Genomic DNA, 71,910 nt, shown 5'->3' with positions numbered 1-71,910 from the left:
AAATTGTCTTTTATTTATCCGATATTTTGCCATTGCATTTATAACAGATTTGGTGCTGTGACTCGGATTCGGAGGAAGCTGCGGGGACCTGCGATCCAGGAGGGTACCCCTGCCGAGTTCGGCGGCCTGGTGAGTGAGGAGACCCCGCGGCTCCACCCGAACCTCCGAACCAAATTTAGGAACGAGAAAGCCACAAATTAGGACAGGGGAGAGAACGGATCCGGGGGCAAAAGAGAGCTAGGGAAGGCAAAGGGCCTTTGGAAAAGCCGCGGCTTGCAATTGCTCGTAAAACATCTACGTGCACGAAGACATCCACGCAGGAAAAGGAGCTGTAAGTACTGCTGGTTGAGCGGGTGATCGGGCGAGTGTGTGAGACGTGATCTGATCACGAAGCGAGTGTAGACTTCAAGGTCGCATTTCCGTCTTCCCGCGAGGGGAACGGTCGGCCGCGAAGGAAGCGATTTCGTGTGAAATTCTCTCACATCGCTCGTCAAAACCAGGACGAGGGAAGTCTCGGAGACCGATCACGGAGTGGGCAAAAGGGGGAAGGGTACGTCCTGTTGAGCTCGGGAATTGGTAAACCCTTCTTGCCAGCGGACCAAGGTAAGGGTCCAAAAGGAATCCGAAAGGATTGAGAACCGATCAGGAACCCCCGGCACAGCTCGCTGGAGGGGTGAGTGATCGAAAAAGCCCCATCCCCTGAGAAAGGAAAAAACACAACGCACAGGCAGAAAAGTCGACTTGCAGGGAATTTTGAAGATTTGGTAAGGAAAATTCGCGAAACATGGGACAGAGAAAGAGTAAGCCCCAGAAAAAGACCTCAGAAAAGTGCCCCTCTGGTAAGGGAAAGGGAACCATGAAAATCCCTCGAAATAGTCCCTTGGGGTGGATGTTGGAACATTGGGGAGATTGTCCACAGAGAAAAGAGAAATCCAAGGAAAAAATGATTTATTATTGCATGGATGTGTGGGGTGGTGAAGAATTGAGGAACCACCTTACGTGGCCAGTAATGGGAACATTTGAAAGTTGGATATGTAGTGAGTTGAATCGCTATGTGGAAAACAAGAGCCCCTCGGACCCCGAGGAGAGGGAATATGCCCGGCTTTGGCTAAACACCCGAGCGGGCTTGTTTCCAATGAAACAGAAAGGGCGGCCCGGAACTGGGACCGAGCCCTGGGAACCCCTGGATCACCTCCCACCTCCCTACAATGGGTTGAATTCCCCACCCTCTCCAGAGCAAGTGGTGCCCACGGCTCCTTTGGATCCTCCAAGCCAACTCTTGGGGGCACCGGCATCCCAGGTGGGGAGCCATGCCTCCCATCCATTGTCCCCACTGGCAGCTTCCTTGCTGCCCTCCCCACTCTTGCCTCTTCCGTCCGGCTTGGGTCCGTCGGCGGCGCCCCCGTCGATAGACTCTATGGCCACGGGAACCCCCTCTGAGGTCCCTCCTGCACAAGCTTGGGAGCACTCTCGTCCACTTTTTCCGCCGCCACCAGGGTTGGTCCGAGCGGAGGAGAGACTCCCTTTTGCCGCACAGGCGGCAGTTCCGCCCCCACAGTCCGGGAAAGGGAGACAACCCACTCCTACCAGTTCTCCCCCTGCTAGCAGAACCCGACTGAAAGCAAGGATGTTGGGTGATGAATGGGGAGAGAATGAGAATGAGGGACACAACCTACTTCCACTGAGGGAGGTACCCACGGCCCCCGGGGTCATTGAGTTTGTTAATGTACCTCTCAACACAGGAGATGTAAGGGCGTTTAAGAAGGAAATAGGGCGATTGTTAGACGATCCTTTTGGGGTGGCAGATAGGTTGGATGAGTTCCTAGGAAGCAGTATTTATACATATGAAGACCTGATGGCAATCTTAAGGTCTCTATTCAACAATGAGGAAAGGGAAATGATAAAACAGGCGGGTATCAGAGACTGGGACAGGAGAAACCCACAAGGGACACCAGGGGACCAAAAGTGGCCCAGCTCTAGCCCGAACTGGAATGCACAAACAGAGGATGGGAGAAGGAGCATGGTAGACCTGAGAAATATCATAATCCAGGGCATTCGGGAAGCCATCCCAAGGGGTCAGAACATTAGCAAAGCTTTCAATGAATGCCAAGGGAAAGATGAGCCCCCCACTGAATGGATTGAGCGACTAAGGCGAAGTCTACAGATATATTCTGGGACGGACCCCAATTCCCCCGTGGGGGAAGTGTTGCTCAAAACACAGTTTGTAGCGAAATCCTGGGAGGACATTCGAAGAAAGCTTGAAAAGATAGATGGCTGGCAAGACAAAAGCTTGCAAGAGTTGCTGAGAGAAGCCCAGAAAGTTTACATGAGAAGGGAGGACAAGAAGCAGAAGGTGCAAGCCAAGGTTTTGGTAGCGGCAGTGAAAGACGTCCAGAGACAGGAGCATGCTTCGGGTAAGTATAAAACCTTACCCCGAAAGCCTCCAGGCCCCCGCAAGGCAACCCCAGACACCAGAAGGGAATTGCCTGAGTGCTACTATTGTAAGAAGGCAGGACACCTTCGGAGAGATTGCAAGAAAAGGATAAGAGATGAAAAGATGTTCCAGGAGGATTAGGGGTGTCAGGGGCTCTTCACCTTGGGGACCAGGACATCTAACGAGCCCCTGGTAAAATTGAAAGTAGGTCCCCAGCGTCAAGAGACCGTTTTTCTGGTGGATACCGGGGCAGAAAGGAGCACCTTGCAGCATTTACCGAAGGGGTGCACGGTCAGTGAAGAGAAAGTTGTGGTGGTGGGGGCAAAGGGGGATCCTTTTAAAGTGCCAGTGATAAAAAGCGTAGAAATTGAATCAGAGAATAAAGTCTGCTTGGGAAATTTGTTGTTGGTGGAGGAAGCTGATTACAACTTGCTAGGGAGAGATATGATTATCGCTCTTGGAATTAGCATAGTTGTAAGAAGCTCCAATCTCGTGGTGAGAATGTTTAGGCTCACCGAGAAGGATGAGGCAGACATCAATCCAGAGGTATGGCACTCAAAAGGGGAGGTTGGGAAGCCAGAAATAGATCCCATTCACATCATAATCGAGAATCCCGAGGACCCTATACGGGTCAAACAGTATCCCATTCCTCTGGAAGGGAGAAAGGGATTGAAGTGGGTAATCGATGACCTTTTGAAGGGAGGAACAATAGAGCCATGCATGTCCCCCCATAACACCCCTATACTGGCTGTGAAAAAGGCAGATGGAACCTATCGGCTAGTTCAGGATTTGAGGGCAGTAAATGCTCGAACCAGGACTAGGTTTCCGGTGGTGGCCAATCCATATACTTTACTGAATCGGCTCACGCCTGAGGATGTATGGTATAGTGTGATTGACCTGAAGGATGCATTCTGGACTTGTCCCTTGGATGAGAAAAGCAGGGATTACTTTGCTTTCCAATGGGAGGACCCCGATACCAATAGAAAACAGCAGTTGAGATGGACAGTGCTTCCCCAAGGGTTTGTGGAATCCTCTAACCTGTTTGGGCAGGCCCTGGAACACCTCTTGACTCAATTTACCCCGAAGGCAGGGACGAAACTGTTGCAGTATGTGGATGATCTGCTAATAGCTGGACCTTCTGAGGAAAGTGTGAGGGAATGCACGGTGGAATTGCTAAATTTTATTGGAGCTAAGGGGCTGAAAGTTTCAAAATCCAAACTACAGTTCACGGAGCCCGAAGTGAAATATTTGGGTCATTGGCTGTCCCAAGGGAAAAAGAAATTGGACCCTGAGAAGGTCGCGGGAATCATTACATTGCCCGCTCCAAAAACTAAAAGGCAAATACGCCAAGTGTTAGGGCTCCTGGGATACTGTAGACAGTGGATTGAAGGTTTCAGTGAGAAAGTGAGATTTCTGTATGAAAGATTGAACACCGACAGGGTGAAGTGGACTGAGCAGGATGAATTGGATTTCCAAAAATTGAAAGAGGTCCTCATGACAGCCCCAGTACTGACCCTTCCAGATGTGAACAAAGAGTTCCAATTGTTTGTAGATGTCAGTGGACAGACTGCACAGGGAGTCCTGACTCAGGAATGGGCCAGCAAAAAGAAACCCATAGGATTTTTATCTAAAATCCTGGATCCTGTGAGTCGGGGATAGCCTACGTGCTTGCAGGCCATAGTTGCAGTGGCACTCCTGGTGGAAGAGACGAGGAAAATCACCTTCGGAGCCTCTCTGGTAGTTTACACCCCCCACAATGTGAGAAACATTCTACAACAAAAGGCAGAAAAGTGGTTGACCGACTCCAGGCTTCTGAAATATGAAGCCATTCTGATCAGCTCCCCGGGATTGGAGTTAAAAACCACCTTGGCACAGAACCCTGCACAGTTCATGTTTGGAGACCCCTCCGAGGAACTGCTGCACGATTGTGCTGAGATCGTGGAACTCCAGACAAAAGTAAGACCAGATTTGGAGGATCAGGAATTGGAAGGGGGAGAAAAATAGTTTGTGGACGGGTCGGCGAGAGTAGTGGAAGGGAAAAGGAAATCAGGGTACGCAGTGGTGGACGGCAGAATGGGAAAAGTGGTGGAATCGAGCCCCCTGAGGCCCGAATGGTCGGCCCAGGCTTGTGAGCTTTACGCTCTCCTGAGGGCTCTCAAAAGGCTAAAGGGAAAAAGGGGGACCATATTCACCGATTCTCGATATGCGTTTGAGGTGGTTCACACTTTCAGAAAGATTTGGGAAGAGAGAGGTTTGATAAACACAAAAGGGAAAGGCTTGGTCCACGGGGAGATGATTCGACAAATCTTGGAGGCAATCAGAGAACCAAAAGAGATTGCGGTGGTACATGTGAAAGGGCATCAGACCGGATTGCAATTTCAAACTCATGGCAATAATCTGGCTGATCAGGAAGCGAAAAGGGCAGCGTTGCTCACAGTGAGCATTCCCGAGGTAGTCGGGGAGGAGAACTCCGAGATCCAAATATGTCCCTCTGAAAAGGACATTGAAGAATTCAAGGAGATGGGAGGGGCATTGGAAATGGGGAAATGGAAATTGCCAGACGGAAGGGAACTGGTCCCGAAAAGTACGGCCAGAGGGATCCTGAGACGTCTGCATGAGCAGACCCATTGGGGAACACGGGCATTGGCTGACCAGTTTCTGAAGTTCTTTGGGTGCAAGGGAATCTTTGAATTGGCAAAACAGGAGGTACAGGGGTGCGTGACTTGCCAGAGAGTGAACCGGTCCAGATCCCGACAAACGGCTTGAGGAGGTCGTCCTCTTTCATACCGGCCGTTTGAAAGGATCCAGGTGGATTTCACTGATTTACCAAAGGTCGGAAGATATAGGTACTTATTGGTTATTGTGGACAAATTGACACACTGGGTAGAGGCGTACCCAAGGGCGAAAGCCACGGCTCAAACAGTTTCCAAAGTGTTGTTAGAAGAAATAGTCCCCAGGTCCGGAATCGTGGATTGCATAGATTCAGACCAAGGGACTCATTTCACCTCAAAAATTATAAAACAATTAACCGAGGCCGTGGGAATCAGATGGCAATATCACACCCCCTGGCACCCCCAGAGTTCAGGGCAAGTAGAGAGAATGAATCAAACTTTAAAATCACAATTGGCAAAATTCATGCTAGAAACGAAAATGTGTTGGGTGAAATGCCTTCCCCTTGCTTTGCTGAATGTAAGAACCATGCCTCACTCTGATACGGGGCTGTCCCCCTTTGAAATGTTGTATGGGATGCCATACAAACACGGAATGCCGGTGGGACATCCCCGAGTCGAGGATGTGCAATTGCAACCTTACCTCATCACTGTAAACAAAAATTTACAGGAGCTTCGAAGGCGCGGACTCATTCCCTAAAGTGCCCTTCTCGGGTTTCCAATCCATCAGATTCAGCCGGGAGACAAAGTGTTGATCAGAACTTGGAAAGAAATTCCTCTCGCTCCACAGTGGGAAGGACCGTTCCTAGTGCTGCTCACAACCGACACTGCAGTTCGAACCGCTGAGAAGGGTTGGACTCATTCATCAAGGGTGAAAAAGATCGGGGACCCAAAAACCTCGGACTGGAAGGTCACCACTCCTCCTGAAGAACTCAAAATCAAACTCAGACGACAACCTAGATGAACGATCAGATAAGTTGCAATACCCCAGGTTGTGAATGTTTTCCTTTCATTCATTTTGAGTGTGTATACTGTAAACAGGTTTGGGTCACCCATTGTTGGGGAGGGAATCGACCTAAGGGTTTGTGTACTAACTGTCTAGCTGAGGAACAGGATAACACAGACTGTCTCTTAGTACTTGCCACTAGGGACGGACTTTTGGAATTGTGCTCTCCTGAGTGGTTCCAAATTTTCAAAAAGGGGATTAAAGGGAAATTGGACGCTAAAGCACTGCCTTTAGCCGTTGAGTGCCGAAGGACCATCAAAGTACCCTGCCAAGGGGATACGATCAAATTATCCCGGTGGGCAACCTACAAGAGAAGGTTTGCCATTAGGACCACACGGGCCCCTGAAGCACACCCTTGCTGCCAAGAAGATGGTTTACCCCGCCGTATGTACACGTATGGGCGAAGGGCAAGGCAGAGGAGTTTTCCGGTGGGGAATCCTGACGGTCCTGAGCCTAGCCGTGTGCTGGGTTAAGGGGGCCCTTCCAGGGGCGCTCCTGCGGGAGAATCCTCCCACGAAGTGTGAATGGTGCTTAACAGCTCCAGAAACCGGGCAGATAATGGATTGTCCTCTGGAAAGGCAGTTGGGCGATTGTTGGGCCAATGGCACTCGATTTCACCTTTGTGAATCGGAAGAAAGGGTCTGGTGCCAGCGCTCAGGGGCAAGTCCTAAGGGCAGACTGTTCAGGGATCCTGCTCGCTCACTCGTTAGACAAAGGCGCGAACTCGAAATTCCTTACCCGGTGCAAACATGTCAGCAATGTAACAAAACTGTATGGATGGGAGGAAAAAGGCAATCTACTTTCCTTGCCTACTACAACATGAATCCCCTGTGTTACGACAAAACGAAACTAAAAATATGTAATATGGGTGGAAAATTGTATTGGGAAGGGAAGAACCTCAAACATGAGGAAATATGTTCCTTGGATTCTGAACCCATCATTTTCGATTTATTGCCTCCGGGTGATAATCGTGTGTGTTTGCAGTTTGACCAGGCCTTTTGTTTTTCAAGGAACGAGGAAGGGATGGATCCTGAAAGTAAAATGAAACAGGTAATGCTAGAACTCAGGAGACAGGAAGCCGAGGCCAGAAAGAGGAGGATTGAGCAAGAAAGATTAAGGTCGCTCAGCGAGCAATATGACAGAGAAGGGAGATAAGGCGGGAGCTACCTGTAGCCGGAGGCAACCAGAAATGGGGAGAGGAGGAGTGGCCCGCAGAGAGAATCATTGAGTATTATGGGCCAGCCACCTGGGCGAACGATGGTAGTTGGGGATATCGAACGCCCATTTACCTATTGAATAGGTTGATTCGGCTGCAAGCAGTGGTAGAGGTGGTTTCAAACCACACCTCAGATGCCTTGGAACTCCTGGCAAAACAGCATTCGCAGATGAGGGCTTTTGTGTACCAAAATCGGCTTGCCCTAGACTACCTGTTGGCAGAGGAAGGAGGGGTCTGCGGCAGATTCAATGAATCGGAATGCTGCATTGAGATCGATGACTACGGGGAGACTATCAAAGGGCTAGCCCAGGAAATCAAAAAGGTGGCCCATGTGCCGGTCCAGAAATGGAATTCAATCCTCCAAGCTTCATGGTGGGACCAGCTGTTCAGACAGGGGGAATGGTGGAAGAAGGTAGTGTTTTTCATAACATGCTCCATCGCAGGCATCATCTTCCTCCCGTGTCTAATTCCTTGTTTCATTTGACTGATACATTCAGTCGTCCAAGGGATGCAAATAGCCTCCCTTCCTATGGATCCAGAGGCAGCCAAAGGGAGAACTGTGTCCAAAATAATGAAGCTCGAGGAAGAGAAAGGTAAAGGGAGGGCTGCTGAGGCCCTAAGGAGATTCGAAGAGGAGCGGAGGCTCCAACAGGAGGACGAATCCTCTCAAGATGGATGGGTAGAGTGTAATCTTAACTGGAATTGAGGTCAATAAAAGGAACGAATTTTTAATTTAATGAATTATTAGGCGGGGGACTGTGATAAATTTCAGGTAAAAATTTGTGCATAAAATAATAATCCGATGTGTAATGGGAATAATGTTAATAAAAATTGTGAAATCCAGTATAGGGCTAATTGTTTCCCCCCCAGCCTGCCAATCTCAGTTGCAAAGACAGGATGAACATCATCAAATTAGACAAAGACACTGGCCAACCTCGATAAGAATCACTTCCTCGCCAATGCAAGGAGAAATTCCTTCTTGACGACGATGCCCATCTCATCAACTCTCTGGCACAACAAGCAAAATGAAATCAGCATAAGACTAACCCGTGAAATTGACATAAGAAAGAGCTTTCCCGGAATGAGACAATGAGACTTGACGAGATCCAGGAAGGCCATCGAAAAGAAATTCGGACTATTCAGCCCATCCTGGACACCTGGACTGCCTAAGGGCAGAAAAACCCTATAAAATGTTGGACTGAAAGCGGCATTGGCATGGATTTGGGAGTCTTGTACACCGGTGCGGACCCCTATCCACCCAGCGGGGCGCTGACAATTTCCTATTTTGTGGCTTTCTCATTTTTCTGGTGTTCGATATTCTGTTATTAATAAATTGTCTTTTATTTATCCGATATTTTGCCATTGCATTTATAACACATCCAACCTTGCCCACAAATGCTGGGTCTCAGTGTACAGCTTTTATACAGTTTTTCTGTCTGGAGGCTAAGTCTATTGAAAGTCCGAATATTCATGCATTTCTTTATTCCCGAGTTAGGTTTTGAAACGGTTTACCGTAAGTATGAAAGACATCCCAAGAATCCCAAGAAACTTCCTGGACTCTTCCTTTGGGGTGCTGATTTGATCATCCTCTGGATCCTCCACCAAGATTGATATCAGGTCTTGAGTAGCCGTGAAGTAGAAGTCCATCCTTGATGAATGGGCCATCTCCAGTCCAGTCCTGTCGTTTCTGTTGCAAATTTTGTGGTTTCACAGCTGCACAATGGTCCTTGGAATCTTGGAGACGCCCTTGAGTAGCTTTTAATAGTCCAAGCTTTTAATACAATATTTCATATGCAAATTTATACACTACATCTGTCACAGTTCTGTGCCTTTAAGACTGGTTCTGAGAGTGAAGCAGGGAAAAAAAAAACCACGCAATTTGTTTTGAGAAAACAACATTCACTCCTTTGCATTCTTTCTTGAGATGGTGGTGTTCAGCTGAGGCATGGACAGCAGTGAGACAGAATTTTTTTTTTGCTTTTAGTTAGTTCAGCTAGCTGAGGCAGAGAATCTTCCTAGACTCTTTTTTTGGGTTTTTTTTCCCTTTTCTTGAGACTGTTTAAACCTGCTCTAGATTGAAAACCCAAAAAAGCACCGAGGAGCTCACACCTGCCGCCTACTGGGGCCCAGACCTCCAAACGGACAAATAAAAGACTGACCGAGTCGAGCTACACCCACAGCAAAGACTCTCAATTTACCATCTTACTCCAGAATGAGAAGTTTTATTGTTTCATATTATTAATTCTTTATGCTTGTGGGCACTTTGTTTGTTAAATAAATAGTTTTTTCCACTTTTCTTCGAAGAAGTTTTTTTCCCAGACCAGCTAAGGAGAGGAGCCTTTTGAGTTTGCTTCCCAGAAGAACCCTGTTTGAGAGTTTTCTCCCAAATTTGCCCTAAACCAGAACACAAGCCCAGCTCCCCTTGAGGACTATCCCAACTAAAATACTGGAACCAGGCAGTGTGTTACAGAACCAGGACCTATTGATTTATGGGAATATGAACAAGGGATCATTTAGTGACTTCATCGATGCCATAACAAGAGTTTCTGAGGGGTTGGGTCACAGCTGGTTCATCAAAGGGAGATTGTTCCCTCTCACTGCTCAGTCAAGTAGTGCTTGCAAACATCCATCCATCCATCCTCCCCAACCCGGCTGGACCTGTGTGGTCAGGGGAACAGGGAACCAGAGCAGCTGACTCGACCTCAGCGGGATTGAGTGCATACAGGCGCTGGAAACCACAGAGAAAAGACAAAATCCTCAGGAGAGCACAGTGTGGGTTTCTCCACACTAAGGTCAAACCTGGAGCTTTGCCAGGAAGGGGAAGCAGGGCAGGAACACAGAACTCACGCTGGGCTGGGGTGGACACAGCTGTGCTGGGGGGAGCTGCCAGGACCAGCCTGAGCCCCCGTGTGCCCAGGACCATCTCTCTAAAGGGGACAGAGGTGTGACAGGACGCTCAGCCCAGCTGTCCCCTCCCCAACTCCATGGCAGAGGGCAGCTCCCGCACAGACCTCACCCTGCCCGCCCCTGCAGCACCCCAGAGAAGGTGCCGCATTACTGTTACGATTTGGGATGGCTCAGATAACGATACGTGAATCCGGTTCTTCGGAGGGCATTATAGCAAAGATTTATTGAAAGACAGACTCTTTTATACAGTGTCTTGGTACAATCAATATGATTGGTCATTTAGAGCAGTACCTTCTTGTAAACATCTTTGTAAGGAATAAAATACAGATTCCTGATCATTATACAAAAGGTGTTAACTCAGTTGAGTGTTGTTACTGTAAAGTTCCATTTCTGTTAAATGCCATTTACCTTGTACCTGTTGTTATGTAACTGCAAATGCCTTCTCTGTTAAATGCCACTCACCTCATACCTGTATCCTTTTTTTTGTAACTGTATCCTTCCCGTTGGGTATTGCCTCTGCTGCTCCCCACACACAGCAACCGATGACACCACCTGGCATGCAAATGAGGAGAACTCCCGTGGGCCTTAGCACCCAAGCAGAAGTGAGATTGACATCTAAAAACCCCTAGAGCCAGCGAGCCATTGCCCAGACAGGACTCCAAACTATGTCAGTGAGCAGGGAAAAACATTGGGCTACCTGCTGGGGCTCCGTGTCTCGTCACTGTGAGTGGAATAGCACCCTCTCTGCATGACTACCCTAGACTTTCAACAAGTCAGGATCTTTCTAGTGACTCTCACGAGGATGGAAGTCCCAGCTCTGCCGTGCGGGAAAGCTGAACACCTCCTCCTTTGCATCACCCATCAGGAGCAGCGGCGGTGTGCACAACCCCTCAGGCCCCCCACCTAGAGCTGACCCTCAATAAAGGCATTAAAAAGAAGCAGGTCTCCTTGCCCATTCATGTCAATCTTTACCAGTAAACAATTTGGAAAAACACCAGGTGTCAGGAGGAGGATATCTACAAAGATTGTTTTGGGTTCCTCCTTATGATTTCCCAGGCCAGACTAAAAGAACACTAAGTTCCCACAGGCTTCAAGCCACTGTCTGGAGCCTAAAAATCCATGTTCTGATCACTGTCAGTTCCCACACCGCATGGGTTTATTAATTAGTCCATTAAATTATTGCAAAAGTAATTGTGACCCATGTGTTCCTCCTGCAGGTCCCTCCCCACCAGCCGTGGCACAGGCAGGAGCCATGACATGAGATCGGGAGCGTGCGGATAAGGAGCTGCCATGGGGAGCATCCAGTGCCGTGCCACCTGCCCTGTCCTCGTCCCCCGGCCGCCTAGCATAAGCGGCTGCCAGGCTAGTCACGGTGACAATTGTCAGGTTTTAATTAGTCTCCAACACGTTTCCTGTCACAAACACTCTGCTGGGGGTTGTTTGTTTTAATTTGATCAGGGACAGGCACAGAGAGGGGGAAGAAGGAAGGTAATTAAATTTGACTAAAAATCTTGGAATGCCATTAAAATGGATGTCCTCATTTGCATAATATGCTCCCTGCATTGCCCAAAACTGCCACCAGTTTATTGTGACTCTCCCAAGGTGTTCCACAGCAGCCTGGTATGGATGACCGAGTCCCAACCAAGAGACAGGGGAACACCGAGGTGCCATGTCCTGCTGGGGGCAGGACACCAGGGGCACAGTGACAAGGCAAATGGAGCCAGCCGTGCCTCCAGATCCCAGCCTCGGGAATGCAAAAGCTCCTGGAGCTGTGGGTTCAGGCCCCTGCACAAAGCCAACCAAGCAGGAAGCGGTGTAGGGTCAGAGTGAGTTTCTCTCCTCATTTTGTAGTCTTAAAGAGCAACTTTTGCCCTTTGGTGCTTCTCTTTCCCTACTTGTGTTTCCCTGTCTAACATGGAGAAAATGGTGTTCCCTGCTTGGCTGTCCATAGAGCAATTACTGTAATTATTTCTGCTCATTGGCAAGTTGTTGCTAATGATGTTTGCCAAAGGTTTGATTGTTACTGCACATGCTGCTTCTACATCTGGAGTTGGGGCTGAGATGCTAGGGAAGTTTCTAGGAAAAGCAGGTATTCCAGGGAGTTGTGCTTTATGGAGATATCTCAGTTGGAACCAGAGATTGTGACACTGTTGGGGTGGGGTTTATTTGGTTGGGGGGGGTTGTTATATTGATTAAATAACAGATGTGATAAACTCACACTGGGTGACAAACAGGGGTTTGATGAGTGTTGTGGTTTGAAAGCAAAACGAGTAAGAGGCTCCAAGTCAGAAATACAATTTAATAAGAGGAAAGGAAAATAAAATAAAATAAAATAAAATAAAATAAAATAAAATAAAATAAATGCAATAATACAAAAGACCACTGACAGAGTCAAAATACAACCTGAACAGGATGGTGGAAGCAGTCCAGATGAGGTACTCTTCCTGAAGCAGTGATCCTGTAGAAAGGTCTGGTAGTTCTGGTCCTCTGGGAATCCAGTAGGTAAGGGCTGCTTGTACTGTCCCAAATCCCAGATTATATCCAAGTGAGAATGCTTGGCTCCTCCCCCTGAGCAGAGCATCTCACAATGGGATGATGAGTTGTGAAGTGGGTCCTTGATGGCCCATTAACAGAGATAACTCCTGGAGGGAGTTACCTGTGAGTCATGGGCAAGGCATTGATGGGCCATTAGCAGAAGACACCCCAAAGGAAGGTGTTACAGATTTCCTCAAGGCAGGAGGTCATGATTTATATCAGGACTTTGAACTACCCTGACCTGAGGCCTGACCTGAGGCCTTGTTAAGGCCTTGAAGCCATGACGCAGTTAAAATTCTTTTAGGTTTGTGGAGCAGTTAGAAATAGCTATTAAGGGGTTTGGCAAAAGTATTGGGGTTTGAAGGTCACTGAGTAAAGTAGTTAATAAGCACGTGTTAAGCCACCTTAACTGTAAGTTAAATAATGTATGTTTGCATTCTTTCCCTTGCTGTGTGCCAATGACTGAGCTATCCAAAGTGTAAACTATATAGAAATGTATAAAAGACATCATTTCAGTTGAAATAAAGGAGTTGCGCAGTTTTAATCATACTGATCGGATCTGCGTGTCTCTGTCCAGTCCCCCCTTTTATCTTGGTAGCCCTGGCAAGAGGAAGGGGGCCTGGGAAGAACACTGCCCCACCTGATTTCAACAGTTCATGAAGATGGTGATAGAATAAATACTTTGTGTACATCCTACACTACAACCCAGGACAATGAGAGACAGTAAAAATCCTAGACAGTTTGTGAAGAAACATGAAATGGCACCAGATCCTGGCTGGGCTGCAGAGGCAGCAGCACCTTTGGGAGAGCACCCACAGTGGAACTGCCTTTTCTAGAGGCACTGAAGGAACAGCAAGAGCAGGGCAGGGGCAGGGCAGCAGGAGCCACTCGCCTGCCAGCTGTCCCACAGCACACACAACTTCAGCAGGTGATGTGATGTGTTCCTGCCCTAGAAAGCCTCTCATAGCCCCCAGCAGAAACAGGATGTCATAAGAATGAATTGCACTTGGGAGCAGATGTGGTAATGCACCCCACACCCCCAGAAGGTGCTTCCAAATAGGGAAAGTTTCAGTTTACCTTCACACATTTTAGGAAGTTTATCTGGAAAGTCCTGTGATTTTCTCATTGTAATTGGCTCAGAGCCAGCACAGAAGCATGGATTGGGCTCCAAGAATGTAACTCAAAGCCTGTTGTTCATCTCATTGTGCTGCCCGTTCCCGAGAGAAAACACAAACCAACAGAGTGTCAGTTTATGCGGTGCTTTATTTAGGGGCCCCGGGGACCTGAGGACTAATGTCTCAAAGTCAGCGTCCCGAGTTGGTTACAAAAGATGTTCATCTTTTATACCTTTGTTACAAGTCTTACTTCATCAGCCTACGTGCAGTCTCCTACGTATTTTACTTTAAACATTCACATTCATCTTCCAGGTAACCTTTCTAAAGGCTATAAATTTTGCACGCTTGCTCTAGCTAAAATAAAGGTTAATTCTCTAAGCTTAACTCCCACCATAGAAAACATTTTATTGGTAACCATGTAATCATATTTCACAAGTAATTTGTATACCTATATGTACTACATGCTCTACTAAGTCCTTTAAACATTGTTTCTTGTATCTGCAGATTCTCAGGCCTCATTTCTCAGGTTTGGTTCCCATGGGCCTGCACAGGAACCAACTCCTTAGCCTAACTACTGCTAACGGAGGCCTTATGGCAACAAATCCCCCCTTTTGACCATTCTTCAACTAGTTGCAAGGATGCTCAATTCTCTTCTTCATGCAGCAGTCTCTATATAAGATGGTGGTGGAGTAATTCTTGTCATGACTTCATTTCGGGTCATGGCCTTCATGACTCTTCTCGTATGCATTCTTTCCCTAAAGATCATTCCTAAGAAACAACAATATGCTACAAAAATAATCACAACCAAGATTATAATCATTATTACATATTGAATAACAGAGGATATCCAACCAGAAACCTGGATCCCTAAAGAGCTAAATATTGCTCCAATCCAATTGTGTTCAGCATCTTCTTTGGTTTCCTGTATCTTAGACTCTATATCGTCCAATTGACTTATGTCTTTTTCTACTTCCTTTGTAACGTTTGGGATATGGATACAGCAATGATCTGTTCTATCATGTAAGTACCCGCAGACACCATGTTCCTTTAATAACAACATATCCAATGCCATTCGATTCTGTATAGCCATCCTACTAGTTGCTTGTAGCTGCAAATTCAAATCCTTAAACCTCTTTTTAGTGGCTGATGCTAATCTCTCAGTTTGTCCCAAAAGCCGGTAGAGCATTTCCCTATTTCTATAGGTCGATATGGGAGCAAATAATGATTCTAACATCCAACCCAATTTGACCCCTCCTGATGGTTCACGCCACTCATCTTCTGGATTTATTCCCTCCATGACCTCTCTTTTATTCCTCCTTCCTATGTCCAAATCTGTCAATCTTGATTGTTTCCAGAATGGGCATAATGTGGGCACTCCCAACGTTATTTGGGTTACCAATCCATCTATAGGTATATGTGTGGTCCACATTCCATGTCCCATGACCCATACTAAATTCCCTGGACTCCTTATGGTAGTAGTTTTGCAATTCACCTGCTTTTGCCCTTTTAATTCTCCTTTTATAGAGTGGTTGTATCCTCTACATTCACATCCCCATTTCAGCAAAATCTTCACTGGTACCAGCCCTACCTGCTCTCCTGGTGTATCACACGTAATTACCCTTGTGCAATTCCATGACTCTACTTTCTCTGTCATTTTCCTATGACTTGTTTCTGCTGTCAGGACATGGGCATGTGTCTGGTTCTTTCCACCAGTCCATTGTATACACCATCCAATTTTCCCTAGATAATTATATGTTTCCAGCAAGCTTGGCCCCCAGATTGCTTGCCATGTAGTCCACTCTTCCTTGCCATCCTGGCAAACCACTTCATAGTAATATTTTGTAGTGGGCATTTTATGCGATTGTAACTCATCATATTCACACCATCCTACATTTTTGAATCGTCCAATCGTGATAGATTTGGAATTGGGTAAGGCTTCACAATCCCCTCTGCTTCCAGGTGATGACCACTGTTTGCGGAGAGTTGTTGTTTTAACTGTCCACTCAGTACAGTTATGTAACTCTTTCCTACATTCCTTTGTCCCATTTCTGGTGATCGGAGGCATTTCAGTGATAGGAATAATTCCCCAGGGTATGGGATCCCCTGCTGCATGGGGTAAAGGTAGCCAAGCAGTTATGGATGACACATTCTGAGTTTTTCCAAAGTCTCGTATCAGTCCTACTACCAGATTTTCCTGTTTAGAGTTTCTTGGTAACCCTACCTCATTATCTACCTGCCGAGTCACTCTCATCTCATCTAGGTACATCATCGTTCTTGCATGTGCCCACCAATCATCCTGTGCTATACAACACCAGTAAATGCCTTCATCTTTCCCTGGCTGCACATTCCTTACTATCAGGATAATTGATTCTCCTAATCTTCTTTCTATCTGATACTTCCCTCCAGATGTTAAATTTTTCCCAAACCACCATCCATACTCGGAAAAATGCTGGCCTTCTTTAACTTCACAAGTAAAAATCACATCCTTCCCTTTGGTTACCCGGTATTCTCCATGTTGGGCCTTAATTTCAGAGCCTAAGTGGGCCCTTGCCTCCACCTTTCGTAACCCAAAATTCCCTTTCCCTCCACAAGACACTATGCACAGATATATACCTTCTGTCTCTCCTATTTTTGGATCAGTATAATTCAGCTACCTTTTCCCATAAGTTCCCAGAGTCCACCAACTTATATTCCCCAGCTGTCTTTCCCATTGCTGATGTTTATTCTGTTTCCACCACTTGACTTGGATATCCTGATAACATTTCTTTTCCTATTTGAAGGTACAATTTATTCTCAAAGGAGGTCCATCCCACATATCCACCTGAGTTGAGACTGGAGTTACATTTACAGCTACAGTTTTTCCACTTATTTTCCCAGTATCCCATGGTAAAACCTTCAATTTGAAATTCTCATAATCAAAGCTTTCTCTTATCCAGACCACGCAACGATAAACGTTGCTGTCATTTATCGTGACATTGGATAGTTGTAGGGTGGTATTTCCCTTTTGCTCATCCTTATCCCAAACCATAGTTATACCTGTATGAATTTGTTCTGCTCCCTGTCTCCTTCACCTTACATTGACTTCTTCGGATCCAACTTTCTGGTTGTCTGTAAACAGAGAGGTCATAGACACATTCATTCCTTCCATCATCACTATTTTGGGTTCGAGTTCTGTAATAACTAAAAATTCATTGGTTAAAGGTAATAAACAGATCAGCAAGAACCCAACTGTCAGAATCCGATCTTGGGCCGGAACACCATTCGAGTGGGGGTTAACGGTTGAACTTCCCAACGGGTCGGCACCTTCTTGACTCGGGTGTAATGTATCCAATTGTCGATCCCCTCGACTTTTACTGCGGTGAAGGTAGTCATGATCACTTGTCGCGGGCCTTCCCATGTTTCTTTCAAGGGGTCTGTGTTCCAGTTCTTCACATAGACCTGGTCTCCCGGCTGGATGTCATGGACAGGATTTTCCAGCGGCAGGGGTCTGTTCCATTGCAGGGCTCCTTTTAGGGCAGTAAGTACCTTATTCAGAGACAACACATAATTAAAAAGCACATCATTCCCTACTACATGAGGGTCTCCCTTTAATACTGTAGCATGATATGGTCTGCCATACAGTATCTCGTATGGACTTACTCCTATCCTCTCCCGGGGTTTAATCCTAATTCTTAACAAGGCTAATGGTACGGCCTGAGGCTACTGGATTTTGGCCTCCTGACAGATTTTCTTAATCTGTCCTTTCAGGGTTTGATTCATCCTCTCTACTTGCCCGCTGGATTGAGGCCGCCATGGGGTATGCAAATTCCAGGTAACATCTAACAGTCAAGCGACTGTCTGTACCACTCCTGCCACAAAATGAGGTCCCCTGTCAGAAGAGATCCCTAATGGAACCCCAAATCTCGGAATGATTTCTCTCATTAATGTTTTCACTACTTCTTTGGCCTGATTAGTTCTGCAAGGGAAAGCCTCTGGCCATCCCGAAAACGTGCAGACATACACCAGCAGATACTTGTATCCTTGTGATCGGGGCAATTCGGAAAAATCTATCTGCCAATAATCTCCTGGCTCTGCTCCTACCTGTAATTTCCCTAGTTGTATCTGCTTCCTCACTATTGGATTATTTTTAAGGCACACTGGGCACATGGCATTCACTCGTTTAGCCATTGTTAACATCTGGTTAGAGATAATTTCCCTCTTCAGAAATTTTACCAATACCTCTGCTCCCCAGTGGCATTTATTATGCTCAGTTTCTAAAATCACCTTCATCAATTTGGTAGGGACCACTACTTGGCCAGTCCCAGTCACATACCATCCCATTGCATTCTTCTGGGCCTGGACCAGCTGTGCCAATTTCTCATCCTCAGCGGAATAACTGGGTTTTTGTCCCATATAAGGTTGTACCGGTCCTACCTTCGTTGGAATCAGCGCCATTTCAGTCCAGACCTCTCTGGCAGCTTTTCGTGCGATTAAATCAGCCAGCCGATTCCCTCGAAAAATCTTTCCCTCATCTCTCTGGTGTCCTTTCACATGCATCACAGCCACTTCCACTGGCTTATACACAGCTTCCAGTAGCAGCAGGATCTCATTCCGATGTCGAATGGATGTCCCCTGTGAACTCAACAGTCCTCTCTCTTTTCATAAAGCCCCATGTACGTGCAGAACTCCAAATGCATATTTTGAATCTGTCCATATATTTACCTTTTTCCCACTGCTCAGGACCAGGGCTCTGGTTAATGCTATAATTTCAGCCTTCTGTGCAGATGTTCCTGGAGTGAGGGCCCTAGCTTCCACCACCTGCGTGAGGGTCACCACCGCATACCCGGCATACCTGGTTCCATTCTCTACGAAGCTGGATCCATCGGTATACAGTTCCCAGTCTGGCACCTCCAGGGGCACATTTCTCAGGTCCGGTCGGCTAGCGTATACCTGTTCGATGGTTTCCATACAGTCATGTGTTAATTCGCCCTCATTCTGCTCACTGCGGAGAAACTCTGCTGGATTGATGCAATTAGTCACTTTGAGCTCAACATCATCCTGTTCTCTGAGCAATGCATGGTATTGTAACAACCTGCTAGAGGACATCCAATGCCCCCCTTTTTGTTCCAAAACTGCCGGTACCATATGGGGCACAAACACCTCCATCTTTCTCCCAGAGTCAATTTTCGGGCCTCCTGGATCAGTATCACTGTGGCTGACACTGCCCGCAAGCATGCCGGCCATCCTGCACTCACAGTGTCCAGTTGTTTAGAGAAATACCCAACAGGCCTCTTCCACGATCCGAGGGTTTGGGTTAGTACACCCAGGACTAGTCGCTGCCTCTCATTGACGTATAGCTGAAAGTCTTTATTTAAATCTGGTAGGCCGAGTGCAGATGCCTCTTTCAAGGCCCGTTTCAGATCTAGGAAGGCCTTCTCCTGTGGTTTGTTCCACTGCAGTTGAGACTCCTTTAAAGCCTCATAAAGGGGTTTAGCCATTAGCCCAAAGTTTGGTATCCAGAGTCTACACCAACCCACCATTCCTAAAAAGGATCTTAGTTCTTGGTGGTTTCGGGGTGTGGGTATTGCACAGATAGCTTCAACTCTATTGATTCCCAATTTCCTTACCCCCTTTGAGATTTCACAGCCTAGGTATATCACACTCTCTTGGACTAATTGGGCCTTTTCCTTTGAAACCCGATATCCTCCTTGTCCCAACATATTCAACAGTTCTATGGTTAGGGTTAAACAGACCTCCCGTTGTTCTGTAGCCAGAAAGATGTCGTCCACATACTGGAGGAGAACGTAAGAGAAGGGTGATTCTCTTACCTGACTCGTCTTCCATTCCTCCAGCTCTTTGGCTAATTGATTTCCAAAAATTGTAGGAGAATTCTTAAATCCTTGGGGAAGTCGTGTCCAAGTGAGCTGCCTTTTTCGTCCGGTATCCGGGTTTTCCCATTCGAAGGCAAAATATTTCCTACTTTCTAATGCCAGTGGGATGCAGAAGAAGGCATCTTTTAAATCGATAACTGTAAACCATTGGAATTTCTCTGACACAGATGTTAACAAAGTATACGGGTTGGCCACCACCGGGTGAATGTCTTTGACAATGTTATTTATTGCCCTTAAATCCTGTACTAGTCTATACTTACCATTTGTATATCTCTTTCACAGATGCTAACAATGCATAAGGATTAGCAACTACTAGATGAATGTCTTTTTAGTTATCTCATTTATGCCCCTTAAATCTTGTACAAGTCTATACTCACCATTACATTTCTTTACTGGGAATATTGCAGTATTGTATTTTAATTCACATTCTTCTAGAATTTGGTACTTTAGGAATTTATCAATGGTCTTTACTATTCCCTGTCGTGCTTCTGCCTTGATAGGATATTGTTTAATTTGCATGGCACTTGCCCCTTCTTTCAATTCTACCTGTACTGGGTATGCCAATTTAGATTTCCTTAGTATATCCGTTTCCCACACAGAGGGAATCACTACTTCTTCTACCTTTTTAGGAATATTGGGAGTTGGTTTCTCTTTTACCGTTAAAATCTTTCCTGCTTTAGACTTGGGTATCCTCATTACAAGTTCACCATTCTCAAAAGTAATCACTGCCTCTAGAGCTGCCAGAAAATCACATCCTAAAAGCAGAGCTGAACACCCAGGCATATATAAAAATTTATGTGTTAAAGTTTTATTTCCAAAGCTCAGATCTAGGGGCTGCAGGAATGGCCAGATCTCCTCCTTCCTTGTGGCTCCAATAATTACAGTCAATTTTTTATTTTTTTTTCCCCCAATCTGCCCTTCTACATAATTTAATATGGAATATCTACAAGAAAAGTGACATCTTTCCCTTCTAGGCGCAGAGTGGCCATCTGTTCCTTTGATCCTGGCTTCCCCTCACAGATCCATGACTCTGGCTATGCTATTCAACTGAGGCTGAACATACTGACTAAACCAGTTTGGGCACTCTCGCTTTCAATGTCCTTCTAATTTATTTATTCTTAATACTCCACAGCCTCTGCCAAAACCACTTCTATTACTGTCCCGACCCGTTCTGCCACTACATCCTCGCCACCTCTAAAAGCTTGTCCAAACTTCTTAACTTTCCGCTTTCCAGTTCCTGTAACTTTTCCTAATGTCCTCCTGTGACTGGTCTAGAAAAATAAAGGCGAACTGAATCCTCGCTCACCCACCATCCACCTGAAGACCAGTATACCTCCTGGCCGCATCTGAGCCATCCCCTCCACCACCACTGCTCTCCGCCCTGTCCCCCCTGCATCTCCCTCCCCTTCATCCCCGCCCCACAGTCAAATCCCGATCTGTGGGGGTGCTGAAATTGTTTCATAGGTTTTTTAGTTGTAGGTTTGATGTGATTTGGACTTTAACCCTAGCCAGGTAAAGTTCTTGTCTTGGATTGTTCTTATCAGAAGTTGATAAGAGTTTCCAAGGCAACCAAATCCTCTGTCCAGAGTTTCGGTCATCCCGTTGTATTTTCCCCCATCACAATGTATATTCTCCCCCCCATGCCCATCATCCCCCAGGCCCAAAACCTTCGGAGAGGTGTTGGACAGTGATTGGTGGATCTCCGAGGACCCCATCCCAATTCACCTGATTTGTTAATGTTGTGTATTGCATTTGGCCTTACCCACCTGGCTTTGTTTCATTGGTCTTGTAACTTGTGCCCACCCCTGAGATTTCTGGGGAACAAAACCTCCCTGCAAACCAGGCCCGGGGTCACTCTCCAGAGGCACAGGCCTGGAACCAGGGACTGCCCCTGTGTTTCCCGAATGAAACCTTCTTCCTAAAGCCTTAAAGAGTGTCCCGTCTTTTGAACCACGGCCGTGACAGCCAAGGCAAAGGTACTGCGGAGCCAAGACCCACGCAAAGGTACTGTTGGGCGTATCAGAGCTAGCAGGGTGGTCCAGCCGAACGCTGGGCTGGCCTGAGAGACAGATACGCGAAGCAACACCGATCGCTGCCAGGGATAGAAGCAGTGGGCAACTTTGGCAGAGGAGGATTGGGGATAGGGGACAGGAGCCGATGACATAGGCGTACGTGGGAGAGGAGGGTCGGTAGAGGAATAAATCTTTGAGCAAGTGTCAGCAGAGATGGGGGATAGCCAGGAGAAGCATTTTGGATAGGCGCAAGCAGGGGAGAGGAAACAGAATCAGGTGGGGTGAGAGTAAGTGGAGTAAAACTTAATGCTGAGGGAACGTTGGTAGGGGCAGTGGGTCCTACAAATAAATCAGCTTCCAAATCATCTCCTCCTTTTTTTTTTTTTTTTTTTTTTTTTTTTTTCCCAAAACTAGGTGTTCTACACAGCACTTATCTTGGACGCAAGCCAAACAATGATTATTTTCTAAGACCAGTGCTTGTATTCCACATTCCACTAACCATGCCGGTTTCTCTTTTAAATAAAAGAAAAGATCTATGTATGGCAATTCATCAAGTTTCGATTCTCATTTACAATGTGGCATCAGTTGTGATATATAAGTTCTGATTGTAAAGACCCATTTTCCGGCCATCTCTGGTTTGTTTATGAGAGCATAAAACAAATCAAGATAAGGTATCTCATCCCATTTCTCATTATTCTGTAAAAAGCACATCAAGGGGATTATAACATCAGGGTTAACAGATCCATTCAAAGGCTATTCTGGGCCACCAGTTTCATATTGTGGCCACCAATTATTACAATAATCAATCATTTTACCTTTATGTAACTCTTGGTGGAATCCTTCCTTTTTCCACCTTCCCAGTAAAACATCCCAAGGGGGAATTCCCTGGGACCTTATCATTAGATTGTACCAAAGCCTTAAAGGTTTTAAACGACGTCATCTCTTTTTTTTTTTTTTTTTTTTTTTTTTTTTTTATCTTAAGTTGCTCACACACACGCGCGCGCGCACACACACACACACACACTAAATATGGATAGGCTCAAACACCAATACCAATATTAATACCAGTGTTAATACCAATACCAATACCAATACCAATCTTGCCACTTCTCATCGCCGCGAGGGGCAAGTGCTGATCCTGCGAGGCTTTCGCCTCGTCTGACGGTCGGCGCCTAGGCTCTCCAGACCATAGACGTCTTTCGCTCAACCCTGCGGGAATCGCCGTCCCGTCTTATTAGGCAGGCACCCAAACCTAAGGAATAAAGCACCTTTTGGGCTTACCTTCTCACAGTTGTCTGTCAGGCGCGGGGTCGGGCGCGGGTTGATGACTCCCCAGAAATCACCTGGTGCCGGCGTGGAGTTGATCAGCTCGCGAACCGCCCCAGCCACCTCCGGAGTCCTGCCGCAGTCGCCAGAAAACTGCTGCCCGTTCCCGAGAGAAAACACAAACCAACAGAGTGTCAGTTTATGCGGTGCTTTATTTAGGGGCCCCGGGGACCTGAGGACTAGTGTCTCAAAGTCAGCGTCCCGAGTTGGTTACAAAAGATGCTCATCTTTTATACCTTTGTTACAAGTCTTACTTCATCAGCCTACGTGCAGTCTCCTACGTACTTTACTTTAAACATTCACATTCATCTTCCAGGTAACCTTTCTAAAGGCTATAAATTTTGCACGCTTGCTCTAGCTAAAATAAAGGTTAATTCTCTAAGCTTAACTCCCACCATAGAAAACATTTTATTGGTAACCATGTAATCATATTTCACAAGTAATTTGTATACCTATATGTACTACATGCTCTACTAAGTCCTTTAAACATTGTTTCTTGTATCTGCAGATTCTCAGGCCTCATTTCTCAGGTTTGGTTCCCATGAGCCTGCAACAGGAACCAACTCCTTAGCCTAACTACTGCTAACAGAGGCCTTATGGCAACAATTGGGCCAAGGGCCAAAAAGCCCACCTAAACTGTTAAGTACTAAAGAGAGAGAACAAAAACTCCACACTTTTCAAGGTGTTGTAGCAAGTAGGAGACTTGTCTCTATACTGTGCTCAGCTTTGCATTTGTTTTTGTATTATTTTCCTTCTTTATTAAAACCTTTTTAATTTTTCAAGACACACTTGATCATGCCATCTTGCTAATTGATTTTTGCTACTTCTCTGCCAGGCTGGACCCTCAGAGGTATGGGTAAAACCCATAAGCAGGATCACATCTGTTGTTACCATGGATGTGCCCTGGGAATGCCTTGATGCTGTCCCAGCTCTGGCTGCAGCAGCCACGTGCACTGAGGATGGATCAGCTGGGGGAGGATGGAATCCCCTCCTGACCTCTGCAACCACAGTGAGGGATCTGCAGGGCATCATCATTCCAGTTAAAAACCATGAGACTGACACAGTGACTGTCACTAAAAGGAGAGCTCGAGCATCATCTGAGCACCTTGCTCAACTATCTTTCCATCCTGTTTTGTAGCTGTGCCACTAAACCATCCCTGCATCTAAGAAAGACTTGTCCTACTGCTTCTTTCAGCACCTAGGTCCTCCCCTTGCCACACAGACTGACTTCACTTTCCTACAGGATGTGGTCAGATTTGTGCAATCTGTTTCCAGCATGACTCTGCCTGTGTTCCTTTTTTAACTTGCAAAGTCCCAGTTAAAACAGTGTTATCTCCCATTTGCCCACTTTTCTGGCTGAAGGATCTACATCTGAGGACAGAAAAGGAATGCAGAGCCCAATGAGGTGCCTCAGGCTGGGAGCTGCAAATGGATAATCTGTGCTCTGAAGTGGGCTGATCCCTCGGGATTCCTGCTGGGACCACTCACCATCCCACAGGACACATGGCAGGCCCTTCTCCAAGCTGGGTGTGTGATCCCAAGAGGAGCTGTGTCTGTCAAGGTGCCAATGCAGTGCTGGCAGGGCCAGGAGCATCGCACGGGTTCACAGCCCTTTCTTTTATGTAAAAATGAATGGCTTTGTCCCAATTCTCTGTCAGCGGAGTCAGGCAGTGAGGATGCCTGAATTCCCATCTTGTTCATGACCAGACAATGTCTGTTCTGCAGGGATGCTGAAACCAGTGTCTGTTTGTGTGACTGCCAGGCTGGGCAGGTGGTGTGGTCTTCATCCAGAGAGGAGGAAAAAGCTCCAGGGAAGCCAGGCCTGAGTGAGAACTGAGGGATCATCCCAGTGGCAAACAAAGCAAAAGGAAAAGCTGGCTTGGTTTGCTCAAACACAACGTTATCCCGGTGGGAAGGGGCCTGTGTGGCCATGCTGAAGTGGGGGCTGCCTGGGACATGACTGCAGAGCTCTGCCATGGAGGTCACATCTTTGAAATCCCAGGATATAAATCTATGCCATGAGGTTGCACAAGCCTTCCCCGAGCCCCTCGGGGTCTGTATTGTAACATTTGCTAGGCTGCACAGCCCAGAGGCTGAACCCGTGAGGGGAGGTGTCCAACAGCCCTACATCATTTCAGGCTTGGGAGGAGATGCAATCCCAAAAGCTGGACAAGGACTGCTGCCAAAGGGTAGGAAATTCTTGGACCACGAACAAAGGTCATGTTGAGAAATACAACCAGAGTGTAAAGATGCTGTGACAGCAGGGGGTGGGTGATTGTACTGGGCATCACTTTTTTCTCCTGGGTTTTATTTCTCTCTCTTCATTAGCATTATAATAATTTTTTGTATTAATTGCTAAGCTCTTCTTATCTCAACCCACAAAGTTGCCCTCTTCCTTCCCATTCTCATCCCCACATGGGGGGGTGGTGGGAGTAAGTGGCTGTGGTGCTGAGCTACTGCCTGGGGTTAAAAGCCAGATCTGAGTGCAGGAAGAGAAACCAGTTCACTCCTATCCCCTGAGAAAGTTATTCCAGCCCACTGGAAGACTGTCCTGGGTTGCAGTGTAGGATGTACACAAAGTATTTATTCTATCACCATCTTCATGAACTGTTGAAACCAGGTGGGCTAGTGTTTTCCCAAGCCCCCTGCCTTTTCTGCTAATGGCCCATTAACGCCTTTGGGGTGTTTTCTGCTAATGACTTCTGGGGTGTTTCCTGCTAATGGCCCATGAGTCACAGGTAACTCCCTCCAGGGGTTATCTCTGTTAATGGGCCATCAAGGACACATTTCACACTTCTCATGCTATTGTGAGATGCTCTGCCCAGGGGGAGGAGCCAAGCATTCTCACCTGGATATAAGCTGGGATTTGGGACAGTGCAGGGGGCATTTATCCACTGGATTCCCAGAGGACCAGAGCTCCCAGACCTCTCCACAGGATCACTGCTTCAGGAAGAGCACCTCACCTGGACTGCTTCCACCATCCTGCTCAGGTTGTATTCTGACTCTGTCAGTGATCCTTTGTGTTATTGTATTTATTTTATTTTACTTTTACCTTTTTACCTTTCTTCTTATTAAATTATATATCTGACTTGGAGCCTCTCATTCATTTTGCTTTCAAAACCACAACAAAGACCCTCAGCATGAAGATACTGCTTAAATCCCCTGGGACAAGAGGGTCTCTCCTGGCTGGGGCTGATTTAGAGCAAGGGGAACATTCTGCCCATGAAGACAGAGAAGTTGTGGAGCCGTGGGGGCCTTGTCCTGGCATAGGTGTGGTACAGAGTGAGGTGTATTTGTGAAGGTGCATGCTGGGTAGGTGGGGTGGGGAGAAGGTAGACTCCACCAGCCAGGTGCTACCTGTGGACTGAGAGCTGTGGTTTGAGCAACACCTTTAAAGATCCTTCTGCCAGGGTTGAGATAACAGCAGGGATCCCAGGGATGGGCAAATGGTCAGGCTGGACGAGCATCACTCCTGTGCTGGGGGTGGCCCACACAGCCAGCTGGGATGGCTGCAGCTTCTCTTTGGAAGAAGAGAATCATCATTAATTTTCTCCAGATGGACATTTTCAAGTACCTGTAATGAAAGACAACTGTGCATGTTCCTCCCTGTAATTGGGCTGTTTGCACTCTAAATACAGTACAGCTTCTACCTGACTGGTTAATAAGGAATGATTTTCTCTCCTTTTATCTCTAATTAAGCCAAACTGAGCCTGGCATTGCTGCTCTGCAATCATTTCCCAGTGCAGGGGTTTGCTAAGTTGTAGGGATTGGCTTTTATAAGGTTTTAAAAGATTAATCTGTAATGATGTGCAGGGAAAAAACTTTAATCTCTGTTAATGAAACTCGGAGGATTTCAGTAAGACATTGATTTTAAATGTTAGTGTCTGCAAAGCAGGAGTTGGAGGAAAACACTCTTGGACTGATCAGCTGACGGTGCTGAGCGGAGGTGGATTTGGGAGCATGGCTGGGGTGAGCCCAAACGCCCTGGGATGGCTCCAGCCAGCTTTGCAGAGGCTTTGGGGTGTTATTTAGTGTCTGCACCCAGCACAGCATCGTGCAGAGGGGTGGGGAACCTCTTCATTCAATCCACTGGGGACTTGGGACCTGGGGATAGGGACAATGTGAGGCAGGACAGGGTTCCCTGTGGGAGTGGGGGTCCTTGAGAGCTCACACCCCTCCATCAGTGGGATGCCTGGGTGGGTCTGTGGAGTGCTGCCATCCTGCTGGGGCCCTGGAAGATGAGATGCCAGCTTGGCCTCCATCCCAGGATGGGGAGCGTACTCTCTCCATCCCAGTGCTGGAGCCCTGGCCATAGGTGGATTTGGGATGAGCCAGGGCTGCCCCAAAGTCTCTTCCCATTGGTGCTAAAAGCCAGAGCAGTCCTCCTGCTGCCAACCCCACACTTTAGCCAAGCTCAGAGAGGGATTCCTTCCTCTCCAGGCTTTAATCTTGCAGCCTTCATCACCATCATCATTATCTACTCCAGCATGTTCCACCCCATTCCCATCACTACTTCCAAAACAGCGGTGAGAGGTGTCTGCTCCAGGGAATTCAACAGCACAATGTGGTTCTTCATCAGCATCGCTGATGCTGGATGCTCCTCTTCCTCCTCAAGGTGCTCTCCCTGCTGTAGGTGGCAATGCCAGGAGAACCCCAAACCCTGGCATGGCCCTAGAGCACAGCTGGATGTGGAAAATGCTGGGTTTGAGTCTCTTCACCCACACAGGGGCTGCCCTAAGGCCACACATTGCTCAGCATTGGGCTGCTCTGGTGCTGGAGAAGCCCTGAGCACAGGTTTCCTCATCAGCCAGCAGATCTTGTTAATACTTTATTAATTGCACAGATGGGAAAAGCAGCCCCGATCCAAGTCAAACTTCTGCAGTTTCATATGATACAAAAGTTCCTTAAATACAAAATACCCAGCTCTAAGTGAGCATCACCTGGTGCTGAGCTCTGCCACCAGAGTTATATATTAATATTCTACCTATACAAGTATTTATAGATAGAAAAAAAGAAATGCTTGAAAAAATACCAAGAGAAAATTCACTCCCCCACATGTTAGTTATATTTATATATATATATATATATATATATATATATATATATAAATATAAATATAAACACAGACTAGAGGCTGAATTGTGCTTTTCTTTTTACCAAAAGACAGACAGTTATGGCCAAACTGACACTGGGGGTCCCCAGCTCATGGGTCATGTTGCCTTCCAGTTGTCACGATGTCTGGGAATTTGAGTCCCTGCCTCAATGGAGAAACCAGGTCATCTCCTGGATGCTGACAGCTCCAGTGAACAGTTCCTTCATGAAGGGAAGGAAGGGGTGGAAAGGGGAAAGGATCTCTCTGCAGGGAGTAGGTGGGCATGGGTCATGTGTAGCTGCCCAAAGAGGAGTGAATCCCAAACAACTGTCCCTCCTGACATCCCTCCTCCCTCTCTAGGTACAGCCCTCAACACGGAGGGCAGCACAAAGGGGGAGCTGGTCTGGGGAGTCTCTCCCCACCTCAATGCCTCTTTCCAGGCATTGCCCCTTCCCACTCAGGCGCAGCTGCTCTGGGGTTCCAGCAATGTCCTGCCCCATGCAAATAACAGGGCAGCTGTTTGAGGGATGGCCTTGGCTTGGAACATGGTCCATCCACCCCTTCTCCCAGTGACACCCAGTGTAGAGAGAGGGCTTTTAGCCAAGGAAGAGCAAGGCATGGGAGTACAGGGCTGCTTCTTCCATGAATTCAGTACCAATGCTGCAACAGGTTCCATCTGCCCCTTGGCAGGGGCTGGCACTTGAGCTCTACCTCTGTATCTATAGGCAGCCCCCTCCTCCCAGAACAGCAGCCTCTTCCACTACCACACAGTGATTCCCTGGCTGTCCCCACTGGATGACACCACACACACAATCCCCCCCCTTCGCTGCCCACCCTCCACTTCCTGACCCCTGCACTGCGACCTGCAGACACAGCCCCATTTTCCCCGCTCGCTCCTCCCACTTCACTCCACACTCCTTCACCCCTGCTGTTGCTCCTGGCTTGTGTGGGGGCCCCAGCTCCTGCCACAGGCTGCATTCAGGGGTCACCCCATGGCCACTCTTTCCTTCTGCTCCCCCGCCTCTCCTGCGGACACCACGGCTTCCCCTCTGCAGCCACTCTGTCCCACAGCACCCAGGTCGTGGGACGGGACTACCCAGCCCGGAGTGAAAGGATGTTTATAAACATGTGCCTCTGTCTCCTCCTCCATGGGCACTGCACCACACCGTGCTTCCTGCTGAGAGCCCCCAGTCCGGATCTACTGGCAAGTCCATGTCTGAAAGGACAAAGCATCTTCCTGGTGCCTCAAATCTTTGTCTCAGGGACATTGGGACTCAGGGCTGGGAAAGAGTCTCGGATCCTCGCCAGCTCCATGGCACAGAGGTGGCCAAAGACCCTGTTATACCACTCGGGAGACTGGCCCCTGGAGAAGAGAAGAGGCAGAAGGGGGTGAGTGGGCAGGAGAGACCCTGGCAGTATCATACAGCAGCACATCCTGCTGCTCCATCCCCTCCCCGGAGGGTCCTGTTACCTGAGGTCAGCCCTGCAGATGTGGGTCACTCGGGAGCAGCCCATGGTGCTGGGCTCGATGAGGTACTGGGATGTCAGCACGATGGCCTTGACACCTCCCTCCACTGGCACCTTGCTGTACTCCACCAAGAGGGAGTTGAGCAGGCAGGCTCCCCGCGGCAGGTCCATGCGCCAGTGCCTGCAACAGAGCAGGAGTCACTGCGTGCCCACCACGGGGCCCACAGCAGGATCAGACAGTGCGGGACCCCACACAGCCCGGGAAGGAGGAAATGGGACTGGAGCAGAGGGGATGCACCAAAGTGAGCCCAAGCCCACCACGGGTCCCGGCCACCCTCACCGGAGCACCATACAGTCCCTGCATGGGTGTGGGGCCATGCTGTCTGTCATGTAGTAGTACACCTCCATGTCCTTGTCCAGCGCCTCCACCACTCAGCTCTGCAGCAGGTCCTCATCCCACAGGTGACGCTCCCGCAGCACCCGGTGCAGCACTGTGGCGGGAAGGGCCTCAGCATCCGTGGAGACCTTCCACAGGCGCAGAGGGTGCCCGTCCCCAAACTGAGGGGACAAGGTGAGGGTCACACAGACTGTCCCACAGGACTCCCAGTGCTAATCCCTGAGAAGCTTCACTGATGGCTCCCACTGCCATAGAGCAGCACACTCCCATCTGCTGGCTAGTGAGGGGATGGGGTGGGACCTGCTCTGGCTACTGGAGAGGTCACACCATAGACATTTCCCTGCATATTCTCAAGCCCCTCCACAGTGGCATTTACCTTTTTGCAGGACAGCTCTGTGTTCAGAGGCCCCAGCGTGCTCAGCCACCCTTTGAATTTTTCTGATGACTCTTTGAGCAGGTTCTGGACACTCTGCTCGAAGTAGGAGTGTAAATCCTTGCTCTCCCCATGGCACACCAAGTCAGCCAGGGGATGAGGATAAGTGTCTGTAGCCATATAGGAGCTGCTCAGCTGCAGCAAGATGTCATGGGAGACCTGTAAACCAAAAGCACACAGATGTTCAGTGAGGCAGAGAGATCCTGTGAGGACTATTGTGAGTGGTCCTGGACAGACAGAGAACTGTAACTCATTTCCCCAGGGAGTGGGGAGGATGGACATACAGCCTGCACCACCTCCTGCCCCAGGACATAGCTGGGCTTGGCTCCAGGGTGAATGGCTGGTGGCTGCTGTCCCACTAAGGAAAGGATGCCCCCAGCTAGCCCTAGGACCAGCACCTGCCAACAAGGTCACACCTCCCAAGGGCAGTGCTGAGCTGGGACACCATTGCACCTCACCTGGAAGAGCTTCTTGCAGTCGGTGATCATGTGGGAAAGCCCCTGCGTCGCAGCCATGTTCTCATTGAGGTCCTTCTGGTCTGGCTTCCCCATGGTGCCCCTCTTGTGTATGGCCCTGTGGGGGATCAGGTAGTGCTGGCACCGGTGGGCACCTCTAGACCCCCATGGCTCTCATTTGTGTCACAGAGCAGAGCCAACAGCCCCTCATGTCTCACTATTCCCTGCTGGCCCCCTCCCACAGCAGGCAGGGAAGGGGCACTGGGGAGCGTGGACTCAGCCAGCCCTTACCTGGGCAATGTGCTTTCCTTCTTGGACACATTGAGGTGGAAGATAGAGGGGGCCAGGCACACAGCCAGGTTCCCAGCTGTCATCTGGTTCTCCTCAGCCGAGGCGATGTCACCGAGGAAGTAGAGCAGGGTCTGCAGCACCTCCCGGTTCTCATCTGGCACAAGGATGATAGCAGCCTGCACTGCCTGCAGCTGCTGCTCCTTGGACACAACTGTGGGCACGGGGCAGCGTCAGTGGGGTATCCCCATGGCCACTACCCACCCGCTCCCACCCCCTCCATCCAAACAGAGAGACCCCCCTCCTCCCCGAAGACCCTGAGCTGCCCCCTGCCCAGCTCTTACACTGGTAGATCTGCAGTAAGGTGTTTGTTAGCTTGCTGGTGAAGATGGGCTCGGGCAGGTCGCGGAAGTATTGCTTCAGCAGGTTGGCCACGTCATATGCTGACTGCCCCGAGTAGCTGACATTGTCGGGGCTGGTCTCGTTCATGTGCCGGAGCGTCTGGATCCGGGACTTCACCCCGGACTTGCGGAAAATGCCAACCTGCCAGGACAGAGCAGGGTGTGAGCAGGCACCTGTGGGAAAGACAAAGACACTCCCTCCCCAAAGGGATCATCCCTGAACTGAGGAGACACTGAGTGAAAGATGGCCAAGGGGATGCTGCTGGGTTCCCACAGACAATCCCACCTTCCCACTTCAGCACACACCACAAGAGGTGAACAACAGGACTCCTAAAGCTTTTTTTTTCCCCAAATCCCAGTGGTGCTGCCCAGTAGCTACAGCCTCACCTGGTCCAGGCACTGGCTGCGCAAGTATTGCATGGCCTGCTGGATGCTCTGGGGCAGGGGCTGACCCGTCTGCTGCACATTGACGATGGGTGGCACCCCAAAAACCATCTTGTCCCTGTAGTCAGGGACTTTACTCTGCTTCATGAACTTGGGGACAGTCCTGCAGAGTGGGACAGAGAGACATCAGTGCAACAATCGGTGCCCTCAGCACCCTCTCACAGAGAGCAGGACCCTGAGAAAACACAGACACACACACACACACACACATTTCTGCAGTATTTGGAATACAAGCAAGGCAGCTTCCCAGCAGGAATGGCAGCACCTTTTATTAAGCTAAAATATTTTGGTGCTTGGCTATGAAAAGAAACCACTGTCCCACTCTTATGTTGCTGCAGCACTTTTAATGCCCCACGAACACCTGCAGCCCCCACAGTGGCAGATGATGCCAGGATCCCCTCTGGAAGCCAGGATGATGCCAGGAGCCTGGGGCTCAGCTCTGGCTCACACTTGCCAGAGCAGACAGCCCTTGGTTTAGCTTTCCCCCCTCTACACCCTGAAGCTGCCCCAGGCTGGGAGCACAGCATGAGCTGCAGCATGTGGGCCTCATCCTGGCCCCCCTCACCTCAGCTCACCATGTCCAGACCTGTTTATGGGGCACAGAGTACTTCTCCATGATGGCTATGAGCCAGAGCAGGGAGCACTTCTGGAGCAGGTTGAGCTGGGCCGATGACTGGCGGTTGATCTCCAGCGAGGCCGAGTTCACGCTAGGCCGGTGCGAGTTCTGGAAGCTGTGCCAACGCAGCTTTCTGGGGACACACGGGACATTCCCAGCTAAAGAAACCCCCACTGCTCTCTGCTCCTTCATGGTTATTGTCACATCACCCTCTGGCACCAGCTGAACTGGGTGAGGAAAGCCACAGAACTCGGCAACAGCCGTATCTCTCCTGGGGAGAGCCCGAGAGAATACTGGCATAGGGGAGGCACGTGCCCCCTGCGTTTACACTTGTTATTAGTTAATGACAAACCTTTTAATCACGGGTCTGTGCAGGCAGACAGGGCCGGCAGTGGTGGCACTGCTGAAGTGCCGGCAGCGGTGGCAGTGGTGTCCTGCGGCCACCAGAGCGCACCAGCGCCCCGCGCTGCACTCCCCTACCCGCACCGTGCGGCTCCAGCAGCACTCCCCTCCCTCCGGTCGCTTCTGCCTCCCGGGAAGAGACGATCATCCAGCCCTCCGAGGACGGGATCGGGCGCTGCTCCCCAGACCCATGGGCTGTGCACCCCTCCCTGCTGCAGCAGCCCCGTTCCTGGGAGTGTTCACGGCCAGGCTGGACGGGGCTTGGAGCAATATGGTCTAGAGGAAAGTGTCTCTGTCCATAGCGGGGGTGGGGGGAACGAGATGGTCTCTGTGGTCCCTTCCCACCCAAACCACATCGGGATTCTGTGATACCTGCAGGGTCTTGTGAGCGATGCTCCCACCCCTGAATCCCGGCGCTCCCGTGTCTCGATCTCTTCAGCCTCGTTGAGGGAGTTCCCAGTGCTATCAAAGTCACTGACAGAGGTGTCAACATCCGACATGGGGTGTTCTTCAAAATGCAGGTTGGAGGGTTCCCCTCCCGAGTCTGACTCCAACTCCTCTTCCTCGCCCCCTTCCTCCCCATCCAGGCCAGTGGAGACAGCTTTACACCAAAGCTCCACCTTCTGCTGCAGCCCCCACACGTGCTGCAGGATGTCGTCAAGGTTCTCGTAGATGACCTCCCTGTCCCTGCAGAATTCCTCGCTGCTGCCGAACTCCGACATATTGTCGTAGACGCTGACGCGGCTGCCCAGGGAGCTACAGGAGCCCCGGCGCTGGTGGGCAGAGCCCCTCGGGGAGGACGAGCCCTCCACGCTGCTGCTGCTGCCGCCCTGGTCCAGCCCCACGGCCGCGTTCCCTGCGTTCCAGTGGGTCAGGGAGCTGCCAGCCAGGGGACACAAGCTCTCGATGGAGAGGGATCTGGGGAAGGTGCCGGGCTTGTGGTCACAGGGGATATAGACCAGGCAATCGCCATGGCAAGCCTGGTGCTGGCACTCAGCAGCAGCCCAGGCACTGCCAGTGGCAGTGGCTGTGTCATAGTCCTCCAGGTAGACTCCACTGTGTTTAGGGTCAGAGCTCCCCTTGGTGCTCCCAGGGCTGAGCAGGCGGTTAGTCCTGTATGATACCGAGAAAAAGTGTTTTTTGCTGTGGAAGGAGGCAGGTATCCCTCTTTTAGAGGAGTTGGTCCTGGTAGCTGCAAGGTCCCCATTACTCTTCAGAGCCCCCCATCCTGGTGGGAAAGTGGTGCTGCTGTGTGGAGCCACTCTCCTGTCTGGGCTGGGTTTCTCCTTGTCCTTCCTCCGCAGGGACTCAATCTGCTTCAGGAAGCTGCGAGACCTTTGTTTCTTCAGCTTCTCCTTAGAGCCCTCTCCCTGGCTCGAGGGCTGCTCCAGTGCAGAACACTCACTCTGGCTGCAGTTGGAGGCATTGGTGGTGGCACAGAAGGGGGACGGGGGCCCGGATGGCATGGCCGCAGTGCCCGGCATGCTGCCTGTGCCACCCATGCTGCCCACACTGCCTGTGCTGTGCAGGGACGTGGCCTCAGGGTTGGTGCTGAGGTCCATGAGGACGCTCTCATGGCTGGACACTGGGCACATAGTGCAGCTCAGGGCCTCTGAGCCCTGGGACAGGACATTCGCAGACCTCACCCATGACCACCTTTTGCTGTCCCTCTGGAAGGCCCACTGGTTGCTGATGGCACACAGGTTTTCCTCCTCAGAGTCTTCATTCTGTGGGCAGTTGAGAACTGGGGATGATCAATCGGTTGGAGCCGAGGAAGGTCAGCACATCCCCCCACCTCAGAGGGGCACAGCCGCCAGCATGGCCCCGGTTGGGAAGGAGAGCAGTGTGTTCACCCCCTTAAACCAGCTCAGGACCCTTTTGGCAGCAAAGGCCTCCAGGAGCCACTCTGTGCCCAGGGCAGTCCCAGAGCTCACCAGGACACTGCCCTACCATCAAGCACATGATCCCCTGCACCCCTCAGCCCCTCACCTGCCTCTAGCATCCAGGACTTACCTGTTTATGCTGAAAGTGAACATCCAGCTTCACGGAGGCACAAGTGTTCAGGGTCATCAGCCTCCTGCAAGAAACAGAGTGGCTTTACCCTGGTCCCAGGCCCTGTCCCAGCCCTGCTGCGGTCACAGGGATGGCTTTGGCTTATTTTAATTTTCCTGCCTTAGAGCCTTGGCTGTGCCTATCACCTGTCACCTGCTGCTGTGGCTCCACAGTCAGAGGGACACCCGACTAACAAGGGGACAATGCCAGCAGATGGTAGCCCAAGCTAGGCCATGCCCATGCCAGCTTCTGGGGCCACTGGTTCTGCAAGTGGAAAGGGGTGGTGCACTCCAGGCTATTAAAGCAAAATCATCTCAGAAGCTCCTGTGCCCCAGACAGGGAATGACTAAAGGACCTAAAAGCTCAGAGAGAGAGGGACAGGCAGAGACCTCCCATCACCTCCTGCCTCACTGCACCCAGGAAACGGCTCAGGGATCCCCTCCTGCCCAGCACAGCAGCCTCTCTGCTGGGAAACAAATAGGAAATAGACCTTGTTCCCACCTCCTCTGATCTGGGTGGGAGGGACAGCATGGAGCCAGCACAGCGACACGAGCATGATGATGTGTCCCAAGAGCCAAGGCAGGGCTGAGTCACCTGCAGCACCGAGTGACACATGGCCCACCCAGACAGACCACTTGGTCAGTGCCCCGCTTTGGGTGCCAGCTCTGGCTTGCTCTGCCTGAGTCCCCCACATGCTGCTCCCTGCACACCACTCCTGGGCAGCTCCCAAACCTGCAGCTGCAGCAGTGCTGTGCCCAGGTGCCTGGTACTGGGACAACCAGCATCACATGGAGCATAAAAAACCTGTTGTTTCCCTGGAACCACACAACACCAGCAATGTTCCCTGATAGGAACAACTGAGTTCTCACTGCAGAGGGAGTGAGAGTGCTGGAGCAGGCTCTGAGCCCAGCCAAGGTGCAGGGCAGGCATCCTACTAAGCCTACCACCCCATCAGGCAACTCCCTGAGCCCACCACCCCATCAGCCTGGGGCGCTGCCCTTGTCTGTGGCACATGCCCATGCTGATTCCGTGTGTGGGGGGACAAGGGAGCATTACCTGCACAGGGATTTGAGGGAATTCTGGTCCAGGAAGCTGTGGTCCTTCTTCACAGCACTGATGTCAAGAGGGAATGATGACTCTGGGGAGGGAAGTGACATCAGTTGCAGATCCTGAGCCAGCTGCTACATCAGGGAAAAAGGGCAGCAGCGGGCATGGGAAGCGGAGGAGAAACCCAAGTGGCTAGAGATGACCTGAAGGTGGTGCATGGCCAGGGTCTCTGGGCACGGCTCTTCCCAGGTACGTTAGGTGAGGGTGATAAGGTGCCCAAGGGTCTCCATTAAGTTCCCTGCTCATCCCTCTGCATTCAGAGACAGCTCTGCTGGGATCACGCATGTGGGACCTGGACCCTCAGCCCCAAGGGTCTCAATCCATCTGTTCATGAAGCCATGGAGCATGATCACCACAGGAAGGGAAACTGTTGTAGTGTGCATTTTGGGTTCCAAAGTTCTGTATGTTTTGTTATTGGTTTTATAATGGTTTATCCTGACACCTCCATCCCCAAATCCCCTGTGGTCTTACCCTAGTGATAGATCTAGTCAATCACACTGCTACCACACCCTAAGCCTGAAAAGTTCTAGTAAAGCTTCAGGGTGACTCAGCAAGGCATCAAGTTCCCCATTCCCCTTTTTGTTCATAGATGGCCCTGCCAATTGTCCCCTGTTCTTGGTCATTCCCCCCTTCCCTGGGATTGGTTCTAGGTATCTCCTTGCCCAGGAGATGCCCCTGGTACTTAATGGGCAACCTGAGCCCCGGAGCCTCACTCTTCAGGTGGGTTTCGGGGTTGAATAAACCCAGCTGCTACCCACGTGAGAGTCCTCCTTCCATGCCGTTACCACATTTCAGCCTGAGGTTCAGACCCACCAAACATCAAAGGTACAAGGCTGTACCCTTCATATGCAGACCGGTGAGAGAACTAGCTGGTAAAGCTTGCACCGGACACCAGCATATCTGGCACCCAGAACGTGAGGCTTGAATCTCAGCAACTCCGGCAGCCCAGGAAGAGCAGCGTGCAATGGAGGTGAGCACGTGATCTCAAAAGGGTGTGCCAAGGAAACGTGAAGCGAGGTGGCCAGCGTGAGTTTCTGTGAAATACTGGACCTCATGGAGAGTCCTCGGGCTAGCTGCTGAAATACTCGTCTGGGACCAGCAAAAGGACTATTGGCTTGTTTTGCAACTGCTGGAAAAACACCCTCAGCGAAGAAGGACAGCCCCCAGCATCCAGAGGGTCCTTCTGAGGCTTGGAAAATACATTACCATGAATTTTCTTCTCTTCACATTCGATGGTAAGTATTTGCTACCATTTTTGGGGTAACTTTGGGGCTTCCTATGAGAACCGGGCTTTATGCCTAAGTTTGCCTCTTTCTAGAAAGAGGCTGGGAAAATACGACTGTGCAGTCGTTTAGAATCGGGAGGGTGCGTTTCTTTTGGTTAAAAACCATCTGCAAAGTCTTTTTCTTGCTTCTGTGTGCTCTGCTGTGGGACTGCTCAGAGTCGAAGAACAACAGGTACCAACTGCCACAACAACAGTACACCGCCGCCAATATTGCACTGACAGAGACTCTGTGATTCCCATACATGAGATGATCCGTAAACTGGAGAGCCAAGGGGTGGTCAGTAAGACTCATTCACCTTTCAACAGCCCAATATGGCCTGTGCCTAAGTCCAGTGGAGAATGGAGACTGACGGTGGATTACCGTGCTCTGAATGAAGTCACGCCACCACTGAGCGCTGCCGTGCCAGACATGTTAGAGCTTCAATATGAGCTGGAGTCCAAGGCAGCAAAGTGGTATGCGACCACTGACATTGCCAATGCCTTCTTCTCCATTCCTTTGGCAGCACAGTGCAGGCCCCAGTTTGCTTTCACCTGGAGGGGCGTGCAGTACACCTGGAACCGACTGCCCCAGGGGTGGAAACACAGCCCCACCATCTGCCACGGGCTGATCCAGGCTGCACTGGAGAAAGGTGAGGCTCCGGAACATCTGCAGTACATCGACGACATCATCATATGGGGGAACGCCCCAGGGGAGGTCTTTGAGAAAGGAGGGAAGATTATCCAAATTCTGTTGAAAGCTGGTTTTGCCATTAAACAAAGTAAGGTTAAGGGACCAGCTCAAGAAATCCAGTTCCTGGGAGTCAAGTGGCAAGATGGACGTCGCCAAATCCCCACAGAGGTAATAAACAAGATCACTGCCATGTCCCCACCTACCAACAAGAAGGAAACACAAGCTTTCCTAGGTGCCATAGGCTTCTGGAGGATGCACATTCCTGAGTACAGTCAGATTGTGAGCCCTCTCTATCTGGTTACTCGCAAGAAGAACGATTTCCACTGGGGCCCTGAACAGCAACAAGCCTTTGTTCAGATCAAACAAGAGATTGCTCATGCAGTAGCCCTTGGCCCAGTCAGGACGGGACCAGATGTGAAGAATGTGCTTTACTCTGCAGCCGGGAACAACGGTCTGTCCTGGAGCCTGTGGCAGAAGGTGCCTGGAGAGACTCGAGGCTGACCATTGGGATTCTGGAGCCAAAGTTACAAAGGCTCCGAAGCCAACTACACTCCCACTGAGAAGGAGATCTTGGCTGCCTATGAAGGAATTCAAGCTGCCTCAGAAGTGATTGGCACTGAAACACAGCTGCTTCTGGCACCCCGATTACCAGTGCTGGGGTGGATGTTTAAAGGAAAGGTTCCCTCCACGCATCACGCCACTGACACCACATGGAGCAAATGGATTGCTCTCATCACACAGCACGCCCGTATTGGAAACCCAAATCGCCCTGGGATTCTGGAAGTTATAACAAACTGGCCAGAAGGTGAGAATTTTGGATTATCGTCTGACGAAGAAGAAAAGCAAGTAACGCGTGCTGAGGAAGCCCCATCATACAATGAGCTACTGGAGACTGAAAGACGATATGCTCTCTTCACTGATGGCTCCTGTCGAATTGTAGGCGCTAACCGGAAATGGAAGGCTGCAGTTTGGAGCCCCACATGACAAGTTGCACAGGCTACCGAGGGACAAGGTGGGTCGAGTCAGGTTGCAGAGCTTAAAGCTGTCCAGCTGGCTTTGGATATTGCTGAACGAGAGAAATGGCCGAGGCTCTATCTCTATACTGACTCATGGATGGTAGCTAATGCTCTGTGGGGATGGCTGAATCGCTGGAAAAAGGCCAACTGGAAGCGCAGAGGAAAACCCATCTGGGCCGCTGACATTTGGCAGGACATCGCTGCCTGAGTAGAGAGACTGACCGTGAAGGTACGACACGTGGACGCACACGTTCCCAAGAGCCGGGCTAATGAGGAGCATCACAACAAGGAGCAGGTGGACAAAGCTGCCAAGGTGAAAGTATCACAGGTGGATCTGGACTGGCAGCACAAGGGAGAACTGTTCTTAGCTCGTTGGGCCCATGATGCCTCTGGTCATCAAGGAAGAGATGCGATATACCGATGGGCCCGTGACCGAGGGGTGGACCTTACTATGGACAGCATCTCACAGGTCATCCACAACTGTGAGACCTGTGCTGCAATCAAACAGGCCAAGTGAGTGAAGCCTCTGTGGTATGGTGGACGATGGCTGAAGTACAGGTATGGGGAAGCCTGGCAAATTGACTACATCACCCTTCCCCAAACCCGCCAAGGAAAGCGCTACGTGCTGACCATGGTGGAAGCCACCACTGGATGGCTGGAAACCTACCCTGTGCCTCATGCCACTGCCCGGAACACCATCCTGGGCCTGGAAAAACAAGTCCTGTGGAGACACGGCACCCCTGAGAGAATTGAGTCGGACAATGGGACCCATTTCAAAAACAGCCTTATAAACACCTGGGCCAGAGAACATGGCATTGAATGGATATATCACATTCCTTATCACGCACCAGCTGCCGGAAAAGTTGAACGGTGCAATGGACTACTAAAGACTACCCTGAAGGCACTTGGCGGGGGGACCTTCAAGAATTGGGAAATGAACTTAGCCAAAGCTACTTGGATGGTCAACACCCGAGGGTCTATTAATCGAGGTGGTCCTGCCCAGTCTGAACCCTTGCACACAATAGATGGAGATAAAGTCCCTGCAGTACATATGAAAGGCATTTTAGGGAAGACTGTTTGGATTAATCCCGCCTCAGGAAAAGGCAGACCCATCCGTGGGATTGTCTTTGCTCAAGGACCTGGTCACACTTGGTGGGTAATGCAGAAGGATGGGGAAACCCATTGTGTACCACAGGGAGACTTAATTTTAAGTGAGAACAGTGTGTAACATTTTATTCTCTATGTGTATGCATATCTTTGAAAGAATGTATTGATTTGGATATGATGTAGATGGTAATAGAATAAGGGGTGGATTATGTCCTGGGTTGCAGTGTAGGATGTACACAAAGTATTTATTCTATCACCATCTTCATGAACTGTTGAAACCAGGTGGGCTACTGTTTTCCCAAGCCCCCTGCCTCTTCTGCTAATGGCCTTTGGGGTGTCTTCTGCTAATGGCCCATTAACGCCTTTGGGGTGTCTTCTGCTAATGACTTTTGGGGTGTCTTCTGCTAATGGCCCATGAGTCACAGGTAACTCCCTCCAGGGGTTATCTCTGTTTAATGGGCCATCAAGGACCCACTTCACACTCCTCATCCTATTGTGAGATGCTCTGCCCAGGGGGAGGAGCCAAGCATTCTCACCTGGATATAAGCTAGTATGTGGGCAGTGCAAGGGCACTTATCCACTGGATTCCCAGAGGAGCAGGGCTGCCAGACCTTTTCTACAGGATCACTGCTTCAGGAAGAGCACCTCACCTGGACTGCTTCCACCATCCTGCTCAGGTTGTATTCTGACTCTGTCAGTGATCCTTTGTGTTATTGCATTTGTTTTATTCTACTTTTACCTTTTTACCATTCTTCTTATTAAATTATATCTCTGACTTGGAGCCTCTCATTCATTTTGCTTTCAAACCACAACAGGGAGGTTCTGCTAAAAACTCAATTTGTTGCCAAATCCTGGGAGGACATTAGGAGCCAATTGGAAAAGATAGATGGCTGGCAAGACAAGAGTTTGCAGGAACTCCTAAGAGAGGCCCAAAAAGTATACATGACAAGGGAGGGGGAAATACAAAAGTTACAGGCTAAGGTCTTGGTGGCTGCAGTGAAGGAAGTCCAGAAGCAGAAACAGGCACAGGGTAAGTTTAAAACAATGCCCCAAAAGCCTCAGGGCTTTCGCAAGGCAGCCCCAGCCTCCCCCGAGGGAACTCCCACAATGTTATTATTGTAAAAAGGTGGGGCACATTCGGCGGGACTGCAGAAAAAGGATGAAGGGTGAGATGAGAAGATTTTTCAGGAGGATTAGGGGTGTTGGATGCTCTTCACTTTGGGGACCGGAAAATCCAGAGAGCCCCTGGTAAAATTAAAAGTGGGCCCCCAACGACAGGCGGTAATTTTGCTGGTGGACACTGGGCCAGAAAGAAGCACTTTGCAAAATTTGCCGTGTGGATGTGTGGTAGTAAGGAGAGAGTGTTGGTGATTGGTGCCAAGGGGGATCCCTTTTAAGTGCCTGTAATAAAGAATGTAGAAATTTAATCTGAAAATAAAATTTGCCTGGAAGACTTGTTGCTGGTAAAAGAAGCTGATTATAATTTGTTAGGAAGAGATATGATCATTGCATTAGGAATTAGCGCGATTGCAAAAAGTTCAGAACTAGTGGTAAAAATGTTTAGGCTCACTGCGAAGGACGATGAAGAAATAAATCCGGAGGTTTGGCACTTGAAAGGGGAGGTGGGGAGGTTGGAAATTAAACCCATTCACATTGAGATTGAAAACCCTGAGGACCCCATAAGGGTCAAACAGTATCCCATCCCGATGGAAGGGAGAAAGGGGTTGAAACACATAATAGATGATCTCCTGAAGGGAGGTACTCTAGAGCTGTGCATGTCTCAGCATAACACCCCCATACTGGCTGTGAGAAAAACCGACGGAAGCTTTTGACTGGTGCAGGATTTAAGAGCTGTGAACGCCCAAACTCGAACTAGGTTCCCGGTGGTGGCAAATCCCTATACCCTGCTGAATAGACTCTCTCCCAAGGATGTATGGTACAGTGTGATTGATTTCAAGGATGCTTTTTGGACTTGCCCTTTGGACGAAAGAAGTAGAAATTACTTTGCCTTTCAGTGGGAGGACCCGGATACAAACAGAAAGCAGCAGTTAAGGTGGACGGTCCTCCCCCAGGGGTTTGTGGAATCTCCAAACCTTTTCAGACAAGCGTTAGAACAATTGTTGACCCAATTCATCCCTAGGGAAGGGACAAAGCTTTTGCAGTATGTGGATGACTTGTTAATAGCTGGACACACTGAGGAAAGTGTGAAAGAATGTACTGTGGCTTTGTTGAATTTTCTGGGAAAGAAGGGTCTGAAAGTCTCGAAATCCAAGCTGCAATTCATGGAGGCCGAAGTAAAGTATTTAGGACATTGGTTAACTCAGGGGAAAAAGAAATTGGACCCCAAAAGAGTGGCAGGTATCATAGCATTACCTGCACCTAAAACTAAAAGACAAATTAGGCGGATTCTGGGGCTCCTGGGATATTGCAGACAGTGGATTGAGGGCTTCAGTGAGAAGGTGAAATTTCTGTATGAGAGGTTAAACACTGACAGAGTGAAGTGGACTGAGCAGGATGAATCAGATTTTCAGAAATTAAAGAATGTCTTCATGACTGCTCCGGTGCTGATGTTACCAGACATAAATAAAGAATTTCAGTTATTTGTGGATGTGAGTGGACAGACAGCATGTCCTGGGTTGACAGTGCTTCCTATCCCATATCATGGGGTACCTTGTTATGTCTAACAGCTGTCCCTGTTTTCCTGTTGGCTGGGCGGGCACTGTCTGCCCCTCCCCTCACTCTCTGCTTGCTGGCTTTCAGGCAGCTGGCTCCGCTCTTTGCTGCTTGCACTTTTTGCTCTTTTTTTTTCTTCTTTCTCTTTCTGCCGCCACTGTGCCTCTATTTGTTTGTTTGTTTGTTTTTTCCTTTCCTTCTTTTCCCCTCCCCCCCCCCCCCCCCCCCCCCCCCCTTTAAGATTTTGGACACCCCCCCCCCCCCCCCCTTTAAGATTTTGGACCGGCACCAGATCTGACCTGACCTGACCTGAGAAGTCCGAGGATCTCCGGGGCCCGTGAAAGAAGCTCTGTGCCCTCCCCCTCACAGTAACCCGAGCCTTTTTTTCTTTTTCCCTTGTGTTGGGGGGTGTTTATTCATTTGTCAATAAACTGGTTTTTTCCACTTTGTTCGAGAAATTCCTTCCCAAACCCAGGGCTGGGGGAGGGGTGGTAGGGGTTTTGTTATTAGGGGATTCCTTTGGAGGTTCTCCCCTAATTCAACCTAAACCAGGACACCTTTTGGTGCCGTGACTCGGATAACCGAGTCAAAGAAAGTGGAAAAAACCTTAATAATAATATTGGTGGTTCTAATTGTTTTGTGGGTGTATCGGGATGTTTTTTTCTGGACTCATAATGGCATTCGGGGTGAAAGCCTGCCAATATTTCTGGTCCCTAGGGTTTTTTGAGGGTTTACTACCTCTATGGTGTCTAGGGTTATTTCCTTACCTGGAGATAGCTTTGGTATTTCTCCTTATACATAATTTATGTAGCCGTGGGGCACTAACCAGAATATTGACCGGACTCGGCTTGTTTGTGATTGTTTACAAGAAGGTTGTAAATATGCTTGATGATTCGTTGTTATGGTTGGGCACTCAGTTTGTTAGGGGAGAAGCAGGGGAAGAGGTTTTTCAGCCTCTGTTTTCCCTCTTCTCCTTTGAATTGTTTATATCTCTATTAGAAAATATTCAGTTTCACCTGAGTGTTAAAGAGACCATCTTTCTGGCATTTAATTTAGTAAGTGTTCTCCATACTGTCTGCAGTTTATATAAAATGAAAGCTGAGATTTCCAAAGGGGCTAATGAGACTTCTGATTTAGGGGCAAGGCCAAGTAGGAGAAATTTTGAGTGGAGTGGGAAATGGGAAGATATGGGCCAAATTTTAAAGGAGTTCTCTGATCCTATAGTCTGGGACTTTCCATCTGAACAAATTCAGAACCCAGCTGAGGTGGCAAAGTATTTGAAAGAGAAGTGCCAGGGTAATACCAAGGAGAAAAGGATTATTGCAGTGAGCTGGGCCCTGGCATATGTTTATCGTACTCTCTTAGATACTGAAGGGCAGCAGACAGAAGACAGGGAACAGGGAGATAAACTAGTTACTATCCCAATCACTCAGGCTGCAGCTAGTATCCCAGGCCCCAGGCCTGTAGCTGAATCAGACAGTAGGGCTCAACCAAGGGCTGTTGCTGCTAATAGAAGAGGCGGAAAGTGTACAACTAAGACCGATCGCAAGGTGGAGGATGATGATGATAATCCAGGAGAAGGACCTTCACCAAAATCAGAAACCACATTGAGGGGTGTAGGTTCTGGAGCCAATATTGACTCCTTTTCCCTAAAGGACCTTCGAGGCCTGAGAAAGGATTACAGGCGACAACCTAATGAATCTATAATAAGTTGGTTAGTCCGCCTTTGGGATGCTGCAGGGAAGGCTACAGTTCTGGATGGCACTGAAGCGAGGCATTTGGGATCTCTGTCGCTTGATCCTGTTATTGATCAGGGCATGATGAGGGAGGCTAGCCCTCACAGCCTCTGGGAACGGATTCTGGATGGTGTAGCACAAAGATACCTGTGTGCAGATGACCTTTATTTGCAGCAGACACAGTGGAGGACCATAGAACAGGGGATCCAACGTCTGAGAGAGATGGCGGTAGCAGAGCTTATTTTTTCAGATGATGTAACAACTAGGAATCCAGACCTGGTAGCATGTACACCTGTAATGTGGAGGAAACTTGTGCGACTTGGGCCATCTGAATACGCCTCTGCTCTAGCAATAATGAAGCGAGAGGAGACAGATGAGACTGTGCTCGATATGGCGAAAAAGCTTCGAGCATATGCTGACGCTGTACATGGCCCAACTCATGCAGAATTGCAGCTGTGGAAACACGACTGCAGAAATTAGAGGACAAAATAGAGGAGAATCATAGGAAACTCAGGGAAGAGATTAAGGAGGACTTCCTCCAAATCTCGGCTGTGCAAATTAGAGGCCCTGGTATCCAACGCAGGCGCTCCTTTGATGGAGAGAGAAGGTACACCCCACGAGTTGAGTTGTGGTTCTTCTTGCGTGAATCTGGAGAGAACATGAGGAGATGGGATGGAAAGCCCACTGCTGCTCTGGCACAACGGGTACGTAATTTGAAGGAAGGTAGGATTCAAAGAGGAAGTCTCACTAAACAGAGAGCAGCTCCAGTTGTTCGCAGCCAGGATGTCAAGTATGATGTCGATGATGACATGTCCGATCCCCTTGAAGGAACCTCTAAGACATATACCCCAGGAAAGAAGGATAATCATGCTTAGAGGGGCCCTGCCTCTAGCCAGGTAGAGGTTAAGGAAAATCGTGTGTTTTGGACTGTGTGGGTTCGTTGGCCTGGCACATTGAAGCCACAAGATTATAAGGCTTTGGTTGACACTGGCTCGCAGTGTACATTGATCCCATCGAGATATGTAGGGGCAGAATCGGTTTCGATTGCTGGTGTGACCGGGGCATCACAGGACTATACGTTGGTGGAGGCAGATGTGAGCCAAACTAAGAATGAGTGGAAGAAACATCCTATTGCGACTGGCCCAGAGGCCCCATGCATCTTGGGCATAGATTACCTCCGGAGTGGGTATTTTAAAGACCCGAAAGGGTTCAGGTGGGCCTTCGGAGTAGCAACTGTGATGGCAGAAAGTATTCGACAATTGAACACCTTGCCTGGACTGTCCGAGAACCCGATCACAGTAGGACTTTTGAAGGGAGAAGAACAAATAGTACCAATTGCCACTTCAATAGTGCATCATCGGCAATATAGAACCACTTGAGATGCTGTGATCCCCATCCAAAAGATGATTCGAGAGCTGGAGAGCCAAGGGGTGGTCAGCAAAACCCACTCACCCTTCAACAGCCCCATCTGGCAGGTGCGGAAATCTGACGGAGAATGGAGATTGACTGTGGATTATCGTGCCTTGAACGAAGTGACTCCACCTCTGAGTGCGGCCGTACCAGACATGCTGGAACTGCAGTATGAGCTGGAGTCCAAGGCAGCAAAGTGGTACGCCACTATCGACATCGCAAACGCATTTTTATCTTTTCCTCTAGCAGCAGAATGCTGGCCTCAGTTTGCCTTCACATGGAGGGGAGTGCAGTACACCTGGAACAGACTGCCCCAGGGGTGGAAACACAGCCCCACCATCTGCCATGGGCTGATCCAGGCCACACTAGAAAAGGATAAGGCTCCAGAACATCTACAATATATTGATGATATCATTGTGTGGGGAAACACAGCAGCAGAAGTGTTCGAGAAAGGAGAGAAAATCATCCAAATTCTCCTGGAAGCTGGCTTTGCTGTTAAGAAAAGTAAAGTTAAGGGACCTGCTCGGGAGATCCAGTTCCTAGGAGTGAAGCGGCAAGATGGACGGCGTCAGATTCCTATGGATGTTATTAACAAAATCACAGCTATGTCCCCACCAATGGATAATAAGGAAACACAAGCTTTCTTAGGTGCCATAGGTTTCTGGAGGATGCACATTCCGGAATACAGTCAGATTGTGAGCCCCCTTTATCTGGTTACCCGCAAGAAGAACGATTTCTATTGAGGCCCTGAGCAGCAACAAGCTTTCACCCAGATCAAGCAGGAGATTGCTCATGCTGTAGCCCTCGGCCCAGTCAGAACAGGACCAGATGTGAAGAATGTGCTCTACTCTGCAGCTGGGAGTCATGGTCTGTCCTGGAGCCTTTGGCAAAAGGTACCTGATGAGACCCGAGGTCGACCACTGGGATTTTGGAGTTGGAGCTACAGGGCGTCTGAAGATAACTACACCCCAACGGAAAAGGAAATCTTGGCCGCCTATGAGGGAATCCAAGCTGCTTCAGAGGTGATCGGTACGGAAGCACCACTCTTCCTGGCACCCCGACTACCGGTGCTAGGGTGGATGTTTAGAGGAAAGGTTCCCTCCACCCACCATGCCACCAGTGCTACCTGGAGCAAGTGGATTGCCCTCATTACACAACGCGCCCGAGTTGGGAAACTACATCGCCCTGGAATTTTGGAAGTAATTATGAACTGGCCCGAAGGTGAAAACTTCAGTGTCACAGATGAAGAACAAGAACCAGTGACTCGGGTTGAGGAAGCTCCGCCATACAACCAGCTGCCGGAAGAGGAAGCACGTTATGCTTTATTCACCGACGGTTCCTGCCGCGTCATAGGGATGAGTCGGAGGTGGAAAGCAGCTGTATGGAGCCCCACATGACAGGTCGCAGAGGCCACTGAAGGAGAGGGTGGATCCAGTCAATTTGCTGAACTCAAAGCCATTCAACTGGCCCTAGATATTGCAGAGAGAGAGAAATGGCCAAGGCTCTATCTGTATACTGATTCTTGGATGGTAGCAACGCTCTGTGGGGATGGCTGAAGAAATGGAAAGAGGCGAACTGGCAGCGTAGAGGAAAACCAATTTGGGCCGCTGAATAGTGGAAAGATATCACGGCCCGGTTAGAGAAACTACCTGTGAAGATTCGCCATGTAGATGCCCATGTCCCCAGAAGTAAAGCTAATGAGGAGCAGCAAAACAATCAGCAAGTAGATCAAGCTGCAAAAATAGGGGAGCTGAAGATAGACCTTGACTGGGAGCACAAGGGAGAGTTGTTCCTAGCACGATGGGCCCATGATGCCTCAGGTCACCAAGGTAGAGATGCCACCTATAAGTGGGCACGAGACCGAGGGGTGAATCTAACCATGGACAGCATTTCTCAAGTTATCCATGACTGTGAGACGTGCGCTGCCATTAAACAAGCTAAGCGGATGAAGCCCCTCTGGTATGGAGGGCGATGGTCTAAGTACAAGTATGGGGAGGCCTGGCAGATTGATTACATCACACTGCCTCAAACCCGCCAAGGCAAGCGCCATGTGCTGACCATGGTAGAAGCCACCACGGGATGGTTGGAAACCTACCCTGTGTCTCATGCTACAGCCCGCAATACTATCCTGGGCCTTGAAAAGCAGGTCCTTTGGAGGCACGGTACTCCCGAGAGAATTGAGTCAGACAATGGGACTCATTTTAAAAATAATCTTATTAAAACCTGGGCGAGGGAACATGGCATTGAATGGGTGTACCATATCCCCTACCATGCACCAGCTGCAGGTAAAGTGGAGAGGTACAATGGGTTGTTAAAAACCACCCTGAAAGCATTGGGTGGGGGGTCCTTAAAAAACTGGGAGCAGCATTTAGCAAAGGCCACCTGGTTAGTTAACACCCGAGGTTCTACCAACCGAGCGGGTCCTGCTCAGTCCCAGCTCCTTAATATAGTAGATGGAGATAAAGCTCCAGTGGCCCATGTTAGAGGTTTGTTGGGAAAGACAGTATGAATCAACTCTGCCTCGAGTACAGGCAAACCCATCCGTGGAATTGTCTCTGCTCAAGGACCGGGTTATGCATGGTGGATAATGCAGAAAGATGGAACAACGCGATGTGTACCTCAGGGAGATCTGAATGTGGGGTGAAACTCATATGTGCTGAATGTTACTACCATTGTCTGTACATTAGATCACTCAGACATGAAACAGAAGGAAACGTATAAGTGTCAAAGGTCTGAGCAAGTAAGACGAATGGAAATGTGTAAGTGTCGAAGGTCTGAGTAAGTGAGATGGAAGTTTTTTTTATTGTGTGTCCACGTATGGGATAAGGGGTGGAATGTCCTGGGTTGACAGTGCTTCCTATCCCATATCGTGGACTCCCTGGTTATGTCTAACAGCTGTCCCTGTTTTCCTGTTGGTTGGGCGGGCACTGTCTGCCCCCCCCCCCTCCCCACTTGCTGGCTTTCAGGCAGTTGGTTCTGCTCTTTGCTGCTTGCACTTTTTGCTCTTTTTTTTTCCTTCTTTCTCTTTCTGCCGCCTCTGTGCCTCTGTTTGTTTGGTTTTTTTTCCTTTCCCTCTTTTCCCCTTCCCCCCCCCTTTAAGATTTTGGACCGGACCGGATCTGACCTGACCTGAGAAGTCCGAGGATCTGCGGGGCCCGTGAAAGAAGCTCTGTGCCCTCCCCCTCACAGTAACCTGAGCCTTTTTTTTCTTTTTCCCTTGTGTTGGGGGGTGTTTATTCATTTGTCAATAAACCGGTTTTTTCCACTTTGTTCGAGAAATTCCTTCCCAAACCCAGGGCTGGGGGAGGGGTGGTAGAGGTTTTGTTATTAGGGGATTCCTTGGAGGTTCTTCCCTAATTCATCCTAAACCAGGACACAGCACAAGGAGTCCTGACCCAAGAATGGGCAGGAAAAAGAAAACCTATAGGTTTTGTGTCAAAGATTTTGGATCCTGTCAGTCGAGGGTGGCCTACATGCCTGCAGGCAATCTTGGCAGTTGCTCTTTTGGTTGAGGAGGCTAAGAAAGTAACCTTTGGAGCTCCTTTGGTAGTTTACACCCCTCATGATGTAAGAAATATCTTGCAACAGAAAGCGGAGAAGTGGTTAACTGATTCCAGGCTTCTAAAATACGAGGCCATTCTAATTAGCTCTCCGGGTTTGGAATTAAAAACTACTTCTGCACAGAACCCGGCTCAATTTCTGTTCGGAGAAGCCTCAGAAAAATTATTACATTATTGTGCTGAGATTGTGGAGCTTCAGACGAAAGTAAGATCTGATTTGGAGGATCAGGAATTGGAAGGAGAAGAGAAGTGGTTCATAGATGGTTCTGCAAAGGTGGTGGAAGGAAAGAGAAAGTCAGGATATGCTGTGGTGGATGGTAAATCGGGAGAGGTGGTGGAATCAGGTCCCCTAAAAGCAACTTGGTCAGCCCAAGCTTGTGAGCTTTATGCTCTTTTGAGGGCTCTCCGGCGGCTGAAAGGTAAAAGGGGAACTGTCTACACAGACTCTCGGTATGCCTTCGGAGTGGTGCATACTTTTGGGAAAATTTGGGAAGAAAGGGGGCTGATAAATACGAAGGGAAGAGGCTTAATCCATGGAGAAATAATCAGACAAATCTTAGAGGCTATTCAAGAACTGGAAGTGATCTCAGTGGTTCATGTAAAGGGGCACCAAACAGGACTACAATTCCAAACCCGCGGTAACAATCTAGCTGACAGAGAAGCAAAAAGGGCAGCCCTGCTCACAGTGAGTGTCCCTGAGGTGATGATGGAGGAAGCCCCTGAATTCCCTCTGCCCCCTTCTGAAAAGGAAACCGAGGAATTCAAGAAGATCAGAGGGGTCCTAGAAATGGGGAAGGGGAGGCTGCCCGACGGGAGGGAGTTAATATCAAGGGGGGCGGCGAGAAAAATCTTGCAGAGATTGTACAAACAAACACACTGGGGAACTCGGGCGTTGGCAGAACAGTTCCTGAAGTTTTTTTGGGTGCAAAGGGATTTTTGAACTTGCCAAACAAGAGGTACAAGGGTGTGTCGTCTGCCAAAAAGTAAATCGATCCAGATCCAGACAAACTGCCTGGGGAGGTCGTCCTCTCTCATACAGGCCATTTGAAAGGATCCAGGTAGATTTCACTGAATTACCAAAAATTGGGAGATACAAATTTCTATTGGTGATAGTAGACAAATTGACACATTGGGTAGAGGCTTACCCCAAGGCAAAAGCCACGGCACAGATCGTTTCAAAAATTTTACTAGAAGAAATTATCCCTCGGTATGGGATAGTTGACTGTATTGATTCAGACCAAGGGACACACTTTACTTCAAGAATTATCAAACAAACCTCGGAAGCTTTGGGCATCAGATGGCAGTACCACACCCCTTGGCATCCTCAGAGCTCGGGACAGGTGGAAAGAATGAACCAAACTCTAAAGTCCCAATTGTCTAAACTTATGCTGGAAACAAAAATGTCTTGGATCAAATGTCTTCCTCTCGCTTTGCTTAACATAAGAACTATGCCACACTCTGAGACCAGGTTGTCTCCCTTTGAAATGTTGTATGGAATGCCCTACAAACATGGAATGCCGGTGGGACACCCTCAAGTCGAAGATGCACAATTACAACCTTATCTCATTGCTGTAAACAAAAATTTACAGGATATCCGAAAGCGTGGACTTATTCCCCAAAGCGCCCCTCTGGGATTCGCGATCCATCAGATACAGATGGGAGATAAAGTGCTGATCAAAGCCTGGAAAGAACTTCCCCTCACCCCACACTGGGAAGGACCCTTCCTCGTCCTCCTCACCACTGATACTGCGGTTCGAACTGCGGAAAAGGGCTGGACTCATTCATCAAGGGTAAAAAAGGTCAAGGATTCAAACGCCTCGGATTGGAGGGTCACCACCCCTCCGGGAGAACTGAAAATTAGGCTCCAGCGTCGCCATAAATGACAAATCAGATAAGTTGTATCACCCCTGATTGTAATTGCTTTCCTTTTATTCACTTCGAGTGTGTATATTGCAAACAAGTTTGGGTGACTGATTGTTGGGGAGGGAAGAGACCAAGGGGGCTGTGCACCAATTGTCTAACTGAAGAGCAGGAAGAAACTAGCCGTCTCTTAATACTTGCCACACGAGTCGGGCTCCTGGAACTCGATTCTCCTGAGTTGTACCAAATTTACAAAAAGGGGATAAAAGGGAAATTGGATGCCAAGGCAGAGATTTCGGCAATTGAGTGCCGAAAGACTATCAAAGTACCGTGCAGAACTGATACAATTAAACTGTGCCGGTGGGCGACGTATAAAAGAAGGTTCGCTGTCAGGACAACGAGGGCCCCTGAAGCTTATCCCTGCTGCCGAGAAGATGGTCTTCCCCGCCGTATGTTTACATACGGGCAAAGGGCGAGGCAGAGGGGTACATCTGTGGGGAATCCTGACTGTCCTGAGTCTAGCCGTGTGCTTGACCAAGGGGGCCATCCCCAAGGTGCCTCTGGGGCTGCGTCCCCCAGAGAAGTGTGAGCAGTGTCTGACTGCCACATCTACCGGACAGATAACTGACTGCCCTCCGGGGCAACATAGAGGTTATTGTTGGTCTAATGGCACTCGATTCAGTCTCTGTGAATTGGAAGAGGAGGTCTTATGTCACCGCTCAGGGGTGAGTCTTAAGGACGGTCAGTCAGGAATTCCTGCTATGAAAAGGGAAAAAGCTCCCCATGTGATATGCAAACGTGAAGTCAGGATGCTTCCTCCTGTCCCAGCTTGTGGTCAATGCAACAAAACTGTATGGGTGGGAGGAAAAAGACAATCAACCCTCCTGGCATATTACAAAGTGAACCCTTTATGTTATGATAGAACTAAATTAAAAATGTGCACCATGGGAGGAAAACTATACTGGGAAGGAAGAAACCTCAAACATGAGGAGAAGGCTTCCTTCAACAATGAACCTATTATTCTTGATTTGCTGAAAAATGATGATAATCGTGTATGCTTACAATTTGATCAGATCTTCTGCTTCTCGAGGAACGAGGAGGGAATGGACCCAGAGAGTAAGGTGAAGCAGATAACCCTGGAATTAAAAAGGCAAGAAGCCGAGACCAGGAAAAGGAGAATTGAACAAGAAATACTAAAATCGCTTAGTGAGCATTATGAGCAATTAGAAAAACAATACGGTGATTGGGGACTTCCAGCTCCTAATCAGAATCTCTTTATAGACCTAATGCAGGAGATAGCTACTGAATTAGGATTGTCTAATTGTTGGATTTGTGGAGGATTAAAATCAGCCGAAAGGTGGCCTTGGAAGGGAGAAGGACTCACCCCAGAGCAACTCTTAAAATGGGAAGGATCTAAAATATCAAAAACTATGCAAAGACCGGAGGGATGGATTTTGGATAAGAGAATAATTGGCACTATCTGCATCAGCAGAGAAGGGAGGGAATTTACTGACCTGGTGGGTTATACTCCATGTATAAACACACTTGCGGTAAACTCCAATGACAAATCAACGACTTGGCAGCCTGAGCCACCCGCAGGCTATTGGAGCCGAACCCAGGGAAATAATTGCGAGTGGATTGAGATAATTGGGTTATGTTGGCATAAGAGTCCTGGGGCTAATCCCTTCCAAGACCTAGAGGGCCTGAAAGAATACTGGAATGAACCAACAAAAACAAATATAGGATGGAAAGCTCCTGATGGAATATACTGGATATGTGGGAAAAAGGCATACAGTGAACTCCCCAGAAAATGGAAGGGGTCCTGTACTCTGGGAATGATTAGGCCCTTTTTCTTTACTCTGACAAGGTCAGAAAGTAACTTGTTAGGAGCTCCCCTCTTTGAGACATTGAATCGGCACAGAAGAGAATTAAAGCGAGAATTACCAATGGCAAGAGGCAGTCAAAAATGGGGGGAAGAGGAGTGGCCTGCCGAAAGAATCATTAAGTATTATGGACCGGCCACCTGGGCGAATGATGGCAGTTGGGGATACAGGACTCCCATTTACCTCCTTAACAGGCTTATCCAGCTGCAAGCAGTGGTCGAGATTGTCTCCAACCACACCTTGGATGCCTTAGAACTTCTGGCAAAACAACACTCACAAATGAGGGCTTTTGTGTACCAGAACAGATTAGCCTTTGACTATTTGCTAGCCAAAGAAGGAGGGGTGTGTGGAAGGTTCAATGAATCAGAATGCTGTACTGAGACAGATGATTATGGGGAGACAATTAGAGGATTGGCAGCTGAAATTAAAAAGGTGGCACATGTGCCAGTTCAGAAATGGAATTCCATCCTTCAAGCCTCTTGGTAGGATCAGCTGTTTGGACAGGGGGCTTGGTGGAAGAAATTAGTGTTCTTCATAGCTTGTTCTATTGCAGGTATTATTTTCCTTCCTTGCTTGATCCCTTGCTTCATTAGACCAATTCACTCTGTTGTCCAAGGAATGCAGATCGCTTCCCTGCCCATGGACCCAGAAAGTGCCCAAGGAAAGCCAACCTCTCTCTCCCAAATATCTAAGTTAATGAAACTAGAGGAGAGAGGAGGAAACGGAAGAGCAGCAGAGACCCTGAAAAGATTTGAAGGGAAAATAAACGAAGAAACTGAAACACTCCAGGGATGTGGGGAGACTTCTCAAGAGGACTGTGATCCTAATTGGTATTAGAATTCCCAGCCCTCTTCACAAGAAACAAATATAATAAAAAAGCATGAATTTTTAATTTAATGAATTATTAGGCGGGGGACTGTGATAAATGTGACATTGGGGTAAAAATTCATGATGAAAAATATAGAAATATATGTTAGATTTGTGTTAATATAAAAATGTGAAAAGGTATAGTCTGTTAAAAAAATTCCTCTCGAGCTAGCCGGCTGCCCATACAGCAACCGCTTCCCAGCCTGAGACAAAGAGCAGGACAGGAGCCATCAGGATGGACAAAGACACTGGCCGACCAAGATAAGAATCGGCATCGTACCCAGACAGAGAAATTCCTCCTCGAACGAAGAGGAATTCTTTGCCGGAGACTACACATCGGGGTAATCATGGACTGGCGGGCCCGATCCGCATGTGAAAGGAACCTTCCCGGAATACAATTTGCAAAGTTCGACAAATCCGGGAAACCCATTCAAAGATGTATTTGGACTATTTGCTGGACTATCCCCCACACCTGTTTTGCCTCGGGACACGAAAAACCCTATAAAACCCCGGGCTGCGATCCGCTCCGTATGGATTTGGGAAAATCTGTACCTTAGGGTGCGGACCCTAAGGTGTGGTTTCTCTCTTTATTGGTGATTTGGATTGTTTTTCTAATAAATTGTTGCTTTATTAATCCAATTTTTGCCGTTGCATTTATAACAGTACCTTGGATGAGCCTGTCAACAAATCAACAGGGGAAACGGGCTGCTGTAAAAACTGTTGCTCTTGCAGACGCTGAAGTATCAAACACCCTGCCTGCTACTCACTCGTCAGCCCAAAAGAAGCGCCCCTTTCGAGGCAGTGCTGATCGACCATGTGTGTTGTGTGGAAAGACGAGACACTGGTGCCAAAATTGTCCAATGAAAAAAGAATTTGACAAGTTCATAGAAAAGAGGGGAGGAGAGGGTGGAAAAGGAAATAAACCCTCAAAAGCCCCTCAAAAAAACTGATGAGGGAGTGGCAGCCTGCCCAGCGTGAAGACAAAAAGTGGGTGGCCCGAGATAAAGGGGGGAAAGAGGAACAGAGGGAAAACAAAAGGGAAAATAACGTTATTCTTCCTTTGTGTAAGCAGGAACTAACACCAGCTCCTTCTGACAGCACTGAGATGGAATTGAGTGTTCCACGAGACCTGATAAAGCCGATTCTAACAACCACCTCATTGTATGAGCCTTTCTGACTGAGCCTGACTGAGTCACTCCTTCTGAGTGACACTGATTGGCACTTTGCCTCTGTTAGCTCAGAGAGAGGAACTTGGTCAGAGATTGACAGGGACTTTGTGGTCATTGGGGATTGTAAGTACACCCCGCTAGACATCGAGGTTACTCCTGCGCAATTGTCATCTAATCCCGAGCATCTCGTTGTCTGGTTGCACTGCACAAACCCACCTATGTTTCTTCCCAAAGGGCAAATAATTGCCTAGTTAATCACTATCCCTAATCCATCTACAAGTGAAAGCAATAAAACAGTAAATGCTGTTGTGGTAATAGGGAAAGATAAGCCCAAGGAGGAATGCAAGCTAACAGTGGGCAGAAAAACCAAGTCCATCTAAGTGGTCTACAACATGGGCGCAGACGTTACTATTGTGCCTGCACGGGATTGGCCGTCAAATTGGCCTTTTCAAAGAGTGGCTGGACACATTCAAGGTATAGGGGGCCTTCAATCGTCCAAACAATCCAAAAATGTGGTACAAATTGAAGGGCCAAAGGGGCAATTGGCAAGTCTCTGCCCTTTTGTTTTAGACTATCAGGAACCCTTGCTTGGGAGAGACCTAATGGCTCAGTGGGGGTCACCATTAACATTCCTGACCCCTCATAAAATTTTCAAGTAGTGGTCGTTGAGCAGCGTCCTCCCTAAAAGCTGAACTGGAAAACAGATGAGCCAGTTTGGGTGGAACAGTGGCCACTTTCAAAACAAAAATTAGAGGCGCTGAATAACCTTGTGAAGTCAGGGTCCTGATAAGAGAGGGTTAGACTAGACAAACACAGATACGACCAGTATGGTTAATTCTACGAAGTCTGTTTATTATGTGTAGTGCAGCTACTTATATACTCTTCTACATTGTTTATACATGTAACAACTTTTTCATTGGCACACAGCAGAGGAAAGAATGTAAACATACATTGTTTGGTTTACCCTTAAGGTGGCTTACACCTGCATGCTAACAATTCTATTCAGTGACTTTCAACACCCTATTATCTTTCCCAAACACCTTAATACCTAATTCTAACTACACCACAACTAACTGAGAAATTTTTGCTGTGTCATAGGCCTTGGGCCCCAACTAGGCCTCAGCTAGGCCTCAACCAGGCCTCAGTTAGGGTAGTTCAAGAAGGTCTAAATACACATCATGCCCTCCTTTCCTGAGGAAATCCGTAACAACCTTGTAAAAGAACTATTGGAAAAAGGTCACGTCAAGGAGACCACATCTCCGTGGAATTCCCTGGTGTTTGTCATCCAAAAATCAGATAAAACCAGATGGAGGCTTTTACAAGACCTTCGTCAAATTAGTAATGTGATTGAAGAAATGGGTTCTCTCCAGCCTGGGATGCCATCCCCAACAATGCTCCCTCAAGATTGGAATCTGGCTGTCGTTGACATTAAAGATTGTTTTTTCCAAATTCCTCTACACCCCGATGATGGTCCGTGCTTTGCATTTTCGGTGCCCACTCTAAACCGAGAGGCCCCCAGAAAGAGGTATCACTGGAGATTTTTGCCACAAGGAATGAGAAACTCACCGGCAATTTGCCAGTGTTACATCTCTTCTTTGCTGTCCCCAGTTCATGCAGCAGCAGAAAAAGCCATCATCCATCACTATATGGATGATGTTTTTGTATGTGCCCCTAGTGAAGACCTGCTGGCCCACACGCTTGACCTGACAGTCGATGCACTGATTGCTGCAGGATTTGAGTTGCAGGAGTCAAAAATTCAGTGGGTGCCATCTTGGAAGTATCTGGGCTTAGAAATTGGTAAGCGAACAATTAAACCACAAAAATTGACAATTAAAGCCAAAATTGAGACCCTCACAGATGCCCATCAGCTGTGTGGAGCTTTGAATTGGGTGAGGCCTTGGCTGGGTCTGACCACAGAAGACCTGGCCCCTCTTTTTGATTTGTTAAAAGGGGGAGAGGAGCTGAGTTCTCCTAGAGTGCTCACCCCGGAGGCGAAAAAAGCACTGGAAAAGGTCCAGGTAACCATGTCCACCAGGCAGGCCAACAGATGCGATCCTGACCTGCCCTTTCAATTTATCATCCTCGGGAGGTTACCACATTTACATGGGGTGATTTTTCAGTGGGACAAGAAAGACAAAAATACCTCAAAGAAGGACCAGAACTGGAAAGATCCTCTCTTGATAACAGAGTGGGTCTTCCTAAGCCACCAAAGGTCCAATAGAATGACACGGCCACAGGATTTGGTAGCTGAACTGATTCAGAAAGCTAGGACACTGATCAGGGAATTAGCTGGCTGTGATTTTGAATGCATTCACATTCCAGTTCAATTACAATCGGGCCAAATTACAAAGGCAATGTTAGAACACCTGCTTCAGGAAAATGAAGCACTGCAGTTTGCTCTGGATTCATACTCAGGACAAATTTCAATTCATTGGCCGGCTCACAAAATTTTCAATTTGGAAGCCAAATTCACATTGAAACTTAAAAGCGTTCAGAGCTGGAAGCCTTTAAATGCTTTGACTAGTTTCACTGACACGTCCGGGAAATCCCACAAGTCAGTCATGACTTGGAAAGACCCTCAGACTCAGCAATGGGAGACAGCTGTTGCTGAGGTGGAAGGATCCTCTCAGGTTGCTGAGTTGGCCACTGTCGTCAGAGCATTTGAAAGATTCTCTGAACCATTCAATCTGGTCACCAATTCTGCATATGTTGCAGGAGTAGTGTCCAGAGCTGAACATTCAGTATTGCAGGAAGTGTCCAACGCTGCCCTTTTCCAATTGCTTTCAAAACTTATTAAATTAGTCTCCCTCCGAGAGCAACCTTTTTATGTGATGCATACGAGGTCACACACTGATTTGCCAGGGTTCATTGCTGAAGGAAACAGGAGGGTTGATGCTCTTGCTGCCCCTGTAGAAACGGCCCCACTGCCAAATGTGTTTGAGCAAGCAAAAATTAGCCATCAGCTTTTCCATCAAAATGCCCCAGGCCTAGTTCACTGATTTAATCTCACCCGGGAACAGGCCAAGGCAATCATAGCCACTTGTCCCTCTTGCCATCAACATGCATTACCCACCTTGAATGTAGGAACAAACCCCAGAGGCCTTAACAGCTGCGAGGTGTAGCAAACAGACATCACGCACATCCCGCAGTTTAGGAAACAAAAGTACGTGCACGTCTCTGTAGATATCTTTTCTGGTGCAGTTTAATGCCTCCGCCCACACATAAGAGAAGTCCTGGAATGCCATTGTACATTTAGTCCAGGCTTTCTCCTTTATGGGTGTCCCAAAAGCTTTAAAAACAGATAACGGGCCCACATACAAGTTCAAGGAGTTCCGCGACTTCTTGCAGCAATGGGGAGTGGAACATAAAACAGGCATCCCACACTCCCCGACAGGCCAAGCAGTGGTGGAGAGGACCCACCAAGAGTTAAAGAGGGTCCTCAGTCAGCAGCAGCAGGTTTTGAAAACTGAGTCCCCCTCAATCCAACTGGTCAAGGCTCTGTTCACAATGAACTTTTTAAGCTGTTCATTTGAGACGCTGAACCCATCAATCGTTTGTTACTTTGGAAAAAGTCAGCAACTGACTCTGAAAGCGAAACCATCGGTCCTCATTAAAGACCCAGAGACTAGACAAACAGAGAGTCCTCACAAACTGGTGACATGGGGACGGGGGTACTCCTGCGTCTCCACCCCCACCGGGCTGAGATGGATTCCAGAAAAGTGAGTGAGGCCCTACGTTCCGAGAGTCTCTAGGCAGAAAGAGTCACAAGTCTCGGTCACTACCTGGCGCAGAAGAAAAAAGCGAAAAAAATCCTGGGAAGAGTTCTCTCTCTTTTTACTCTTTCTTGACTGACCCTCTAATAGTTTGTTGTTTTAAGTTCTTTTTATAGCCCCTGACCACATCCTGACCAAAATGAGGATCCCCAAGGCTGTCAGAATTCTGCAGCTGCTTCTGCTTGCCAGCTTCCAGACACCGGCCGGTGGACAAGCCACTCTGTTGCCAAAAATGAGCCTCTCACATGTAACTGACAACATCCATCAAAACATCTCAAATGTCGTCAGCAAGGCTGAGAAGAATTTGAAAGACTGGCTGAATGATTTATTACTGGACTGGGGATTCCCTGAGTGGACTGATTTTCTGGTCAAGGCTGGACTGCTGATGCTGTTTGTTATTGTTGTAGTTTTAATTGCTTTTTGTGTTATTAAGTGTATGGTTCGAAAAATTATTCGTAAACTAATCCCTAATCACACTGCATCCCCTCAAATAAACCGAGTAGCTATGCCTACAGATCCTGAAGATGAAGACGAACCGGAAGAATTTATCTCGCTGGAGGTGGATGAAGATGAAATCCTGCCTCCTGAAAGATATTGGCCCTATCCCATAGAAGAATGGTCCACTGATCATGAGTGGGATGAAATCTCGTATTTTAGGTCTGGGAGTCCCTCTCCTCAAATGCAAGACACCTCCTATTAAGTAAAAGAAAAGGGGGAAATGTTGTAGTGTGCATTTTGGGTTCCAAAGTTCTGTATGTTTTGTTATTGGTTTTATAATGGTTTATCCTGACACTCCCACCCCCAAATCCCCTGTGGTCTTACCCTAGTGATAGATCTAGTCAATCACACTGCTACCACACCCTAAGCCTGAAAAGTTCTAGTAAGGCTTCAGGGTGACTCAGCAAGGCATCAAGTTCCCCACTCCCTTTTCTGTTGATAGATGACCCTGCCAATTGTCCCCTGTTCTTGGTCATTCCCCTCTTCCCTGGGATTGGTTCTAGGTATCTCCTTGCCCAGGAGATGCCCCTGGTACTTAATGGGCAACCTGAGCCCCGGAGCCTCACTCTTCAGGTGGGTTTCGGGGTTGAATAAACCTAGCTGCTACCCACGTGAGAGTCCTCCTTCTTCCATGCCGTAACCACATTTCAGCCTGAGGTTCAGACCCACCAAACATCAAAGGTACAAAGCTGTACCCTTCATATGCGAACCGGTGAGAGAGCTAGCTGGTAAAACTGCACCGGACACCAGCATAGGAAACAGAGTGAAACACTTGGAGGATGTGGGAAGTTCTGTGGACAGAGGCTGGAGAAGGGTTGGTTCATTCACAGATTCCAGCACCAGCACTGCTCCTCACTGCCCAGCTGTGAACACTGTCTGGGGCCAGCACCTGGGGCTGGGTGTCCCAGCAGGAACCCAGCCTCTCCTTGCACGTGGGGCCTGCCCCCCAAAATAGGCACTGGCAGCAAACAGGCTGCTCATAAAGCCATCACCAGGGAGCTGGTGCTGCAGGGGATGGGGGAAGTGCCTGGGAGAACAATGGCCATGGCTGCAGCTGCCGAACCCCGCTTCCCGCTATTGTCCAGCCAGATGGGGTTGGCTGCAGTCGCCAGTCCTCGCAGCAGCCAGGACCAGAATCCCACCGTGGCTTCCAAGTAAATACAGCTGAGCCTGAGGCAAGAGCTACCACCACAGCCACCCTGCTAGCACCCTGGGTGCCTGGCACAGGAGCTAGGAGTAGGAATACCAGCTGGGGAATGCCCATGCCCCGTGCCTGGGGAGGCACAGGGACATGGATCTGCTCCAGGCAGGGTTCTCTGAGCGCACAGAAAGGACAGGCTGGAGCAGGGCAGAGGTTGTGGGGAGAGACGGAAGGAGAAAGAACATGCTTGCTCTCCACGTTACTTACACTAACTGCCCCTATGCTCCCACCCATGGCAAACACTCCCTGAACCTCTTCAGAGCTGATGGCTCTCCAAAGCCTGGCTGCCCTTGGCCAAAGCAGCCGCCCCAGGATTCCTTAGAGCCCTGCCTGAAGGGGAAAAGTTCAGGAATGCAGGGAAGTTAACCGGCTGGTTCTCCAGGCCCTGGCCAAGGGATCAAAGTGTAACAATCAATCATATAATCAGTGAACAACCCCCTCTGTCCCCTCCTCTCCCTGGAGTTGTGGGCACTGTCCCTGTAGGCCCCCTTGGAATCTGGATGAGATACAGGCTCTGAGCAGGTACAGAGCAGGATCAGTGGCAGGAGGCAGCTCTCACCTTCATACAGCTGGGCATACTGGGGGAATCCTGCTGCCCGGAGCCAGTTGCACGCTTTCTTGGCTTCATTTCCTGTAAGAAAGCAAAGAACCAGCCTGAGCATCCCGCCAGCAGTAGCAACGCCCCGAGAATGCAGCCCACTCCCCCCAGAGTCCTGACACCGAGCCTATGTTCCATGTGCATAGAGCAGAGGAGATGCACAGCTGCAGAGCCAGAGGTCCCACCAGCAGCAGGGTCCTGGGCAGACATAGTTCAGCTGCAGCTCTCTGCTAATACTGGGCAAAGAGCAAGTGACAGTGATGCCATCTGAATGACAGGACCACAAGATGCAGTTTTAACCTTCTGATGAAATGTTTTGTTTCTGAGCCCACCAAACCAAACACAGTTCTTGGCCAGGCAGGAGAGGAAGATCTTTCTTTTTAATCATGAATTCAGAGCTGGTCAAAGCTCATTGCTGATCACTTCTGCAAACATCCCCAAGCAAAGGCTGCCAAAGGAGCTCTTCCTCCCCACCTCCTTCCCACCACTCATCTCTCTCCACCTCTTCTTTCAAGCTGGTGTTCATACCAGTGGACACCAAATCCTTGGTGGGGTTCTTCACCCCTCGCCCAGCTGGTTCTCACCCCTCACACAGGGATCAGCCATCACCCAGATGAGCCCATTCAGCAGCCAGCAGTATTTCCTGGGAAATTCCTCCAGTTTAGAGAACTTGAGGGAAAACAGCCCAGTTCCTGCAGCCACAGCAAGTCATTACCAAGTGTCATCACCCATCAGCCTGATGACATTTCTACTGCTGAGGGTGGCAACATTTGACCTCAAGGGTAGAAAATGTCTTGGCAGCCTCAGGGTCTGGTCTGTCCCTCCCAGAGGCACCACTCGGCAAAGAGTGGGCTGAGGCCAGACCCACCCAGCACTGGAATATCCTGATTCCATCCTCATCCTCCCACTGCCTCGGGCCAGAGCTCTGGCTACAGTTTACATTCCCAATTCAAAACTTACAGCAGTGAAAAAAATCTGCAAATAAGCAGCTCAATTCAGGACAGGACCAAGCCAAAACCCCAGACCCAAATACTTGGCAAATATTTGGCAAGTTTTGGGAAGAAATTTCGGAATGAGCATCTAGATCTGGGTCCAAACCTCATAGCTGTCACTAGCTGTGCCATGAGTCCTGCCAAAACCCAGGGTGACCCCTCCTGCCCCCAACAGGGCTCAGATCCAGCAATCCCAGGGGGGAATTTAACCCTGGAGCTATCCCAGGTCAGGTGGTCCATGTGGAACACCACATCCCTCCCAAAGAATCCAACATCCTGTGGGGAGGACATCCCATGTCTGCATCTGTCCAGCAGGAGGGCACCAAGACTGGTGGCCCCTGGGAATGCTCTTTGGCCATGTGTCCTGGTTTTGGGCGAATTTGGGAGGAAACCTCTGAATGGGGTTCCTCTGGGGAGCAAACCCAAACGGCCCCTCCCCCCAGCCAGTCCGAGAAAAGAACTTCCTTGGAGAAAAGTGGAAAAAACTATTTATTTGACAAACAAAATGCCCACAAGCATAAGGAATGAATAATATGAAACAATAAAACCTCTCACCGCCCCAAAGAGAGATGGCAAAACTGAGAGAAGTCCTTGCTCTGGGTGTAGCTCAGCTCACTCAGTCTCTTATCAGTCCCAGTCCCTTCGGCGCTGGAAAATGTCGAGGTCCAGGCCCCGGTGGGCTGCGGGCGCAAGATCCTGGTCCTCCTCTGGGTTTTTCAGTCCAGAGCAGATTTAAACAGTCCGAAGAAAAAGGAAAAAAACAGTCCAGGAAGCTTCTTTGCCTTAGCTTGCTAAACTAACTAAAAGCAAAAAACACCCCTCTCTGGCCGCTGTCCATGCATCTGACGAACGCACCATCCCGAGGAAGAAGAAAATGCAGAGGAGTGAACACTGTTTTCCAAAACAAACTGCACACTTCTTCTTTCCCTGCTTTGCTCTCAGTACCAGTCTTAAAGGTACAGAACACAACATACAGCACACACAGAACAGACGATTGGGGATACAAGCATCATAGTCACCCTAGGACACCATGCCAGCTCTGAAAGCGGATCCCTCCCACGCTCCTGGAGTGAGCAGGACCCAGGGACAGGCATTTCCCACAGCCCCTGCCAACGGAGCTTCCAGTTCCCACTCCTGCCCGACTGCTGCCCCTTTGCTCCCAATGGAAATTCCATGGGGCCAATCCCAGCCAGCAGCTGCAGCTCCATGTGCCCCCAGCCATGAGCAAAACCACCAACCTCCCACCTGTGCCATGGATCCTGCCCCAGGGATGGGTTTGGTGGAGGGCAGCAGGAGCAGGGCTGTGGCTGATCTGAGCCCTGCCTGCAGCAGGGCTCAACTGTTAACAGAGCATGGCTGGGCACCAACTGGGGCCACGCTGGAGCCTGGTGACACCCAGTGTGACCACAGCCACCCCACTAGGCTGGGAGCAGCTGGGAGCAGCCAGGGCCCAGGGCAGCAGCAGGATGCTCTGTGCAGGACTGAGCTCGGCCACCCATCCTTGTGGTGGAAATGCGGAGTCAGAGCATGACATTTCCTTCTCTCCGCCACCTCCCCCATGCACGGGCTGGCAGGGGGCCAGGGCCCCAAACCTCCACCTCTCCTCTCCTCTCTGGGAGCCAGGTCTCAGGCTCTGCCTGCTGTGGCAAGTCCTGCATCCCCCCAGAGCCCCTCAAACAGGGAGAAGCTCCCTAGAGCGGGGGGGCTTTGTCCAGCCCAGGCTGAGCCCTCCTCATGTAAAAGTGCTGTCACAGAAAAGGTTTCCAAGTGTGCTGTCCCAGAGGCAGGCAGCAGCCAGCTTCCTCCTCTTCCTGCCCTTCCCATGGACATGCTTTCCCAGGGAAGTGCAGGAAAGGCCAGGCAGGCAAACACTCCTGCCATGGGGCATGGACAGACACTGGGCACAGAGTCACCCATTCCAGCCATGTTCCCAGCCCTCCCTGTCAGCTCTCAGGAGCCTCACTGTTGGGCAGGGTGATGGGACCTGAGCCCAGCACACATCCCTTGCTGCAGCCTCCACTGGGAATCCAGCTTGAGCCCAGGTGTGCTGCCAGGAGACCCTCCACCCTCCACCCAGCTCAGCCTGAGTCCCAGGCAGCAGCAACAGAGATGGGTTTCCAACATCTCCAGATGCCAGGAATATTCTGATGTCTAATATAGGCTCATCAAACACTACATCCACCCTCAGCAGAGCACAGAGAGGGTCTCCTTGCCTCCACTGGTCAGAAAACTATTTCCAGGAGCTTATAGCAACTCAATATCTTTGAGATCTGTGGTTTAAATGGTGCAGAAATCATCCCACTCCAGCTGCATAGCAGGAGGAGCAGGCACAGGGTACAGGCAGAGTCCATGCATCCCTGAGAAACAAGGGGATAAATCCCACCAGTTTCCTGACTGCAGGCAGGGAAGGTAGACCAGCAGACCCATTATGTTTCATGCTCCAGAGGAAGCTCTCCATGGGAGTTGAGCCCTCAGGAAATGCCTGGACAACCCCACAAGGGGAACCAGCACCAACACCTTCAGTGGAAAAAGCTCCCAATGGTGCACAATCCTATGAGCCATCAGAGAATCCTACCCCAGCAAAGCCTCTGCCCTTATCCAGCAGCTGTTGAGGCTGGATGGTGTTTCCCAAGGAAAAGGTATCCACAGTAGCTCTCCCACCCTCTGCACCCAGCAAGGGGCAGAGACTGTAACCCAAGTGCCATCATGGTCCATCAGAAATGCCCTGAGTGGGTCCAGGCCCCCCAGCCTGGTCCCCCCCAGCCAGGGAACCCTGACTCCCCAACACCCCCAGGAAGGGGTGGAGATCAAAAACGAAGGAAGAGAAGAAGTTCCCATTGTTCCAGAAGAAAAGGATGAAAACCAACACTGAAGTGGAAAAAAAATTACGAAATTCCCCAATCCCCTTCTTGCAGTCACTGCACTGTGGCATTTCCCTGAGGCAATGTTACCCCTGCACTTCAAGGGGCAACACGTTGCGACGTGGGTGTGGACCCTCACAGAGGACAGCAGGCAGCAGCAGGGTCAAACATGGAAGGCCTCCTTTATTATCTGATTCCAATAACTTATATACACTTTGTACAGAGGGCCCAGATTGGCCCAAGGAGGTTACAACCTCCTGACTCCATTGGTCACTATGACCATCAGTCAAATTCTCTCTCAGAGAACAACTATGCAAAACATACAGATAAATTCTAAGAATACAATATTATTTACATGAAGCAGCGTGAGAATCAGGCTGCAAAGGTTCAAACACTTGAAAGCAGGAAAGTCAGGGGCAACAGGGCAACCCACTGGTGGTTCCAGCTGGAATGGCTAATGGCTGTGGAGTGGCTGGAGCTTGATAGCTCTCTTTCAAGTGCTTTTGTTGCTCCATCCACTACACCCTGGCCTGGAACAGGCGTGGACAGGAAAAAGTCCAGGACATTCCATAAAAGCTCTAAAATGAGCAACCTGGAACACTGGAGGCCAGCAGAATTACAGGCAGGAAAGCCACTTCCCAGAACCCCAGCTCTGCACTTTCACTTTAACAATCAAAACTGACAAGAAGTCCCAGGCCATGCTCTCAGCTTCCCACAGCAAGGTTCCAAATCCCCATAAAACATCCCACACAGCCAATTAGCGTGTGAGGAGAAAACCCCGCCACAAAACCGTTCACATGTTACCTCATGGAAAGCAGGAGGCAGCTGCCTGGCAGGGAAGCTTCAACCCCAGCACCAAGGGGAGAAAATTGCTTTTTTCTTTCTTTTTGTTGTGATTTCTTTCCATCCTGCCTGAAAGTAAAACTGCCTACAACAGGGGCTTTCCTTCCCAGCTATAAGCAGAAGTTTCTTGCCTGCTTTTTACAGGAATGACAGAAAGTCTCAACACCTTTCCTGAACCAGGGAGATGTGCCTTCACTGCTTGAGAACATGAGGAGCTGAAGCAGGTGTCCCACGGGAAAGATGTATCCTACTCACGCTGAAGGTACCAGAGATCAATGGACTGACTCTGCCTGGAGAAATCAGAGCTGCCTTCCTGAACAGGGCACCACTCCTACAGCAGCCAAGGACCAATCCCAGACCCTCCCAGTGGGCTTTGGAGGAAACCCTCACGGTGCCCTCCCAGCACTGGGCACAGCTGGGACTCACTGCCCACCAAGCTGGGCTCTGCCACAGGCATCTGCCAGCCATGGGCACATCCTGCTTCCAGCTCCCAGCTCCACTCAGCAAAGAGCAGAGCTTTTGGAGCTGCCAGCACAGACATGGACAGGGCACATGGACAGGAATGAGGAATGCTCTTGGATGTTCTCCCAGACACAGCGCTTTTCCATAATTAACCTTCACACAGTAAATAGGTCTCATAAGCTTTGGGAACTGCTCCTTGCTATGTCACCAACAAGGAATTGCTCAAATGTCTTCTTCACCTCCAGCCCTGAAATGTCTGCTCCAAGGGCATCGCTCCCTGGGGATGGCACCTGGCAGGGGGGATGGCAGCAGAGCCCTCTGCCACCCTGCTCCTGTCCCAGACAGCTGCTGGGAACATGAACACAAGAGATATCCAGGGGTAAAAATGATCCTAGAGGTTGGATGGGAATTGCTGGATGATGTCTGCGAGCACTGGCTGGTACAACCCAGACAGGAACCCCTCTGGCCACCATGGGGCAGGGAGACTGTAACTGTTGGGTGTCTGTATCAGATCTGGATAATATTCCATGCAGGCTGGGCATGGAGACCCCCAGCAGCACCATCAGAACCCCCCAGAGCACTCCCCTGCCTTCTCCGCCCCGCTCATCCCTGGGCTGGGCTCCACAGTGTGCAGAGCTTTGTGCTGCGCAACACAGGAACACCAAGGTGATGCTGCAGCACCTGTCCACCCAAAAGCAGCTCCTGCCCTCGCAGGATGGCACCTGGGAGAGGAGCTGGGCCCAACCTGCACAGAGAACACCTCTGCTTCCACAAACATCACTCAGAACAAACTGAATTCAGGTTTGCAGCCAGGGCTGTCTTTAATAAAGATGAGAAGGAAGCACTGAGGCAGACAAATTAGCCACAAAAAAATGATGTGTAGGATCATGGAATCATGGAATGGTTTAAGCTGGGAAAGCCATTTCAGATCATTGAGTCCAGCACTGCCAAGGCCACCACTAACCCAAGTCCCTTCTTCACACCAAAACATCTTCACAGACCTCACAGGGCAGGGTTGAACAGGGGACACCCATGCTCAGGGACAAGGGATGCACCAGGAGGGAAGGACTGGAGGGCTCTGGGACATGCCATCTGATGGACATTGGCAGCAGGACATGGTGGGGTGGCAGAGACCAAGTCAATGTCCCCTGGCACTGCTGTGATGGCTACAGGAGTGTCCTACAGCACATTACAGATTCCTACTCCCCCAGGCAGCTCCTCAGAGTCCTGTAGTCCCTTTAGCCTACAGGACACCTCCTCCCAGCAGCTCTAGAGCACTTGGGAGCAGGAGCTCTGTGGCAGCTCAGAGGTTACACGTCCCACTGCTCGGGCTGCAGCTGCAGAGCAGATGTCTGGAGGGAACAAGGGATGGAAAAAGAGAGGAGCAGAAACAAAGGGCCAGGAAGGTGAGGACCCTGATCCGTCCTTGTCTCCCCCAACTGCATTTCTGCAGCTACTCTGGCCCCAGAGGAACAACAGAGAGGGCAGGACACAGCAGCAGCCCCCCATGTCTGAGGGGAAGCCCAGCATGAAGGGCACCTGGGGTTCCATCTCTGAAAAGGCAATGGCAAAGCAAGCTCAGAGCAGAGTGTGTCTCTGGCTCCAGCCCACCCTGTGCACCATGCCAAGAAGGTCTATCAGTGCCAGCAGAGTCACTAGCCACCTCTGTTGGATCTAAGCTTGGGGTGAAGTTTCTTCCTTCTCGTTGGTGTTTGCTGAAGCCAGAAAGAAAAATCCAGAAGAGAATCCCAGAATAGTTTAGGTTGGAAGGGACCTTAGAGATCATCTCATTCTGGCCATCTGTCATGGGCAGGGAGACCTTCTACTATGCCAGGTTGCTCCAAGCCCCATCCAACCTGGCCTAGAACACTTTGAGGCATGAGGCATTCACAAGGAGCAAGATGAAAACAGCTACTCAGATGCTGAAGAAAATTAATCCATCTTGCCCATCCTGTAGTCCACCCTTTCTAAAATTGCACTGTTTTCCTGTTGACCATCCTATGGATCTCACACACACTTTGTTTGGACAAGCAGACATCGTCACTCTGAGGGCAGCCAGCAGTGCTGGAGCTTCAGCAGCACCGGACATGGCATCCATTATCCACCACAGGTACCAACCAGGCTGCACCTCCTGATGAGGAGCCATCACATCTCACGTTTCTTTACACAGACAACAGCAAAAGTCCAGTTTTCACCACCTGGAAGAGCGTTAAACCCAGCATGGACTGAGGTCAACATCCGGAGTACTGCACAAGACCCAACACCAGCCATCACCAAAAGCCAAGGAAGGCCAAGTCAAAGGAAAACACCAACAGTTCTGCTAAAAAAAACAGAACCAGCAGCAGCTCTGGCTCTGCAGGGAGCTCTCAGCTCCAATCACCCACTGGAGCATTTGCATCTCCCATGGATGCAACCTGCTGCAGCTGCTCTCCTGCTTCCCATGCCAAGGAAGAAACCCCAGCTCCTACTGCTAAATCCAGGTACTAAAGAACAATTACTTCCTTAATACACAAGGGAATTCCCTCCTACTTTTATGCATTTATTTAGCATAAACGCATGTGTTACTAGAGGAACCCATGGAGCAGAATTCCCTTGTGGTCTTGCTGCAGCTTTTTCCATGTTGTACAGAATCACAAACCCACCCCGTTCCTGGCTGAAGAATGCTCAGGCTCCAGCAGCTTTGGTGGGAGCCCTACACACCCCCAGGGAGGGAGCCCAAATCACAGCTGTCACACCCAGCCGGTGGCCACTGCCACAAGCCCTGGCATGGGCACAAGCCCTCATAGGAAGGAACAGGTATTGAATTCCCAGCAGAGGCACGAAGGGTTATGTTGACTCTCTTCTTCCCTTCTTAAAGGCTGCAATACAAAAATTACCCTAAATCAAGTATTTCCCAGCTCAGCACAAGATCCTGCCTCCTTCCCCACCAGCCTCAGTTTTGGTTTATCGACTGGTCCTTGCTGCCCAGCAGAAGTACAGGTGCTTGCATGGGCTCCTTGCTAAACTCCTGAAATCCCATCCCACATCAGAAAGATCTGCAAAATTCAGGAGTTTAAGCCCAAGGAGTCCTGGATGTGCAGCCAAGCACAAGGCCCTGCTCAGCCCGCGGGGGTGCAGGCACAGAATCCCTGTCTGTGCAGGGACTCCTCCAGGCACAGCCACACATCGAGGCATAACCCAAACTCCAAGTTTCAAAATGCAGCCAAGGGACATTTCTCAGGGGGACACAGGTCTATGTGCACAGAGGAAGGACTGTCACCAGCTCACAGGTCCCTCCCATCAGGACCCCCTTCTGCTGCACTCCACACCCATCAGCACTGCTTGGGCATTGCTCACCACAGCTCCGGGGGCGTTTCCACCTCCACCCCACAGCTCCAAACCCCGCTCTTTTCTCATTCCTCCTCTCCTCCTTCTGAAAACTGCTTTTAAATCAGTGAATTGGTGTCAGCAGGTGATGCTACGTCCCAGAGCAAGGCTGGCACCAGCACCATCGCACATTTGGCCATGCCGGCTGCCTTCCTCACCCCTGGCAGGGCAGGGGGGTCGGGCTCACACAAAAGGGTTTTGGCTCAGGCTCAGGAAACGATCGGAGATCAAGAGGAGCTGGCATGCGGCGCTCCCCGCGCTCCCACCGGCTTGGCTGGCTCTGGCAGAAATAAACCCAAATATTGCCAGGACTGCAGGTCTCTTCTGCCTGCTGCACCCTCAGTGGGGAGCAGAGCGAGGAAGGAAAAGCCCCACGCAGTGTGACTGAGATCAGCCCGTGCTCTGTCACTGCCATCGCCCTTCTCAGCCGCATCCCCGGTGCCAGCGCCGTGTCCCAGCAGGGCACAGGGCTCCCTGCACACCCCGCTGAGCCCCGCTCTGGGCGCACACTCCCGCAGGGCGGTAGCTGCAGAGCACTTCACGGGAGAAAAAAAAAAAAAAAAAAAAAAAAAAAAAAAAAAAAAAAAAAAAAAAAAAAAAAAAAAAGTGAAGGAAATTCTGGTTTTCGAGAAATTATTAAAAAAACCAAAAACCAACAACTTAACACAAGCGACACCTCTGAACCCTGCCCTTGCCCCGCTGTGTAAAAGCCAGAGCAAACCGCCCTGCTGCACAGGAAACGCTGCTTCCAAGAAATCTCTAACAAGAAAAAAGGTCATTTTACAGCCTTTTCCACCTCCCCCGAAAGCGTTTGCTGGCTGGAGCCTCCCAATCCAAACATAGAGCTGGGACACGAGAAGACTCACCATGGCAGGAGCTGTTAATCCCGGTTTTGTTCATTGGAACCCGTGGATTAAATGCAGAAAAAAGTATCAGCATGACCCCCAGGCTCCTTCACGCCCTCCTCGGCCACCCAGCATTGTCCACCGGCGGCAAGAGACCTTCCCACAGGCACTCCATGGCAGAGCTGCAGTTTTCCCTCGCACGGCTGTGCCGAGCCGAGCCGACGTGTCCCCGCCACCTCGGCAAACAGGACATCCCGGCCCCGCAGGGCTGAGCGCCACGGCGGAGGTGGGAGCGGCGGAGAGGGCTCCATCCGGTCCCGCTCCCAGCCCCGCCAAAGCGCGGGCAGTCGGGGCTGTCCTGCCCAGCACGGGACCCCCGTCCCGCCAGGTGAGCCGCAGCTTTCCATTCCAACCGGAGAAATAAAGGGTTGAGAGCAAAGCGTCCCGCAGGGCGGCATCGTGCCGGCTCCAGGCCCTGGGAGCGGGAGCGGTGGGGAGTCTGACACTGTCCGGCAGTACACCGGGATGGAGGAGAGGGATGGGCACCCCAAAACCCCCTCTCGTCATCAGACATCAACTACTCAAAGCACTGGCCGTGAGCCTCAGCTGAGGCTCCATTCAGCAAGAGCTGCCAGCAGGTTCTGTGTGCAAGGGATGGGAAAACTGACAGCCAAGGCTGGGCCGTCATAAATTTCCCAGTCCCTCAAGATACCAAAGAGGACTAAAAGCTCAAAAAGATGGTTCAGGGACAAGAACGGCAGTGCCTGCAATCTGAGATATCCAGACTAAAACACCCAATTCCCTACAAATTTCCAGCTTGTGCTGAGTCCAGTGTGCTCCACCTGAGCAGGGAATGTTTCTTCCCCATGGAGCAGGAGTCAGCTCAGCTCTGAGCCTAAAGCAGAGGGGTCAGCACTATCCAAGCAAGAAGCTGTGGCTGACACAGGATTAGTCTCTGCAATGAAAACCACATTCCCTGTGCCTGTACTTG

The 71,910-nt window shown here is 49.5% G+C and overlaps 1 protein-coding gene across 1 annotated transcript; it reads right to left on the bottom strand.

Moving 5' to 3' along the window:
• Positions 1-29,020: 29,020 nt before the first annotated feature.
• Positions 29,021-71,188, bottom strand: LOC310922174 (stAR-related lipid transfer protein 8-like). Its single transcript, XM_083882590.1, is given in 15 exon segments — positions 29,021-29,545; positions 29,654-29,830; positions 29,990-30,081; positions 30,085-30,207; positions 30,423-30,638; positions 30,938-31,052; positions 31,226-31,436; positions 31,567-31,765; positions 32,011-32,170; positions 32,643-32,816; positions 33,458-34,812; positions 35,099-35,162; positions 36,194-36,275; positions 61,512-61,583; positions 70,941-71,188. Coding segments are annotated over 15 exon segments (3,231 nt in total). The 5' UTR covers positions 71,014-71,188; the 3' UTR covers positions 29,021-29,427.
• Positions 71,189-71,910: the final 722 nt, after the last annotated feature.

This window comes from Zosterops lateralis, assembly GCF_965231275.1.
Source record: "Zosterops lateralis genome assembly, chromosome: W".
Classification (NCBI taxonomy): domain Eukaryota; kingdom Metazoa; phylum Chordata; class Aves; order Passeriformes; family Zosteropidae; genus Zosterops; species Zosterops lateralis.
The sequence above is the reverse complement of the archived record's forward strand: the minus strand, read 5'-3'. Positions and strand labels throughout refer to the sequence as shown.